Source organism: Pan paniscus, chromosome 3 (assembly GCF_029289425.2).
Source record: "Pan paniscus chromosome 3, NHGRI_mPanPan1-v2.0_pri, whole genome shotgun sequence".
Lineage (NCBI taxonomy): Eukaryota > Metazoa > Chordata > Mammalia > Primates > Hominidae > Pan > Pan paniscus.
The window spans coordinates 117556766-117628854 of record NC_073252.2 but is presented as its reverse complement, the minus strand read 5'-3'; the positions used below and the strand labels follow the sequence as shown (position 1 = coordinate 117628854).

General features: G+C 36.5%; 1 long non-coding RNA gene across 1 annotated transcript; it reads left to right on the top strand.

Annotated features, from left to right (window-relative positions):
• Positions 1 to 42947: 42947 nt before the first annotated feature.
• LOC130541452 (uncharacterized) lies at positions 42948 to 48406 on the top strand. Its single transcript, XR_008955516.1, has 5 exons — positions 42948 to 43013; positions 44609 to 44777; positions 46108 to 46150; positions 46740 to 46865; positions 48266 to 48406. It is a non-coding gene; the product is annotated as an uncharacterized LOC130541452 (long non-coding RNA).
• Positions 48407 to 72089: the final 23683 nt, after the last annotated feature.

Sequence of the window (72089 nt, the reverse complement as noted above, 5' to 3'; positions counted from 1 at the left end):
TCTCATGAGATCTGATGGTTTTATAAGGGGAAACCCCTTTCACCTGGCTCTCTCTTGTCTGCTGCCATGTAAGACGTGCCTTTCACCTTCCACCATGATCGTAAGGCCTCTCCAGCTCTGTGGAACTGTAAGTCCATTAAACCTCTTTTTCTTATAAACTGTGCAATTTTGGGTATATTTTTATCAGCAGCGTGAAAATGGACTAATTCACATAGCAAAGAACTTACTAATATTGTACAAAGTTGAAACATGGGGTTACCTTACTTAACAACTCCAGATTCAGAATAGTTTTTAAATAAGAAATTATGGAAGATGTTTATTTTCAAGTGGCTTTAATTCATTTTGGTAACTAAGTTAGAAACTTTTCTATCATTTATCTGTGATCTATACCAGAATTATTCAGAACCATAACATATTCTCTCAGCAATGTTCGTGGCCCATATTGGAATGATTCCATATTTAATCATAGGCTTTCTTTATGGAAATTAACCTTATTTTATTTTGGAAATAAATTCAAAACCTAATCTCTCATTTTAGCATCAATGGGAGGAATACTGCATAGAAGTAGCCTTTTATACATATTTACAGTATATTTTATAAACTTCAGAATTAAGAAAATTTATGGAATGATAGAGGTTGTGCAGAAATAATATTAAAACATGATAATTCTAGGCAAAAGTAAAGGAAAAGTCAACTTTTTGCAATATGGAAAAAATTATTTGGTGTGACTTTTCTAAAACCTTTTTCTGTGTTCATTTTTATTTTATTCTTTTTTTAATTTCAATTTTTATTTTAGATTCAGGGGGTACATGTGCAGGATTTTTCCATGGTTATATTGCATGGGGTTGAAGTTTGAGCTTCTATTGATTCTGTCACCCAGGGACTGAACATAGTACCCAATAGGGAGTTTTGCAGCCCTTGCCCTACTCCCTCCAACTATTCTTTTGGAGTCCCCAGTGACTATGTTCCCTTCCTTATGTCTGTTTGAACCCAAGGTTTACCTCCCACTTATAAGTGAGAACATGTGCTATTTGTTTTTTTTCTGAGTTAGCTCTCTTAGGATAACGGTCTCCAGCTGAGTCCATGTTGTTGCAAAGGACATGATTTCATTCTTCTTTTATGGCTGTGTAGTATTCCATAGTGTATATGTACCACATTTTCTTTATCCAACCCACCATTGATAGGCACCTAGGTTGAATCCATGTTTCTGCTATTGTGAATAGTGCTGCCATGTGCATATGTGTGCATGTGTCTTTTTGGTAAAATGATTTACTTTCCTTTGAGTATACACCCAGTAATGGGATTAGTTCATCCTCTAATTTTATTCTACCAACCCCTCTCATTTCCCATTATTTTTCAACAGAGGGCTTCATTCTTTAAGATCAGTATCTTCCTGTTGGAAACATGCCTGCTTCCCTCTCACCATGTGAACTTTACATATACTGTGCTTTGTGCCTGAAGGACTCACCATTCTTTATGTTATTTAAATCCCCAGCTTCTAATTCAATTCAAATCTTTATGGTCTCTAACCTACAAAACTTAAAGGTGATATCATATAATCTAATACTAAAATATATTCTGTCTTTCATCAGTCATTGCTTTTTCATTAGGACTACTCTCTTCTCCCTAAATAGATTGCAAACTTTTTGGTGTCAGAAAATGTATTTTATTATTTCCTATTGCCCATTACCATGCATTCTGGTGTACACTTAATAACCATAATATAGTTTCTTTATTCCTACCTAAAATGAAAAAGGCCAATGATATGAAAAAGTCCAATGATATCTTGAGTTCAAAATGGGTATTTTGAGCTGAATGTTATAACAGAAATATAATGGTATCATACAATAAAAGGTAGCAATGAGTACTGAATGTCTAAATGTAATGTTTGATTGGGCTGGTTACCACCATCAATCATTCCATTTTTTTGTTACCAATGATAAATATAATGTGTTGAAAGGTATATTTATTATTGTTAATAATATCTCTCCTATTTATTGAAAGACTATTATAAATCAACATTTTTCATACTTAATGTGTATGCATTTTCTTAGTCTTATTGTAGAATTTTGAGGAGAAGAACAATTTGACCCTTTTGTGACTAAAGGAAAAGAATGGTAATATTTTTGAAAAGTATAACTTGGATGTCAGAAGAATCTGAGTTCAAATTCTGGCTTCTTCCCTTTCTAGTTAAGTGACATTAATATTTCTGATTCTCAGTTTTTTGTAAAATGGAGATTAGTAAAACCAAATTCACAGTGTTGTTGCAAAGAAAGTACCTAATATAGACTCTGGTATATAGTAGATGCTTAATAAAAGACAGTTTCTTCCAGCACATTCTAAACCAGTGTGTTCCTATGAAACTTTTAGAGGTGAGTCCTTCTCATTCTCAGGTGAAGGCGAGCTTTCCACAGATGATACATGATTACATTCCTACTCCCCGGTACCAAGACTGTTTTGAAAATATGAAAGGGAAGTATATATTTGTCAGAGTATGTTTATTTGTAATGCTCACCAAAAAGAATCTGGATTTTAGATATTGGTCCCAGATATTAATCTCAGTATAAAGTAAAGAATGAGTACTTTCAGTGTTCAGAGTCTATTATTCTAATTATTTCAGACTATTCAATGAGATTAAAATTAGAAGATAATATACTTATAATTATTAAGTGAAAAAAATCAGGCTTCAATATGTAAAATATTTTTAAATAAAATTTTATTTATTGTAAGTAGTTTATAAGTAAAAATAATTTTTTAAAATATAAAAATGGCCAGGTGCCATGGCTCACGCCTATAATCCCAACACTTTGGTAGGCCAAGGCGTGTGGATTACTTGACTCCAGGAGTTCAAGACCAGCCTGGAAAGCATGGCAAAACCCCATCTCTACAAAAAATACAAAAATTAGCCTGGCGCGGTAGTGTGTGCCTGTACGTGGTCCCAGCTACTTGGGAGGCTGAAGTGGGAGAATCGATTGAACCTTGAGGTCGAGGCTGCAGTGAGTAGCGATTGTGCCATTGCACTCCAGCCTGTGCAACAGAGCAAGACCCTATATCAAAATAAATAAATAAATAAATTTAATTTAATATAAAATATAAGTATTTGTGTATACAAATAAGGTTTATTTCTGTGTTGTGTGATTATGAATACTTTTTGTTCCCCTTTGTGTTCTACAATGTTCATGCAATGTTCTTAAAGGAATCTGATCTAAAGCTTGAACATCCCTTCCTAACTTTTCTTAACTTATATTCCTATATAAAGATTGAGTTTCCAGTTCAGGAATTTTCTCTCTTCTCTTCTTTGCGGGTTTTCTGAACCAGACGCAGCATTCCTCACTTTCGTTTATTTAAACAAGAGGAGGGATATGGTTTTTAACCCCCCTTTCCTCCCCTTAATCTAGGTAGGCTTGCGACTACATCAGAAAGGACATATGCAACTTCCAACACTAGGTCATAACAGGCAGGAGAGCCTTCTTGGAATTTGGCACCGTGCTCTGAGAAAGCCCTGACTGGTACATGTGGAAATAATGCATGGAAAAGCCACAGGTAGTGTCCAAGCTAACAGTCCAGCTGAGAGCCTAGCCAACAGCCAGCATCAACCACCAGACATGGAAGGAACACGTCTCTGTATGATACAAGACTTCAGTCACCAAATCACCCTGGCTTTCAGATATATCCAGCTCAGGCCCCAGAATATTTTGGAGCAGATAACCAGCCCTGCTGTGCTCCATCTAACTTCCTGGCCCACACAAACACTGAAAGATCATGGTTGTAATTGTTTTAAGTCATTAAGTATTGGAGTGATTTGCTATTTAGAAATAGACAACTAGAACATATCCCCAAAACTTAGTGACTTAAGAAAACATCAAATAAAGTTAGGATAGCTCAGTTTTATGGACCAAAAATTCAGGCAAACCTCAGCAGGGTAACTGTTCTGTTTCTCATATCATTGACTGATGCTGCTCGGAGGTAGTCAGCTAGTGAGTGGTCTGCTTTGGAGAGTCTGACAGTTTCACTCACATGTCCAACATCCTCGAAGTTGCGGCTTGAAGATGTGACTTACAACTTGAACACTCCCCAGGCATTGCAGGCTCAAATTAGTCTTATGTGTTCTTATGTGTTAGAGACCAAAGAGTATTCTTTTAGCCCCAGGTAAAAGTTGCAAGGTTTCTTAGGACCTGCCCTCAAAAGTCCCAGAAAGTCTCTCCCACCATTTTCTATTGGTTAACCATGCCACTGAAGCCTGCCCAGATTTCAGTCGAGAGGAATTAAACTCCATCACTAAATGGGAAGAGTAGCAACAAATCTACAGAGCCATGTTTAATCTACCATACTTGGTATCACAAGAACCAGTGTGAGAGCAAGGAGTTTACAAGACTGAGAGTTTAAAGGCAATAGTACATCTCTTTTCTTTATCTTCAGGTTGAAATATACTCCTCGATAGCTATTTGGACCCTCAGCTAAATTTTTTTTTTTTTTCATTTCAAAGCCCATTATATTAAGGCCAGCTGTTATGCTAATCACCTAAAATGTCAAATGCCAAACTTTTGTGTGTAGGTTTAGAAATTTAAAACAGGCCATGTAGGCTATTCTAAGTATACATTACTTTTGTATTAAGAAAAAGATAAAAGTTATTTTTAAAAGTAAAATTCTTTGAACCCATAGCGAAACTTTATTACCAGTCGAGAGAAATGGTGCAAATTCTAAATGAATACAGGAATCAGTGGAAATTCCAAGTACAAGGCAAAGGATGAGTCCTCTAAATAAAATGAACTTCAGATTCTTGATATTTTCACACGTGTTGTTGCAACATATTCTGCTTTGTGTTATAATTGCTAGTAGGATTCTGCCAAGGAATTATGAAAAGCAAATTTAATGTTAAGCGATGATTTTCTTTTTTTTTTTTTTTTTGAGACGGAGTCTCGCTCTGTCGCCCAGGTTGGAGTGCAGTGGTGCGATCTCGGCTCACTGCAAGCTCCGCCTCCCGGGTTTGCGCCATTCTCCTGCCTCAGCCTCCCGAGTAGCTGGGACTACAGGCACCTGCCACCGCGCCCGGCTAATTTTTTGTATTTTTAGTAGAGACGGGGTTTCACCATGTTAGCCAGGATGGTTTCGATCTCCTGACCTCGTGATCCACCCGCCTCGGCCTCCCAAAGTGCTGGGATTACAGGCGTGAGCCACCGTGCCCGGTGGCTGATTTTCACGTCAACAGCTGCTTTCTAGCAAGCTTTCTGTCTTAGGCATATGGAACTACTGCTTATCTCAATGAATTATAATCATTATTAACCTAATAATCAGTAGGTGGTTGTTGGATTCATACTTTTTGACTTTAGTAGTTTCAAAGTCTCCAGTTTGCAATCCACTATTCATTTTGATTTGTACATTCCACATTTATTTCTCTTTTCTAAGAACAACTATTTAAAGAAATTGTACTTACATTTATTCCTTTTTAAATCTAGAGTGTATCTCCCCAGGTTAAAATAAAAAAATTAAGAGAAGCTGAAAACGAATTTGAGATTTTTTCACACAATCTCTCTTCTTCCTTCAGCTTTTTATTTTTCTTTATCATCATTATTAATACCCACTGATTAAGGGCCTAATATATGCAGGTCACGTTGGGCAACATACTCTGATTACAAAAAGAGACCGAAAACAAAGCCTACATCAAGGGTTTTACAATCTTGTTGAGGCTATGTGACATACATATTTTTAATAATAACAATACAAGGTAGTTTGGGACTGGTGTGAGGCCCTTTGAAGTTGAATAATGTTATCTAATCTAGGAAACCATGACCAGATACCTTACTCCTCCCTGTTTGAAAATCACTCTGGCAACCTGAGCATTCACTGGTCACCCAGGCTCCTGGTGGCATCATTCAGGACATCCTCAGAAATAACTTCCTGCTATGATTCACTCTTTATGGAGGAGTCTTCTTGTTCAGTTCCCCAGATGACTACTACATGAAACCTAAAGAGTTTCCCTTTCATAGAGTTTTCAAAAAGGCTGCTGAAAGAAGCCATTATTATTAAAACTTAGAAGTTAATATTAATAGGAACAAGAGGGAGATAGAAAAACAGAGAGAGAAAAAACATACAAAAATGGGGCTAGAAAAAGGGTGGCTATGGTATGAGAAAGAGGACAAAGATTAAAAGGCCAATACTGTCAAGGGAGCAATTGTTCCCTTCAAGTCAGTGTGAGTTATCCATTGCCACCATAACGATACATAACAAATAATCACAAAGCCTTGGTAACAAACAATGAGCATTTCTTGCTCACACATCTGGGGACATTAGGGAGTTCTGATCTTGACTAGGCTTGCCATGGATTCTTGTCTTGGCAATGGCAGAGAGGCAAGAGCAAGCCAACTCAATTGTACAAATACAATTGACTATCAATTGTATTTGTACAAATACAAATTGTACAAGACTATCAAGTAGAAACAGGAGCTCAGAGCCAGAGAAGACCTGAGAGTATAAATTATCCTACATGACCTGAGGCCTTGTAGAAATATCGATGAAGACACCAGAAGGAACATTGAAGCCAATCTTATCTTGACATTAAAGACAGAGAAACCCAAGCTGATACCTAGTGTATTTGTTTTCTGTTGCTGCTGTAACAATTATTAATTTAGGAGCTTAAAACAACATAAAGATATTATCTCACAGTTCTGTAGGTCAGAAATCTGGGTTGGCTTCTCTCATTTCTCTGCTCTGATTTAACAAAATCAAGGTGTTTGTTAGCTAGGTTTTTATCAGGATGCTCTAGGAAAAATATGCTTCCAAGCTTATTTATGTTGTTGGCAGAATCCAGTTCCTTGTGATTGTAAAGGGTACCATATTTTTGCTGTCTGCCAGCTCGGGGTCATCCTCAATATCTAGAGATCACCCACACAGCCTTGGCTCCCTTCACCTTTAAAGTCAGCATAGTGGGTTGAGTCCTTCTCATGCTTCAAATCTCTTTGACCTTCTCTGCCTCATCTCTACTACTTCCAGCCAGAGAAAATTCTCTGCTTTTGAAAGCTCATGTGATTAGATTGATCTCACCTGAATAATCCAGGATAATCTCCCTGTTTTAAGGTCCCTAATCTCGATTGCATCTGAAAAACTCTTTTGCCATGTAACATATATCCAAAAATTCCAGAGATTAGGATAAAGATACGGGGGGGTGGGAGGGCGGGGATGGGGATTGCCTGCCATACCTGGAATCATGTGAATCACAAACAATTCTTTTTCATGAACAGCCTACTACAGATTTGATAATCATGGGCCTCCAGATTGTCTATGCCCAATTTCATACATTTTTATCAATTACCAGTCTGTGTGTGTGTTATACCATGTGCTCTCATTTGGATTTCAAAAAACATAATAGCTAATAATCAGAAAACGTCTGTTTCCTACATGATTACTCTTTCTGCCACCAGAAAGGAAAAAAAAAAAAAAAAACTGGGTCAGAGGTATAGCCAATAACTTAACTATTCCTAGAGCACTTCATCTTTAAGAACAGCATTCTGCCGACCCCACCACCAGTCATAGATTCTCAGACCAAAGATTCTAATTCATCTACAGTTTGTAACTATGTCTAGCTATTATAAATTGAATTGTGTGCCCCCAAATATCACACATGGAAGTCCTAACTCCCAGTACCACAGAATGTGATCTTATTGGGAAATAGAGTTGTTGCAGAAGTAATTACTTAAAATAAGGCCATACTGGAGTACAGTGGGCCCCTAATCCAAAATATATGATGTCATTATAAAAAGGAGAAATTTGGACACAGTCACACAGGAAGAAGGTCATGTGAAGATGAAAACAGAGACTTACAAACCAGTGAACCCCAAAGATTGCCAGCAAACCATCAGAAGCTAGAAAGAGGCATGGAACAGCTTTTCCTTTACGGATCTCAGACAGAACAAATTCTACCAACACCTTAATCTTGACCTTCTAGCCTCCAGAACTGGGAGACAAAATATTTATGCTGTTTAAGTCACCCAATTTGTGGCACCTAATGGCAAACCTAGAAACCTTATACGGTCACTAACTTGGATAAATCTCTGGTGAAGACCTGAACCTAATTACAGTGTTTTTAAAGAAATGCTATTTGGCTACTTTTAATTACAATTAATAGAACCTGGCTTTTAAAGAATGTATTACAAAAAAGAATACAATACCTAGGAATACAGCTAACCAGGGAGGTGAAACATCTCTGTAATTAGAATTACAAAACACTGCTCAAAGAAATCAAAGACACAAACAAATGGAAAAATATTCCATGTTCATGGATAGTAAGAATCAATATCATTAAAATGGACATACTGCCCAAAGCAATTTACACATTCAGTGCTATTCCTATGAAACTACCAATGACATTCTTCACAGAACTAGAAAAAAAAAGTTTTAAAATTTATATGGAACTAAAAAAGTGCCCAAATAGGCAAGACAATCCTAAGCATAAAGAACAAAGCTGGAGGCATCACGTTCCCAAATTAAAACTATACTACAGAGCCATGGTAACCAAAACAGCATGGTACTGGTACAAAAACAGACACATAGACCAATGGAGCAGAATAGAGAATTCAGAAATAAGGCCACACACCTACCATCTGATCAGATCACCATGTGATCTTCAACAAACCTGACAAAAACAAGCAATGGAAAAAGGACTCCCTATTCAATAAATGGTGCTGAGATAACTGGCTAGCCATATGCAGAAGACTGAAACTGAACCCCTACCTTACATCATATACAGAACTCAAGATTTATTAAAGACTTAAAAGTAAAACACAAAACTGTGAAAAACCTGGAAGACAACCTAGGCAATACCATTCTGGATGTTGGATCTGGCAAAAATTTCATGATGAAGATGCCAGTAGCAATTGCAACAAAGGCAAAAATTGACAAATGAGATCTCATTGAATGAAAGAGCTTCTGCACAGCAAAAGAAAATATCAACAGAGTAAACAAACAACCTACAGAATGGGAGAAAATATTTGCAAACTGTGCATCTGACAAAGGACAAAGGTCTAATATTCAGCATCTATATGGAACCTAAACAAATTCACAAGCAAAAAACAAGCCTGTGAGAAAATGGGCAAAGGACATAAATAGACACTTTTGAAAAGAAGACATACATGCGGCCAAGAAGCATAAGAAAAAAAGCTCAACATCACTGATCATTAGAGAAATGCAAATCAAAACCACAATGAGACACCATCTCACACCAGTCGGAATGGCTATTATTAAAAAGTTTAAAAATAACAGATGCTAGCAAGGTTACAGAGAAAAAGGAATGCTTATATGCTGTTGGTAGGAGTGTAAATTAATTCAGCCTCTGTGGAAAGCATTGTGGTGATTCCTCAAAGAGCTAAAAAGAGAACTACCATTCAACCCAGCAATCCCACTACTGGATGTATATCCAAAGGAATACAAATCATTTTACCATAAATACTCATGAACGCATATGTTCATTGCAACACCATTCACAGTAGGAAGGACATGGTGTCAACCTAAATGCCCATTGATGACAGATTGGATAAAGACAATGTGTTAGATATACACCATGGAATACCATGCAGCCATAAAAAATAATGAGATCATGTCCTTCATCCAGAGGCCATTATCTTTAGCAAAATAACAGGGAAACAGAAAACCAAATTCCACATGTTCTCAGTTTTAAGTAAGAGCTAAACCACGAGAACACATGGACACAAAGAGAGGAACAACAGAGCCTGGGTCTACTTGAGGGTGCAAGGTGGGAGGAGTGAGAAGATCAGAAAAAATAACAATTGGGTACTAGGCTTAGTACCTGGGTGATGAAATAATCTGTACAACAAATCCCCATGACACAAGTTTATCTATGTAACAAACTTGCACATGTGCCACTGATCCTAAAGGTTTTTTTCTTTAAGAGAAAACTGTATTATGTTGGCAAGTTGTAGATGAAATAGACGGTAATGACTATACTAGCCTATGTTCAGAAATAAAATTATATTGATATTTATGCCAAATTATTAGGGTTTGAAGCCTGTATTTGCTTACAAAGATATTAAGCCCCTCCCCCATCCCCTTCTCCTTTATTTCTGAATCTCCCCTATACATTTCTGGGAGTCTTCTTTGGGGTCTTGCATTTTTTTGGGACCCACCTGACTGTGTGCCTCAGCTCTGTCTTCTTCATCTGAGTACCACTCCATTACTTCTGCTCCTGGTGCTATCCAATGGAGCACAATCTGGCATGCTTAACAACCCCACACCAATGGCCTTCTGACTCTTAAAGTAACAACACAACACTGGATTCTGTAGCTGGAGAAGGAGGTGAAGGCATGATTGGAGCTTGTCCTCTCATGAAAATCTATGCTATAAGTGATCTGATGGGCCACAAAGCGATGCTGCATGTATCTAATGTCTCTACAAGTCTTTCATAACTACAGTTCTTCCAGCTTCTAGCCTCCACTTCTCTTGCCACTGGGCTCAAAATCTATCCTAAAGGCTAGAAGAACAAAAATTCAATCCCATCCCCTACATAGCAATCATGTCTTCACCACTTAACTTCCACAAAACTCCTCCCTCCTGCTGCTCCCAAAACAAAAACTTAACAATTCTTGCACATGGTACCCAAAAGGGACCATCATTCTACCAATTTCACAACCAGTCTATTTCACCTTTTAGATTCAGCTAGGATTTACAGCTCAATAATAAAGAGTAGCTAAGGAAAGTCAGAGGAAGGCAAGATTACTGAGAATAGAGTCAGTAAAAGAAATTCAACAGAGGAGGAAAGATTTTAACAGGAAGCAAGAAATTTAGATAAATGGAGAGATGAGGGGCATTCTAGGCAAGAATTTCAAGAAAGAAATGTCACTAGTAAAGAAAAAACGGGAACATAAATTTGGCTGGCCAAAGACAAAGGTAATATTTATCTCACTCAGTCACTCTGAGTCTTCACAGGTATCAAATTTTTAAAAAAAATCACCTTTAATCTCAATCCACAGGTATCTCCTTTCATTTTCCCTTATTAGAAACAATTTCCACATTCCTCAGAATAATTTAAACCAAATATATTATTTTCTCATTCTCTTAAAATAGTATTTTTTAAACCCAGATAACTCACCCTAGCTTTGCCTACAATGAGTTATTTCAGTTTGCTTTATTTTACCTATGCCACAATTTTGGTTTTTGCTGAGTTTCCATGTTCTCCCATCAAGCAAACTTCTTGTTTTCCACTTTTCTTCTCTTTAGCACCACCACAAGCTCCAAATTGCAATTTTCACTCCTCTGCAAACCTATATGGTTTCTCCCCCATTAATTCTTCCTAGCAACCTCAACCTTGCTAACTAGAGGTCTCAGTGGCAAGAGAACATAGCTACCTCCAATTTACATCCAAGACAGAGTAGAACATTCCTAGGAAAAAACATGTCTTTTTCCAGATACTCAAGGGATCTAGGGTCCTGTGAACCCAGAGCTGATTTATATCCTCAACCCTTTATGCAATCATGACAGCCACCATGTCGGTTCTGGTTTATGCCACGGCCCTCTGTGTTTGTGTGTGTGTGTGTGTGTGTGTGCGTGTGTATGTGTGTTGAGGATGCATGTTATGAGGAGTGCTCCTGTTTGCTCATTTGTTTTTCAGCAGAACATGAAGCTGTACAGATACTAATCCCAGGGATTACTTTTTTGTGGGTCAATTTATGGCTGTGGTTTTGTCTCAGAGGAATATGTTTTGGTGAACAGAGTTCACTCAAGACTTAAATTGCTCTAATAGTTTAATGCATGAAATGTACTTCCTTCAAGAATGGGAAGATTACTTTCTTGTTAAGAAAACAAGGATTACAATTGGTTGACAAAACCCAACTGAAATAGTTATGAAAGGTCATATAAACAGACACATGTTTTTGTAGGGCTGTTTAAAACGTAAAATGTCTATAGATAGTAAAATAATCCTGATGGTGATACAGCAGCATTGTGAAGTCTTGTATAAGAGTCTGTTTAGTGTAAAAGAGATTAAATTAGCTCATGCTGAAAAGTCCATTAAATACACACTAATCTATTGCTGAAAACTTACCAAGTAAAGAATTCAATCTGTTATATTTCCTTTTTGATTTTTTGCAGTCACTGAAATATACTTGGATTAAAAAATAGGCATGGTAATCTGTGACCTTCACAGTTGTTAGGGTACAGCTGAATCCTGTTTAAAGCCTCCAAGAGTTGGATTTTTTTTTTTTACAGTAAGTGCTACTTGGAAAAAAAATGACACATCTTTGGGAAGTGTTAACATTTTATTGTTGCTGTTATTGCTATGACTTTTGTAAGGAATTCATCTGAAGTTATAAAATGTTGGCAGAAAAGAGAAACAACATTTTCTGAAGGTCTACAATGTCTTGGGCACTTTGCCACAGAAAGCTTTAACTTTCACGTCAACTTTCAACATAGGCATTATTATTTTGAATTTACAAATGTGAAACTAAGAGTCTTAGATAAAGGAAATTGCCAGCTTATGCTCATAAATGACCATGTTTGTATTGAGACCTAGATCTAACATGCAAATTCTTTCCCATCTCAAAACGTTTGCTTCTGTAAGTTCATGGTTCTGGAATATTCCTCTCCAGAGTCTGGGATCCCTTCTGATCTCAGCCTTTGTTACCTAGTCAGGTCCTAGGAGGTTCCCTCTGGAACTCCCTCCTCCACTGCCCTGCCCCATCTCAGCGCCATGTTTCTTTCCTGTGAACCACTTAAGATATTGTTTAGTTGGTTGGCTTTTGCCTATTTCCTCCTCTAAAATGTCAGCTCTATGAGGACAGGGACCATATCTGTCTAACTCATTTCAATATTACCAAAGCTTAGCACAAGCCTGACATATAATAGACAATTCAGCAAATATCAGGTGACTCTAAATGACTCCAGGCTTTTTTCACTCACTATGTTGCATCTCATGGATTGTTAATTCTATTGAAAATTGTTTTGTTTATTAATTCCCAAAGTAAAAATTATTAAAGACAAAATAATAAGATTTCCTGATTGGATACTTTGGTCCCATATTACTATTTCTCATACAAATCTTTTTGGCATGCATCATCTGAAAATCAAGATGTTTTCGTATTCTCCAAAACATTTCCCAACCTGGAACAAGTTGAGAGGTGACAACCCTGAAAGAGCTATATGTTTTGTGGAGAGTTCAGAGTTTTGTGCCTATAGCACTATTTTTTATCTTCTTCATGATAGGGGTTGGCAGAACAGTGTATCTGTGTGCTACAAGTATATGAAGGTGGGATTATGTTGTTCTTGGGCAACTAACATAAGTTAGGCATTGTTCTCTGACTGGAGATTCAAAGTACCAATAGAATACAATTCCTATCCTTAAGGAACTCACAGTTATGTAAATCAGTTTACATTAATTTTCATGTTTTCACCTACTAAATAAGATTAACATTGACAACTACCTATGTCCCAGGGATACAAAGCCTCGGATGTGGAGGGCAGAGGAAATAGCAGTAAATAGCAAAAGGCTTGCAGGGCTTTGCTTGTTTCTTTTTTATTATTATTAGCTGCTATGCAGTGCATGTGCTAGAGTTGACCTTACAGGAAGGACTTGACTTGGGAGAATTTGCCATTTGTTTCTCATTGTTTCCCGTTGCTGGTTGCCTAGTCATAGTCTAACTTTATTTAAAGCCCAAGGGAAGTTAAAAAAGCATGTTTTATTTCCCACTCCACTCACAGTAGGGGAAAGCCATGGGAAAGTAGATGTAATAACATTTGTTGCCAAAGGCACAAAAGTCCATAAAGCATAAGCATACCAAGGTGGAAGCTACACACGCACACGTATGATCACACCACAGATGAAGTATCAGTTCACATTGGAGAGAATATGTTATGAAAAATTTCACTGGTTTGTCCATGTTATGACAAATTTCACTAAAACAGTTTATTTGTCTAGAGTTTTATGGCATTCAAGTCCACACTGAGTAGTTTTTGATACTATTCTCTCATGTTATTTTGGGCAATTCTTAGAACAAATGAAGCAGAGACTCAGAAGCAAAGCATAGCAAGGGCTACTGAATTTTGCAGTCATACTTACTTACTATTGCAGTTATACCTTCAAGAATGTTGTCCCCCAATATAAAAATCAATAATGGAAAAATGGCATTACTATCTACAGATGTACACTGATTAGAACCATGGCCTTGAAAAGGCATTTTCTACTACTTCCTTTCTTTTTTTCATTTTCTTTTTCTTCTTCCTTTTTTCTCATTTCTTTCTTTCTTTTTTTTGTTTTCTGGTCTATATTTTAAAAATATTGAATCATTTTTATAAAGTGAGAAATCCAAAGCAGATTGCTCTAAAGTTTACTTTAGAGACAATTCCAACGAATATGCCAACTATTACTGTCAATGGTGAAGTGACATTCCTTGCCGTGGATTACTGAACAGCTTATAAATTCTATGGATGTTTGTGATTTTTCTCCAACTTCTTATAATACTCCAATAGTACAGTTATGTGAAAGGTATTTAAAGGCAGTGTTAATAGCTACATGGACCACCCAGAAACACCACAACAGACTACCGCCTGTTTGAAATAAAAAGCCACCACCCCTGAGATTATGAGAGAGTGCCTACAAGTTTGTGCCTGCAGGTTTGAGTTAAAGTGCCAGAGTTTAAGGGCATCATATTAGAGTCAGTCATCTTTGTTCTTTCCCTGGAAGGAGCTAGCCAGAGAGCCATCTCAGGATTTTCTTAAGAACTCTAGTTACTTATCTACAGTAGTCACCTGTCTGTCTGTCTTTTCCTTTTTCCCATTCTTTACATTTTTCTACTTTCTTTTCTTGCTTGAATATAATTTCTATCCAAAAAATATTAACTTTTTGTTTTGTTTTGATTTCTAAAACTCTAGCTTGTTTACTTGGTATTATTTTTATATGACTTTTCCTTTTAATTTATATTATAATATTTGTTATCTCCTTATCCTTACTTTAGTAACTATTTGCCTGTTTTTTTTATTTTCCACTGGTTAACCATTTGCAGAAGAATGAAACTGGACTCCTACCTTTCACCATACACAAAAATTAACTCAAGATGGATTAAAGACTTAAACGTAAGACCTCAAACTATAAAAATTCTAGCAGAAAGCCTAAGAGATACTCTTCTAGGCATTAGTTTACGCAAATAGTTTATCATGAAGAACCCATAAGCAAATGCAACAAAATGAAAAATAGGCAAATGGGAACTAATTAAACTAAAAAGCTTCTTCACAGCAAAAGAAATTATCAACAGAGTAAACAGATAACCTACACAATGAGAGAAAATATTTGCCAACTATGCATCTAACAAAGTCCTAATATCCAGAATCTATAAAGCACTTAACAAGAAAAAAATAAAGAGCCTCATTTAAAAAGTGGGCAAAGGACATGAACATGAAAAAATGCTCCAAATCACTAATTATCAGAGAGATCCAAATCAAAAGCACAAAATAACTATCTCACACCGGTCAGAATGGCTATTACTGAAAAGTAAAATAATAATAATAATAATATGTCAGTGAGGTTGTAGAGAAAAGGAAATGCTTATACACTGTTGGCAGGAATGCAAATTAGTCCAACCACTGTGGAAAGCAGTTTGAAGGTTTCTCAAAGAACTAAAACGTGAACTGCCATTTGACCCAACAATACCATTACTGGATATATATATATATACAAAAGAAAATAAATCATTCTACCAAAAATACATATGTAATCATGTTCATCACAGCACTATTCATAATAGCAAAAACATAGAATCAACATAGGTGCCCATCAATGGTAGATTGGATAAAGAAAATGTGGTACATATACACCATGAAATATTATGCAGCCATAAAAAAGAATGAAATCATATCTTTTGCAGGAACACAGATGTAGTTGGAGGCCATTATCCTAAACAAGATAACAGACAAACAGAAAAGCAAATACTACTCACTTATAAGTGGCAGCAAAATCTTTGGCTCACACAGACATAGAGATGGGAACAATAAACACAGGGGACTCCAAAATAATGGCAGGAGGGAGGGGCCAAGGGCCACAAAACTTTTCATTGGGTATTATGTTCACTATCTGGGTTATGGGATCAATGGAAGCCCAAACCTTAGCACCAGGCAATATACACTTGTAACAAGTTTGCACAGGTACTCCCATGATTGAAAATAAAAAAAGAGATGTTTAAAAACCTTATTTTCCTGCTTTTATTTTCTTTAAAAATATTTTTACCCTTAGAATTTGATATTTATTTTTCCCTCTAACTTATTTTTTCCTAATTTCTGTTCATTTTTTATTTTTCAATCTCTACATTTGTAACTTCCTTTGATCCACTATTACTACTGTGCTATCTGCCCTGAAAGGCAGACATCATAGATGTTGCATGTTCTAAAACTTCCAATCACAGGCAAAGAAATTAGTAATTTAAAAAAATTTACATAATAAAGAATTTTAAAATTAGGAAGTTTGACTATGAATTTTGTAAGTAAATCCTACTACAATTATGAGTGGCTATAACAAAACACTATAAATTGAGTAGCTTATAAACTACAGAAACTTATTTCTCAAGTTCTGGAGGATGGGAAGTTCAAGATCAAGACACCAGCAGATTCGATGTCTGGCAAAGGCCTGTTTCATGATCCATGGATGTTGTCTTCTCACTGTGTCTTCACATGGTAGATGGGGTAAGGGGTCTCTTTTGTAAGTGCACTAATTACATTCATGAGGACTCTGCCCCCATGACCTGATCATCTTTCAAAAGCCCCATCTCCTAACACCATCACCTTGAGGGTGAGGATCTCAACATACGAATTGTAGGAGGACATAAACATTCAGACCATAGGTGAAATAGAGCTTGACCTCACCAGCTGCTCCACTGCAGCATCCCTAAGTAAATGCCCTGGCAGGTGTCTATTTGGAGTCATCTGCATGAAGAGTACTCTGTCTAAACAAAATTATCCTGTTGGTCCATGTGGACCAGCAGCTGCATCCTACACCAAGTATGTGACTAGAAAATGATGCCTCTAAATTTGTGAGTGGTGGAAACCAGAATTTAACTCTAGTCTCAGGGGTGTGCCGGTGTGTTTATGTGCACACACACTTGTACATTAATATTTTTGTTTATATAAAGAAAAAAATCCAAATTTTTAATAATGAGTATTCCTGGAGAGTAAAGGTGGGTGGGGTTTTTAAAACTTAATTCATATTACTTGATTTTTAATGCACATGTATCATATTTAAATTTAAAACAATGACTAAAATTTAAAGATATCATTTATGAAATGAATACATAATTCATCACTTCCTTTGAATACTCTAAGACTCTACAGACCAGTAGGAGTCTATACCTGAACAGTACCATTCTAGTCTCTGCTGGAATAAATTTTAAATGAATTCTTCTTTAGTGTTATGCCATTGAACTTTATTAAAGAAGGTTCCAAGAAATTTCTCTGTGAAATTTGTTGTTTTATTTACCCTACCTATGTTGTCAAGAAAACAAGTCATTACATTTAAACCTGGTATTTTAATACCAGGATTACTGGGCAGGTCTCCTGAGAGGCAGCCTGGATTACCTCTTAATGAGTTTGTGAATCTTGAAACTAATTACATTTCCCTCTTCACTTTGGCTGCTAGAAAGCTCTGAGCCAAATAGCCAGCCCACTTTTAATAAGTAGATTGAATCTTGCAGCAAATGTTATATTCACTCACTCCTTGTTTCATCTTGTTTTTTCCATAATATATTCTCTTTACCTTGATTCCCTCACTTATTTGTTTTTATTGTCTATACTTTGGTAAGCTGTCCGAAACCCTTTTAAAAACAAAGCTAGGTATAAATAACTAAAATCATAAATATGCAAAGCAAACAGTTCCAGGAGACTGTGACATTTCCATTTATGACCCAAATATTCCTGCTGTCCTAATACTCATAATACTTTCATTTCCGCTCCATAGCCCTAGGGAAGCCATTTATTCTTAATATACTGTTGAGCCTATTAAGCATCTAAGGATTTTTTAAAGAGAAGATTGTTCAGGGAAAAGGGAAAATATTATCATAATTTTATATGAGTCTCCAGATGAGAAGTTTCCTCAGGAGTACTATGCAGGGAAAAGGCTATATTTATCACATGTTTAATAAACAATGTGGAGGTTTAAGCTGTCATTTACATTTTCCATTAGTTATATCCAAAATTAGAGCATCATCCATTTAGATTTATTAAATTCATTCTCTTTATGTTGTTATTGATTGAGCCCCACTGACATGCAGGAAGAATTAAAAGCTATATAAGTTAAAAGTAACTCTACTTTTGTTTAATTGCAAGTATTCTGAAAGAAATAAGTATAAAATATCCCTTTCAATCTCTTGCCTAATTAAAACGGGATTTCTGGCAAAACATGGCATGATAAAACTGTTTTGATTTCACTACACTAGCTGTGCCTACAAAATAACAAAGAAAAAAAGGATAGAAAACTGGTCAAACTACGAATAGTCCCAAACTGTAAACTGTGAAGAATACCTGCCAAAACCAAAGAGCATGCCGCAAACTGATACATACCTCTCCAGAGTTCTTGCCCAGAAGGGAGTTTGGTAAGTGACATAGCCTTGGAAGCCTCAGCAGCTATTTGCATCAAGTTCTACAGATAGCCAGTTCCACCCACACAGAATCATAGAGTAGAAACGTCAAAAGAAGGGACCATTTATATCCACCGCTTTCATTTCCTAAGACATAGCTTCCTAACCCAACAGGTGGAGTAGGAATGAGGAAAATATATAATCATATTTGCAGTAGATACTAGACTCAGTTAATAAAATAAGTAAATAACTATATAAAAACAAACTTATGATTTGGAAAACCATTAACCGATAGTATTTCCCTGTATGTATGCTTAAGTGTAGGAGAATGTGCCCCCAAAAAATAAGACACAGAAAATATGCGAGAAGGGTTTTGAGACAAAACTCACAAATCAATGCTGGTAGCTGCCTTAGGTCATGCTCCATGTTTCCCTCTACACATAATATATATACACATCACATGCTTCTTATCTATTCATCCATCAATTCGCATTTAGCTTGTTTCCATATCTTGGCTACTCTGAAAAATGCTGTAATGAACAAAAAAGTACAGATATCTCAAGACCGTGATTTCAATTCCTTTGGATATATACCCAGAAGCAAGACTGCTGGATCATATCTGATATGGTTTGGCTCTGTGTCCCCACCCAAATCTCATCTCTGAGTCTAATCCCCACATGTTGAGGGAGGGTGCCGGAGGAAAGTGACTGGATCATGGGGCGGTTTTCCTTACCGTGTTCTCGTGATAGTGAGGGAGTTCTCATGAGATCTGATGGTTTAAAAGTGGCAGTTTTCCTTGTGCACTCTCTCTCTCCTGCTGCCTTGTAAAGAAGGTGCTTGCTTTTCCTTCACCTTCCACCATGATTGTAAGTTTCCTGAGGCTTCCCCAGCCATGTGGAACTGTGAGTCAATTAAACCACTTTCCTTTATAAATTACCCAGTCTCAGATAGCATCTTTATAGCAGTGTAAGAACAGACTAATACAATATGGTAACTTTAATTTTTTGAGAGGCCTCCATACTGTTTTCCATAGCAGTAGCACCAGTTTACATCTTCAATAACAATGCACAAGGTTCCAATTTCTCTACACCTCACCAACACTTGTTATTTTTTGCAGTTTTAATAATGACCATTTTAACAGGTGTGAGATGATAGCAAATTGTGGTTTTAATTTAAATGTCCATAATAATTAGTGATATTGAACACCTTTTCAGATACCTGTTGGCCATTTGTACATTTAGAGAAATGTTTGTTCAGGTCCTTTGGCTATTTTTTAACGAGTTTATTTGCTTTTTTTGCTATTGAGTTATAGGAGTTTCATACACACATTGAATATTAACCCCTTATCAAATATATATTTTGCAAATATTTTCTTGCATTTTTAGGTTGACTTTGATTATGTTGATTGTTTCCTTTGCTGTGTAGAAGCTTTATGGTTTGATGCAATCTCACTTAATTTTTGCTGTCATTGTCTTTGCTTGTGGTGTCATAACCAAAAAAACCATGGCCAAGATCAATGTGAGGAAGCTTTTTCTGTATGTTTTCTTTTGGGGTCTTACATGTACTTCTTTATTCCATTTTGAGTTTATTGTTGTGTATGGGGTAGGATAAAAGTTCAAATTTATTCTTTTGCATGTGGATATCCAGCTTTCCCAACAACATTTATTGAAAAGACTATCTTTTCCCTTACTTTATTCTTGGTGCTGTTCTTGAAGATTAGTTGAGCATATATGCATGAGCTTATTTCCGGGCTCTCGATTCTGCTCCATTGGTTTATATGCTTGTTTATATGCCGTATCTCTTATGATAGTTTTTGTCATAAAGACTACTTTGTCTAATATAAATACAACTACCATGGTTATCATTGGGATAAAATATCCTTTTCCACCTTTCCATTTTCAGCCTATGCGTGTCCTTAAAGCTAAAGTGAGTCTTTTGTAGATACCATATAAATGGTTTTTCTTTTTTTTAACCCACTCAGTCACTCTGTCTTTTGATAAAATAATTTAATCAATTTACATTTAAAGTTATTATTGATAGGCAGGACTAGATATTGCGATATTGTTAATTATTTTCTAACTATTTTGTAGTTCTTTCTTTCTCCATTGCAGTCTTTTTTGGTGATTTGATGATTTTATATTGTTATATTTTGATTTAGCTCATGATATCTTTATGTAGCTACTACAGATTTTTTCATAATTGCCTGTGAGGTTTACACAAATAAAACACCTTATACTTATGAAAGTCTATTTTAAACTGATAACAATTTAGCTTCAATCACATACAAAAATTCTACACTTTTACTTCTCTGTCCCCACATTTTATGTTATTAATGTCACAAATTACATCTTTTTATTCATTACCAAATTACTGTAGGTACAGTTACGTGTTCATTACCAAATTACTGTAGGTACAGTTACGTGTCACATAACAACATTCTGATCAACCACGAACCACATATACAATGATGGCCTCATAAGATTATTATAGAGTTGAAAAACTCCTTACTGCTTAGTGATGTTACAGCTGTTATAACACCGTAACACAATGCATTACTCATGTATACATCATGATGCAGGCATAAACCTCCTGTGCTGGCAGTCATATAAAAGTATAGCACATATAATTATGTACAGTATATACTATTTAATAATGATAATAAATAACTATATAACCATTTTATGTATTTACCATCTATACTTTTTATCATTATTTTAGAATGTACTTCTTCCACTTGTTAAAAAAAGTTTACTGTAAAACAGTGTGCCATATTATGCTAGCAGCAGCCTCATACATTTTGCGTTTATTGTGTCCTTTGATTGTATTATTGTATCTTGTGATTAATTTAATCTAGTATTGTTTTGTTCATCATGGCCCTTAAGCATACAAAATCTACAAATAATGCTGCTGGTAGAAGCCACATCAAGTGATTGACCTGACTGACTTGGAAATGAAATTAAAAGTGATTAAGGATTATGGAGGGGGAAAATCGTGATGGTTATGGCTCACCAGTCACGCATGTTCCATTCCCACATAGGTACAATCTTGAAGAACAAGAAAAAAGTGACAAACTGTTAAAGAATCTGCTTCATTGAAGGCAAGGAAACTAACAAAACTTTGATATGGGTATATATCAGATATAGAGACACTTCTAATGAACTGGATTGAAGACAAGACACAGAAACATATCCCTCTCAGTCCCATGAAGTTCATGGCCAATGCAAAAGGTTTGTTTGCAATATTGAAGGAAAAGTTTGGTCCTGACTATGTTGGTAGATTTAGTGCTAGCTTTGGGTTGCTTAAATTATTGAAAAATTGTTATTCATTACATAATGTGAAAGTGAGTGGTGAGTCTGCAAGGGCTGATGTGAAGGCAGCTGAAGAATTTTGGGAAACTCTAGATAAGCTGATTGTGGAGGAAAATTTCTTGCAGAGCAAATATTCTACACAGATGAAATCTCCATATTCCAGAAATGGATGCCTGAAAAGATTTTCATCCTAAGGAGGCCAAGTCAATGCGAAGTTTCAAGGTTTTTTAAAAAGAGGATAACAGTCTTGCTTGGGGGCAATATTGCATGCTACACATTGAAGCCCTTTGTGATCTTGTGCACTGAGAACCCCAAGTCTTTCAAACATATCAATAAACACACACTGCCTGTGTACAACAGGAACAATAAGAAGTCATGGATGACCCACCTCCTCTTTCAAAATGTCCTCCTAAATCGCTATGCTGCAAAATTGAGAAATACTGTTTAAAGAATAATATGCCTTTCTACATTTTGCTTGTTGTTGAGAATGCTTCTGCATATTCTCTTTTTATTGGTGATCTTTATCCCAAAGTCAAAGTGGTGATTCCAGGTACCACATCTTTAAGCAAACCAATGGATCAACTAATTATAGCAGCTTACAAGGCTTACTACTTGAGGAGGATTTTTGCCCAGGTTACTGCTGCAACTGAGGAAGACACAGAGAAGACACTGGTGAAATTCTGGAAAAATTACAACACCTATGACTGCATCAAGAACCTTGCTTGGGCTTGGGTGATGTCACCATGGACTGTATATGAATGGCCCCTGGACGAAGACACGCAAGTTTCATCTGTAATGTCAAAGGATTTGCCAAGGATGAGGATGTTATAAAAATGAAAAAAAGGCTGGGCACAGTGGCTCATGCCTGTAATCCCAGCAGTTTGGGAGGCTAAGGCAGGTGGATCACCTGAGGTCAGGAGTTCAAGACCAGCCTGACCAACATGGCGAAACCCTGTCTCCACTAAAAATACAAAAAAATTAGCTGGGCATGGTGGCGGGCACCTGTAATCCCAGCTGCTAAGGAGGCTGAGGCAGGAGAATCGCTTTAATCTGGGAGGCAGAGGTTGTGGTTAGCCAAGATCGCGCCATTGCACTCCAGCCTGGGCAACAAGACCAAAACTCTGTCTCAAAAAAAAAAAAAAAGAAAAAAGTGTGTGGCTGAGATGGCAAACAATTCTAACCTGGGTGTGGATGAGGATGACATTGAAGAGCTCCTAGAGGTGGTTTCTGGCAAACTGATTAATGAGGAATGGTTTGAACAGGAACAGGAACACAGAGCTTGAGAAAGAAAAACTGTAGTAGAAGAAAAAGAAGAACCCCAAGAAGATTCACACTGAAGGGCCTAGCAGGAGCTTTTGCAAACCTCAACAAGATCCTTAAAAAGATTGAAAACATGGACTCTAACTCTTAATAAAAGGTTTTTATTAATAGAGATGAATACTCAAGGTACATTATTTGCTTACAAGGAAATCTAAAGTGAAAAAAAAAAAAGCAACCAACCAAGCAAACCATCATGGACCTATTTCCAAGAGGAGTGACACATTTTCAAGAACAGCCTCAGGCAGTTTCTTCAGGAGGTATTCTAGAAGATATTTTTTTCATAGGAGACAACATATCCATGAATGTTATTGCCACTGAAGACCTTCCAGTGGGACAAGATGTGGGGGTGGAAGACAGTGATAGCCATGATCCAGACCCCATGTAGACCTAAGCTAATGTGTGTGTTTGTGTCTTAGTTTTCAATAAAAACAGTTAAAAGTAAAAAAAAAAAAAGTTTTAAAATAGGCTTTTGGAATGAGGATATAAGGCACAACTATTTTTGTACAGCTGCACAATGTGTTTGTGTTTTAAGATAAATGTTATTACAAAAGAGTCAAAAAGTTAAAAAAAATTAAAGGTTTATGAAGTAAAAAGGCTACAGTAAGCTAAGGTTAATTTATTACTGAAAAAATTGTTAATAAATTTAGTGTAGTCTAAGTGCACAGTGTTTATGAACTCTACAATAGTTCACAGTAATGTCCTAGGCCTTCACATTTGTTCACCACTAACTTCCTGACTCACCCAGAGCAACTTCTAGTTCTGAAAATTCATGGTAAATGCCCTATATAAGTGCACCATTTTTTATACCATTTTTTTTACTGTATCTTTTCTATGTTTAGATCCACAAATACTTACCATTGTGTTACAATGGCCTACAGTATTCAGTATAATAACATCCTGTATAGGTTGGTAGCTTAGCAGCAATAAACTATACCATATAGCCTAGGTATGTAGTACATTACACTGTCTTAAGTTTGTGTGTAAGTATACTCTATGATGTTCACACAATGATGAAATTGACTAACGATGAATTTCTCAGAATATATGCTCCTTGTCAAGCAATGCGTGACTGTGCATTTATTTTTCATTCTTTTGTCTTTTAACTTTTATGCTAAACAGTGATTTATATGCCACCATTACACTATTAGAGTATTTTGACTTTGACTAGATACTTACCTTTACCAGTGAGTTTATATTTTATGTGTTTTCATGTTGCAAATTAGTATCCTTCATTTCAACCTGAAGAACTCCCTTTAGCATTTCTTGTAGGGCAAGTCTAGTGTTGATAAACTACCTTAGTTTTTGTTTGTCTGAAAAAGTCTTAATTTCTCCTTCGTTTCTGAAGAACAGCTTTGCTGAGCATAGCATTCTTTTTGACAGATTTTTTTCTTTCTTTCGCACTTTGAATATATCATCCCACTCTCTTTTAGCCTGCATGGTTTCTGCTAAGAATTCCACTGACAGTTTTATTGAGGTTCCTTTGTATGTGACTGGTGTTTTTTTTCTTGCTTTCAAAAATTTCCTCCTAATCCTAGGAGGAGAAGCCCTGGATTATGTGCCTTTTCTCAATTCCGCAAAGCCAGGCTGGATACTGAGAGTCTCTCATTTATTTTCCCTAAGACAGTGTTCTGAAGTTTTCAAGGTTGTGGCCATTATCCCAGTCCTACAGAGTCAAGCTGGCTACTGAAATTCTGTTCCTGAAATTTGTTATGCTGTATGAAGGGACTCATGCACAATAACCATGGGATGCCATTCATGGGGACATCCAGGGCACTGATATAGGGGCACATGCAAGGTGCTGATATTGTTTGTTGGCTGTTTGGGGGTGTCCGTAGGCAAGTTGTTTTGCTGAATTCATGGGTGTGTCTCTTGGTAGAGTCCATGATCCAGTTAACAGGAACCATATCCAGTTGCTGAGATCCATGTGCTACTAGTCCTTGTTCCTAGCTACCCTTAGACCATGTAGCTGTGCCAATTCCTTCAGTGTTTTGGTTGGCATGAAACAGAAATGAGCCTCCAGGGTAGTGTCCTATAAGACTTCTGAAGCCACAAGTGTACTTCACTCTTGCTCTCCTTCACGGATAAAATTGTGGTTTGAGGAAACCTCTCTCAGTACTGAGCTGTGCCACCTTCGGGAAGAGGTGGTGATGCAGGTAAAGTGAAACTACTTTTCTTACCCTCTTCAATGAGTACGTCCCCAAATGCTGGATTCTCTCAGCTGGACTCTAGGGTTCCCCAAAATGTATTCTCACCCATGGGTAGCTGTGAAAATTGATGTTTCTGCGAAGGGGTGAGGACTGGAATCTTCTATTCCACCATTTTGCTTATGTCCAAGTGGCTTTCTAAACTTCTACTGGGATCTTCCTGTAGTGTACTACAGAGGCAGATGTGATAAAAACTACATTTCCTGAATGAATTTGTATATACACTTCCAGGTATGATTTAAGTTCCACCAATTCATGCATTTTGTTTTGTTTTGAAACTTGAACTCAGAACTGAGGAAGTAAAAATAGAAGCATAGAATGAAGCATTTATTTTGCTAGTGTGGATTATTCCAGCTGCAGCATGGTTCTGAAGCTAGTACCTATAGTGATAGCTTCCCAATTTGGTGGGCAGTTTTCTCATTTTAACAGAGCTATACTTTCAGCCAGCTCTGTTCCATGCCTGTATGAATCCTTTCTCGAAGCTCAGAGTATAAATTGTTTCTGCAATTATTCCAATATTTCTGAATTTTATATAATGTTACAGTAAATCCTTTATTAAACAAGCTAGAGTCTATTCTTTGCAACTGAATACCTCTACAACAGAGTATGAAATAAAGAGTGATCTAAGATTTGCTATCTGATCTAACTAGGCTTCAATAGAGATAGTCTTCCACGAAAACTAAATGGTGGGATCTAGAGAAATCCATAATATGCATTGGTAAAGCAATTACTGATCACCCGTGGTCACCTGGAATGAAGTGTCTTTTGGAGTCAATGCCTCGATGAATCAAATGGCCACTAAAATAAAATACTATGGTAAAAATGAAGAATGTAAAGTTCATGAAGTTCTCTACTTTTAACTACATTATTAAGACTAATAAAAAATGAAACAACTAGTTTAGGATTTAAAATTCCAGTTCATGTTATGATTAACATAAGCCAGTTCACAACATTATCTAGCCTTTCTGGATCCAGTAATCTCACTACTGGGTATGTATTCAAAAGAAATAAAATCAGTACATCAAAGAGATGTCTGTACTCTCATGTTTATTGAGCATTATTCACAATAGCCAGAATATGGAAACAATCTAAATGTCCACCATTGGATGAATAGATAAAGAAAATGTGGTAGATATACACAATAGAATACTATTCAGCCTAAAAAAAATGAAGAAAATCTTGTCATTTGCAACAACATACACCAACCTGGAGAACATTATGGTTAGTGAAATAAGCCAGGCACAGAAACACAAATACTGCATAATCTCACTTACATGTAGAATCTAAAAAAGTTCAACTTAAGGAAATAAAAAATAGAATGGTGGTTACCAGGGACTGGGAAAGGAGGGGAGGATCAAAGAGAGGCTGGTCAAAAGATACAAAATTTCAGTTAGATAAGAAATGAGTTCAAAAGATCTGTTGTACAACATGGTAACTATAGTTAATAATAACGTATTCTATTCTTGAAAGTTGCTAAGAGAGTAGATTGTAAGTGTTCTCCTAACAAAAAATGATAAGTTTGCGAGGTAATGCATATGTTAATGAGCTCAATTTAGCTATTCCACAATGCATATGTATTTCAAGGCAATATATTATACATGATAAATATATACACATTTTATTGTATAATCAATTTAAAAATAATTTTTTTTAATTAAAAAATATATATTTAAGAAAATACTTCCTGGAAAATTTAGCATATTAATTGGGAAAGAGTGGTATCCTGATAATTTTAAATGTAGACATTTGGAGACACTAAAATAACCATGAGTACTCCAGGTCTCTAACTGCCTAAAATGGTAGGGAGGGGGCACCCTGGTTAGCAGAAACAGTTCTTCCTCTGTCTGATGAGTAGAGACTTGCCTTACCTTAGAGTCTTCAATGGCTTTACCTGAGCAAGATATATTTTAAATAGGCTGTTGAGTCTTCTCATGCTTCATTCCTTCCATCTTTCATTGCTTTGAGATTAATAACCAAAATCAAACCCAAATATTATGGTGAGAATGGTACAAACAGTAACTCAGAAAGTCAACAGCATATGCACCAAAATAATTAAACTGTTTTGTTATTTTGCACTGTTATTAACCTGGAGAATATCAAGAAAAAGGATTCTAAGAATGCCAGGGAAGAAGAAACAGAATTAAAGATCACAATGAGAATTTATACATATAATTATACTTTCACTAAATAAACTAGACATGCCAAAAATCCTTAGAATACTGTCAGGAAAGGATTTCATGTTATAAGAAAATAGAAATGTTAAATAGACTAACCAATTACAACCCACCTCCCAGCTAGATTTCCTGAGAGGACATATACAAAATAGACTGTGTTTCACTCTTAAAAATAAGGAAATTCTGTTATTTGCAATAACGTGGATGGAATTAGTGAACATTCTGTCAAGTTGAATAAATCAGATACAAAACAACCAACACTGAATATTCTCACTTATATGTAGAATCAAGAACAATCAGACTCATAGAAGCAGAGAGTCTGTAGAATGCTGGTTACAGAGGCTGGGAGTGGGGGAAATAGGGAGAAGATGAACAAAGAGTACAAAACCTCAGAATAAGGTGTTGTTGGGGGTTTTGAGGTCTATTGCACAGCATAGTGAATATAATTAATAATAGTGTATTTGAAATATTTCCAAATTGCTAACAGAGTACATTTCAAATGTTCTCACCACAAAAAGTGATAAGTATTTGAGGTGATAGATATGTCAGTTAGCTTGATTTAGTTACTCCATATTGTATTCATAAATCATAACATCACTTTGTATCCCATAAATATATATAATTATAAATTATCAATTTATAATAAAATAAAATAAATAAATAACATTCACAATAAAAAAAGAAAGGAAGGAAATACTGAGGAGTCAACTGATAACCAGAGTTTGGCTCAACTTCATCTCAAATGGGCCTTGTGTGTCTAAGAACATACTTGTGTTTATTCCCACCGTTCATGAATGCTCAACTGGAAGAGATATACTTAGTTACTGACAGAATCCCCACACTGGATCCCTGAACTATGAAGAAAAGGATTGTGGTAGAAACAGCAAACTGAGAGCCTCAGGAATAAGTCCTTACTACTAAAATAGTAAATCAAAATCAATTCTGCACTCCTGAGGGAATTTCAGATATTAGTGCCGCTATCAAGTACTTAAAAATCCTGAAGTTGTAAATCCTGTTCTGTCCCCATCTAACTTGTGCTTTTGTATCATGTAGAAAACAGATTAGCCTTAGTAAAAAAAAAAAAAAAAAAAAAAAAAAAATCAACAGCTTATTATTAACTTAATCAGATGATGACTTCACTTATAGCTGCTGATACATATGTAAGCTTTTTAATGGAACAAATAAACTAGGCTCCTGGTACTTTGTATGCTACAATTCACACACACACACACACACACACACACACATTTTTCTTCAGCCAGTAGAGTCAGAAGGTTAAGGTCATGATTGCTTCCTTTCAACAATTTGGCATTGTGCTGTAGTTAGTCTTCAAAAACTTACCTTATTTTACCATTCCATAAGCCATCATGCTGATCCTCTATATTAATGACATAATGCTGGTAGAATCTGATGAGCAGGGAATAGCAGTTACCCTAGATAGTAAGCAGAGAGTGTTAGGAACCCTAGGCACTTGGAGAGACAATTCCCCGGGAAATTAAGTTTCCTAATAGCTCTTTGAAGCCTCAGGGAGTTCAGAATCTGAGGCATACCAGGATATCCCCTCTACAGTGAAAGACAATGGTTCTGCACCTTACTTCATTATCACTAAAACAGAGATGTAACATTGGGTAGGCTTTTATGAATTTTGGAGAAAATATCTGCATGTGTGTCTTCCTTCAGCTCGTTAAATAAATAATATATATATCTGCCGACTTTAAGTAGAAGCCAGGCCACAATAAGACATTCAGGCGAACCCAGTCTACAGTGTAAGCTTCTTCCTAACCCAGCAATTGGAGTGGGGAATCCAGAAGATCTATTATTAATCCAAAGGTCTATGGAAGAACAGACTTGTATTCACCCAATGACAATCCCTGATTGAAGATTCATAATAAACTTCTAGGATTTTGGAGCCACACTAGCCTGTTTTTAGAAGATAAATATCTTCCTTATACAAAACAGATGTGCTCTTCCTGCCAATCTTCTTGATAGAGGCTGAGACTTAATAGTGAGATGCATAGCATGAGATGAGACTGTTCATCATAAACCATGTGTTATGTGATCTGGGAAGCCCTAAAGATGGCATGTAAAAATGAGATATACAAGCTTTAGGTCTATAGCAAGACCTAAAGGCACAAGTAAGTCCTATGAACATACGGTTTCTGCTCTTGCTGTGCTGTCTTTTCTCCTTTCAGTAATTCCACTCAGGGCCTCCTAGGGATTTCCTAGGGCTAGTTGACTGAGAAAGAAAAAAATTGAGCCTGGTTTGCCAAAGGGTCTGCATGATATGCCACACTAGCCAAAAGTGGTCTGCTATAGTATTACAATTTTATACTTGGACTCAAAATAAAGAAACTTATTGAAAAAAAATCACTACAAAAGTAATTTTGTATAATTTGGATGTTCTGTTGCTCTGACAAACAGTGCTCTGCATAGAGTTACATGCATTAAAGTAACAAGTAACAAAAGCAGAAAGTCAAAGAATGTTAGCTAAAAATTTAACTGCTGTAAATTTTTTAAAAGATAGTGAAAATGCTTTGAAAGTTTTGTCATCATAAAAAGTGTAAAATTTTCAATATCTTGCGATATATTTGTAATCTACCTGGGCACATTAGTTTGGAAGCTCTTGCCTAAAAGATGCATTCACGGAGATGCAGTTGAGATGGTAACCCATCATAGTCATAGAGACACATTATATTTGGAATCACAGAGACACATTATATTTGGAAATCTAAGGTCTGGCAGGGGACAGGAGTGAGATATGGTACTAGAAATAAGGATCAGTTGAAAATGGGTAAATACAGAACATTCAACTCCCAACCCTACCCCTCTTTCCCACGTGTACACTCTTATACATATCACAAATTCAACAGTCAAGTTTCTGCCCCTAGGCAAAGAATTAGAGGGTTCCTCTCAAAAGGAACTGACTGGCCCTGAGCAAATACCTTCATATAATGGCATTATAAAAGATAGTTTATTGTTTATCTAAAATTCAAATTTAATTGTATGTCCCATATTTTTATTTGTTAAATATGGCAACTATAATGTAGAGGTTCTCCAGTTTAACACTAACCTCCCTGCATGGCCACCTCAAAGCAAAGTCCATCTGTGAACAAATATGTTCTTATAATGTGAACAAAAGTCTCATCAACACATATAACTGCTTTATCATAATATATAAATAAACAACCAGGGATTACCAAATATTTGAGGAAAGCTTCAGCATGAAAGTGAAAGACCAAGATTTTAAAATGGAAAAATATTATCCTAAATAATATACAATATTTAAAGAATAGAATAAAACTTTTAAAAATAATATTTTTATTATTTTTAATAATATTTTATAATTCTTTTTTTATTTTATATTTTGCATCCTTTAATCCAAAGGAACAGAATCAAACTTAAATAAAACCTCTTATTGGAAGAACAAAAAAGTTTAGAGGAGATATTGCATCAACACACAAAATATGTTACAGAAAAGGAAAAATTGGGCCAGGCATGGTGACTCACATCTGTAATCCCAGCACTTTGGGAGGCCAAGATGGGAGGATCACTTGAGTCCAGGAGTTTGAGACCAGCCTAGGTAACATAGGGAGATCCAGTCTCAAAAACAAAACAAAAACAAGCAAACAAACAAAGGACCAATAACAAAAAAAAAAAAAAAGAAAAAAAATGCCTGATTGAAGATTGAACAATTCTTGGAATTTTTAATTATGATTACTAAAATTTTTTAATTTAGTAGAATATTTGGAAGATATAATTGAGAAAATGTTTCTGTGAAAGTACAGTAAGAAGAAAAAGATGGGAATGGGGAGAGATTAACCAGGTAGAGAATGAATTCAGAAAGTCTAAAACCAGAACAATACAAGTCACAGAAGGAGATATCTAAGAAAGCAGAAATAAGATTATCAAAGAATTCAAGGGAATATACCAATGCTAAAGTACATAAATCTGTAGAAGAAAGAGTATACTTAGTGCTCATTCCAGAGGATTTTTTTTAAAGATTAGACATAACAATATAAACTTTCAGAACAAAAATCAGAAGGACATCAAAATTTTTATCAGTATTATTGAGTGCTGGGAGACATTTTCAGATACAGACTCAGATAGTTATTTCCCATATTCCTTTATTTAGAGAGCTGTGAAAATAAACTATAGCAAAATGAGGATGAGAACCAAAAAATATGTTGGAATAAATCCAGAAAAGCAAAGAAGGAAGCACCAAGCACTGAGATGGCAGCTGTGAAGCAAGATGAGAGAGCAACTAGCATGGGGAGGAGCACAAGATGCAACTCCCTGGAGGCAAGCCTGGGACATAAAGGGGAATTTCATGATACTATGAAGAGTTTTAAAGGAAAATGAGGAGAGACCTACAGTTTGAACTCTGATATGAAAAGAGATTTGAAGTCATTATTGCCATCCTCACAGGACGAAAGCTGTACAAACTGCAAATTAATGACTTTTCTTAGTTCCATCAGAGAATTAAGGTGACAGGGCTAATCAGCACCTTAAAATCTAGAGACAAGCTAATACAGAGAGTTATGGCTGAAATCAGCTTACTTGAAGCTGAAGCCACTAGATTCAGTAACAGGCAGGAACACTTAAATGGTAACTTTGTTGAATCACTGAAATTTAGTATTAGTTTGAGTGCTAAAACCTCCTGAGGGCCTAATTTTAGAGGGGCCCCATTTTTATGGTTTTACTTCCAGTAACTCCAACAGATTTTCAAGGTGCAGATCAAAGAAAAATCCCCTCACATTTTGGGCTACAGGAGGGGGATGTAACTGTTTTGAAATATTTTTCAGAATGCTCTCTGTGACAAGGATCTGTCCTTCAGAGCCTTATGTGATCTGAGGAAAAGGCAATTAGTGAACTCCAGCCCTCTCTATCTTTCCTCTCTTTTGGGTATTCCCAAGACCCTTTCCTTGGGTTTGATTAATTTGCTAGGATGGCTAATAGAACTTGGGCAAACACTTATGTTTACTGGTTTATTATAAAGAATATTACAGAGTACAGATAAACAGCCAAATGGAAGAGATGCACAGGGCAAAAGACATGTGGGAAAAGATGTTGAGCTTCCATGCCTTCCCCAGGTGAGCCATTCTCCAGAAACATTCACGTGTTCAGCAACCCAGAAGATCTCTGAACCCACTCAGTGCTTTTAGGTTTTTATGGAAGCTCCATCACATACATATGATTGATTACATCATTGGCCATTAGTGATCAACTCAACCTTGAGCCCCTCTCCCTTTCCTGGAGGTCAGGGGGTGGACTGAAAGTTCCAGTCCTCTAATCATATGGTTGATTCCCCTGGCAACCAGCCCCAATCTTAGGTCATCTAGAAGTCCCCAGCCACCAGTCGTCTCATTAGCATTCAAAAAGGTACTTATCACTTAAGAGAGTGCAAGGATTTTAAAAGCTATCTATATACTGGGAAATATGGAGGAAGACCAAATGTATATTTCACAATATCAGAGGAGTAAATTATTTAAAGTTTTGAAAGAAAAAAAAAACAACCTGGAAATCTATGAGCAGCAAAATTAGCCTCCAATAATTAAGTAGAAATAAGACTTTCCCAAACAAGTAAACTCTGAGACAATTTGTCATCAGCAGACTTGCCTTGCAAGAAATGTTCAAAGAAGTTCGTCAGAGAAAAAGAAATGATACAAATCAGAAACTTGTATATATAGAAAGAAAAAAAGAGCATCAGAGAAGGAATAAATTAAGATAAAAACACTTATATTCTTCTTATTCTTAACTGATAGAATAGATAACTGTTTGAAGTAATAATAGCAATAATACATTGAATGACTGTAGTATATTGACAATTCAATGACAAGAATATTATGAGGAACAGGAGGGAGGAATTGAAATTATTTTGTTATAAGCTATCTGTACTGCTTATAAAGCAGTATTATGTTATTTGAAAGTTGGCTTAGATTAGCTGCAAATTCTAGGACAATCATTTAAAATTTTTATGTAAAATGCATAATCAGTATCCTAAGAGAGGAGAGAAATGGAACCATAAAAAATATCCGGTTTAAAATCATCCAGGAGCATGACAGCAGAATAGGAAGCCTGGACCTTTCTTACCCCCATGGACACACAAATTTAACAACAACACCCAGACAAATTCCCTTTGTGAGAAGTCTGGAAACCACTTGAGAAGCTCCTGTACCACAGGCAAAGGCAAACCAGTATCATCAAAGCCAATAAGAAAATTTGAGGCACCCTCTCACAATAAATTCTATTCCATGAGCAGGGCCACATGATTAGTGCCACAGTGCCACATGATCCCTCAACTCCCAGATTTCTCCTTGGGAGAGAAGAAAGAGACTGATCTGTATGTTCAACCCTCTAACTTTTCTTCAGGCATCCTGAGGGACTGCTTTCTGTCTTGCCTGAACCTGAATGCTGACAGCAAAAGGCCACATATATGAAGCAGCTGAGAACAAAGGCAGAGGCTTGGACTAGCATGCACACACTTGCCACAGCTTCTCCAGCTCAGCAAAGAGTGAGCCAGCAGAAATCCCCAAATCCCAGCTTCTCTCTGGGGAAGAAAGAAGCTAGACCATAAATCCAATATTCCAACTTTTCTGGGGGCTGCCTGAAGGCATAATTCAGCCAGACTGAATTCTATCTTGCCTGTTTTGGAGTGCTCACAGGATCTGGCTACTCCAGATGTCTGGGAGCCTCTGAGAACAACAACAACAATAACAAAAAGAGTTCAGGGCATGCTGTTTCTCTAAAAAGCACACAGCAGAGCAGATGGACACCAGAAATAGCAAGAGATTATAAATTCCTGAAAAATAAAACCAGAAAGTCCTCCAATTGGGAATTTACATGCACAAGTCCAGAAAAGATGCATACACAAAGAAGGCTTGAGAGACCCCCAGAATATTTGGCTGAGGTGATAGTGAGGGCCTTTACCTGTACATGGCCAGTTCTTGAAGACTGAGAGAGGTGGCTATTTTTTCTAATGCACAGACACAAACAAAAAGACTCAAGGGGACGGGGGATGGGGATAGAAAAGCATGGCCCAAAGGAAAAAACAAGACAAATCTTTAAGATCTGACCTTAATGAAATGGAAGTTTATGAATTACCTGACAGAGAATTCAAATTTAAAAAAAATCTGCCATAAAGATGCTCAATAAGCTCAGAAAAAACAATGCATGAACAAACTGAAAATTTTAAAAAAGATAAGGAAAATATAAAAAAGAAGCAAACAGAAATTTTTGAGCTAAAGAAAATAATAACTGAATGAGAAAATTCACTAGAGGGATTCAACAGCAACCTTGAGCAAGCAGAACAAATAATCAGCAAACTCAGCAGGACAGGTCATTTGAAATTATCCAGGCAAAGAAGAAAAAAGAAGAGAATAAAAAAGAGTGAAGAAAGCTTAAGAGACTTATAGGTTATCATCAAGCTGACCAACATATGCATTATGGAAGTACCAGAGAAGAAGAAAGATAAAGAAAAAGAAAGCTTATTTGAAGAAATAATAGCTAAAACCTTCCCAAACCTGAAGAAGGAAATAAATACCCAAACCCAGGATATCCAGTGGGGCCCCAGTAAGATCAACCCTAGGAAGTTCACACTAAGACATATTATAATTTAATTGTCAAAACCCAAAGTCAAAGAGAGAATTTTGCAAGCAATAAGAGAAAAACAACTTATTATATCCAAGGGAGGCCCTACAAAACTGTCAGCAGATGTCTCAACAGAAACCTCACAGGCCAGAGAGAAATGTATGATATATTCAATGTACTGAAAGAGAATACTGCCAACTAAGACTACTATTCCAGCAAAACTGTCCTTCAAAAATGAATAAAATATGAAGACTTTACCAGATAAATCAAAGCTATAAGAGGTCATAATCTCTAGATCTGCCTTGAAAGAAATGCTAAAGGAAATTCTTCAAGTTAAAACAAAAAGACCCTAAATAGCAACATGAAAACATATAGACATAGAACTTGCTAATAAAGGTAAATGATATAGATGAATACAGAATACTGTAATCTTTTAATGCTGGTGTGTAAATCACTTAATTCTAACATAGGAGTTAAAAGAAAAAATATTTTAAAAACTATGCTTACTAAAATATGTTAATGTATACACATTAAAAACATATTTTGGGACATCAGTAACATAAAATGTGCATAAGATCGTGGTAAAAGTATAGTTTTTTATGCAATTGAAGTTGTCATTATCAGCTAAAATAGACTGTTATAACTAAAGGATGTCTTAAGTAAGCCACATGGTAACCTAAAAAAAAATCCTTTAGAAGATAAACAAAAGAAAGAAATCAAAGCATGACAATAAAAAATCAATAAAACACCAAGAAAGATAGCAAGAGAGGAAAAGATAGACAAAAGAGCTACAAGGGCAGACAGAAAACAATTAATAAAATGTCAATAGAAAGTCCTTCCCTAACAATAATTGCTTCAAATGTAAGTGGATTGAACTCTCCAATCAAAAGAGATAGTGTGGCTAAATGAACTTAAAGATACATGATCCAATTATATGCTACCTATAAGAGACTCACTTAGATTAAAAGACACACACATAGGCTGAAACTGAAGAGATGGAAAAATGTTACATGTAAATGGAAAGCAAAAGTGAGCAGGAGTGGCCATACTTAGACAAAATTGACTCTAAGTGAAATATTGTCACAAGAGACAAAGAGGTATAATACATAATCATAAAAGTGTTATTTCACTGTGAACGTATAACAATTATTAATATATATGCATATATCCTACGTCAGAATACCTAAATATATGATGAAATATTGACAGAGCTGAAGGGAGATACATCACAATAATGTTAAGAGATTTCAGTATCCCACTTTCACTAACAAATAGAACTCCCAGACAGAAAGTCAATAAGGAAACAGATGACTGAACAACATTATAGACCAAATGGTTCTGACAAACATACACAGAACTTTTGACCCAAGAGCAACAGAATACAAATTCTTCTCAAGCACACACAGAACTCTCTCCAGGATACATCACATGTTAGGTCATGAAAAACTTTTAAGAAATTTAAGAAGACTGAAATCATACCAAGTATCTTTTCCAACCACAATGGAATGACACTAGAAATCAATAACAGGAGAAAAATTAGAAAATTCATAAATATGTGGAAATTAAACAAAACAGTCTTGAACAACCAGTGAGTCTGAGAATAAATCAAAAAGAGTATTGGAAAATATCTTGAGAAAAATACAAATTAAAACACAGTATACCAAAACCTATGGGATACAGCAAAAGCAGTATTAAGAAGAAAGTTTATCATGATAAATGCCTACATTCTAAAAGAAAAAAATATATATTTCAAATAAAAAAACCCAATGGTGCACCTCAAGGAACTAGAAAAAAAACAAAATCCAAAGTTAGCAGAGGGAGGGAAATAATAAAGATGAGCAGCAATAGATAAAATAGAGAATTAAAAATTTTTTAAAGTCAATGAAACTAAGAGTTGGTTTTTTGAAAAGACCAACAAAATCGGTAAACCCTTAGATAAACTGAAAAAAAAAGACTCAAATAAATAAAATTAGAAGTAAAAGTAGAGACCTTACTGATACCACAGAAATTCAAAGGACTATATGAGACTACTATAAAGAAGCATATGCCAAAAAATTGGACAACCATGAAGAAACAGCTAATGTCTTAGAAACATGCAACCTACCAAGTATGAACTATGAAGAAATAAAAAAACTGAACAGATGAATAACAAGTAAGCAGATGGAATCAGTCATCATAAACCTCTCAAGAAGGGAAAGCCCAGGATCAGAAGACTTCATGGGGTAATTCTGCCAGAACATTAAGGAAGACTTGAAACCAATCCTTCGCAAACCCTTACAAAAAACTGAAGAGAAAGGAATACTTACAGCCTCATTTTGTGAGGCCAGAATTACCTTGATACCAAAGCCACACAAAGACATTGCAAAAAAAAAAAAAAGAGTAAGAAGAAGAAGGAAGAAGAAGAGGAAGAGGAAGAGGAAGAAGAGGAAGAAGAAGAAGAAGAAGAAGAGCAAGAAGAAGAAAACTACAGACGATATCCCTGATGAATATAAAAGCAAAAATCCTGAACAAAGTACTAACAAACTGAATTCAATGGCACATTAAAAGTATCATACAACATGACCAAGTGAAATTTATCCTAGGATGCCAGATGGTTCAACATATAAAAAATCAATCAATGTGATACTCCACATTAACAGAAAGAAGGATAAAAATTACATGATTGCTGGGTGTGGTGGCTCATGCCTGTAATCCCAGCACTTTGAGAGGCTGAGGCAGGTGGATTGCATGAGCCAAGGAGTTTGACATGAGCTTGGGCAACATGGAAAAACCCCATCTCTACAAAAATAGAAAAATTAGCTGGGTGTGGTGGTGCGTGCTTGTAGTCCCAGTTACTCAGGAGGCTGAGGCAGGTGGATCAATTGAGCCCAGGAGGTAGAGGCTGCAGTGAACCATGATTGCACCACTGCACTCCAGCCTGAGCAACAGAGCAAGACCCTATCTCAATTTTTAAAAAAATTACATGAGCATCTCAATAAATACAGCAAAATATTTGACAAAATTCAATACCCTTTCATGATAAAAACACTCAATAAATTAAGCATAGAAATTATCTCAACATAGTGAAGGCCACATATAAAAATCCCACAACTAACATCAAACTCAATGGTAAAAATACTGAAAGCTTTTCCTCTAAGATCCTTGTTCTTAGAGGATCTAAGGCAAGGATGCCCACTTTGCCACTTCTATTTAACATAATGCCAGAAGTGCTAGCCAGAGAAATTAAGCAAGAAAAGAAAGTAACAGGCATCCAAATTAGAAAAGAAGAAATAAAACTATCTTTGTTTATGGATGATGTGATCTTATATGTAGAAAGCCCTAAAGGCTTTCTTTTAAAAGAAAAACTGTTAAAACTAATAAATTAATTTATTAAAGTCACAGGATACAAAATCAACATGCAAAACTCAGTTATGTCTCCATATGTTAACAACCAAATACCTAAAAAGGAAATTAAGAAACAATCCAATTTACAATAGCATCAAAAAATGAAATGATCAGGAATGAACTTAACTGAGGAGAAAAAATTTATACACTGAAAACTACAAAACATTGCTGGAAGAAATTGAAGAAGAAATAAATAGCAAGACATCTATGTTCATGGATAGGAAGACTTAATATTGTCAAAATGTCCCCATTACCCAAAGCAATCTACAGATTTGATTCAATCCCTATCAAAATCCCATTGGCATATTTTGCAGAAATAGGGAAAACAATCTCAAAATTCATGATTGCTGAGCATAGTGGCTCACACTCTTGTTCACATGGTGGCTTCAAACCACTCTGAAACCACAAAGGACTCTGAATAGCCAAAACAGTCTTAAGGAAAAAGAACAAAGCTGGAAGCATTTCACTTTCTAATTTCAAAACATATTACAAAGTTACAGTAATTAAAACAGTGTGGAACTGAAACTGTCACACGGAAAGCCATGGAAACTAATGGAAGAGATTAGAGAGAACAGAAATAAATTCATCTATGGCTAGGCATGGTGGCTCACAGCTGTAATCCCAGCACTTTGGAAGGCCAAGGTGGCCTCCTCACCTGAGGTCAGGAGTTCAAGACCAGCCTGACCAATATGGTGAAACCCTGTCTCTACTAAAAATACAAATATTAGTTGGGTGTGGTAGTGGGTGCCTGCAGTCCTAGCTACTCGGGAAGCTGAGACAGGAGACTTGCTTGAACCTGGGAGGCGGAGGTTGCAGTGAGCCAAGATCGTGCCATTGCACTCCAGACTGGGCAACAGAGTAAGACTCTGTCTCAAAAAAGAAAAAAAAAATTCACACACATATGGCCAATAGATCTTTGACAAGAGTACCAAGAATACACAATAAAGAAAAGATAGTCTCTTCAACAAATGGTGTTGGAAAAACTGGATATTCACATGCGAAAGAATACATTGGACCCTTATTTTATACCACATGCAAAAATCAACTCAAAATGGCTTAAAGACTAAACATAAGACCTGAAACTATAATATTCCTAGAAGAATTCATAGGGAAAGAGCTTCTTTAGATTGGCTTTGGCAAGCATTTCTTAAATATGACATCAAAAGCACAGGGAACAAAAGCAAAAATAGTTAAGTGGAATTACACCAAATAAAAGAGTTTTGCATAGCAAAGGAAACAACAGAGTGAAAAGCAACCTACAGATAGGGATAAATATTTAAAAAGCATACATCTGATAAGGGGTTAGTATCTAAAGTGAGTGTGTGTGTGTGTGTGTGTCTGTGAGTGTGTGTGTGTGTGTGTATATATATATTGCTATTGAGTTGTAGGAGTTCCTACAAAATACATTCTCCAGTATATTTTGTAGGAACTGCTACAACTCAATAGCAAAAAGAGCAAATAACTCAATTAAAAAATGACCTGAGAACCTGAACAGACATTTGCACAAAAACATATGAATGGCAACAGCTATACGAAAAGGTGCTCAGTATCATTAAGCATCAGGAAAATGTAAATCAAAATCACAATGACATATCACTTCACACCTGTTAGAATTGTCATTATTTAAAAAAAAAAAAACAGAAAATAACAAGTTTCGGTGAAGTGGTGAAGAAACTGTAACCCTATGCACTGTAAAATAGTGCTGCTGCTTAAAAAATTGTATGGAGGCTCCTCAGAAAATTAAAAAAGAGCTATCATATGATACAGCAATTCCACTTCTGAATATTTATTCAAATAAGTTAAAATCAGTCTCTTGATAAGATATTTACGCTTCCATGTTATTGTGGCATTACTCACTCTATTCAAGATGTGCAGCCAGGTGCAGTGGCTCATGCCTATAATCGCAGCTTTTGGGAGGCCAAGTCATGAGGGACACTTGAGCCCAAGAGTTGGAGACCAGTTGGGCACCAAGGCACAACCCCACCTCTACAATAAATATTTTTATAAGTTAGCAAGGTGTGGTTGGCAAGTGCCAGTAGTCCTATCTACTCAGGAGGCTGAAGCAGGAGGATCCCCTGAGCCCAGGAGTTTGAGGTTGCAATGAGCTACGGTCATGCCACTGCACTTTAGCCTGGGTGACAGAGAAAGATCCTGTCTCAAAAAGAAAAAGAAGATGTAGAATCAACCTAAATGTCATATATATATATATATATATATATATATATATATATATATATGTATATATATTCAGCCTTGCCTTAATCACTTTGTGTTGCTATAAAGGAATACCTGAGGCTGAATAATTTATAAAGAAAAGAGATTTATTTGGATCAAATGCTGCAGACTGTAGAAGAAGCACAGCACCAGCATCTGCTTCTGGTGAGAGCCTCTGGCTATTTCCAGTCATGGAGAAAGGTGAAGGGGAGCTAGCATATGCAGAGATCACATGGAAAGGAAAGAAGCAAGAGAGAGTAAGAGGGATGGTGCCAGGCTCTCTTAAACAACCAGCTCTTGTGGGAACTAATAGAGTGAGAACTGACTCGCCGCCCACCGCTCACAACCAGGAAGGGCATTAATCAGTTCATGAGAGATCTGCCTCCATTAGGACTCACCTTCAAAACTGGGGATCAAATTTCAACATAAGATTTGAGAGGACAAATACCAAAGCTATAGCAAGCTTTAAAAAAGGAGGAAATCTTGCCACATACAACAGTATAGATGAACCTCAAGGACATTATGCTAAGTAAAGCTAGTCACAGAAAGGCAAATGCTACATGACTCCAATTATATGAGGTTTACAAAATAATCAAAATTGCTGGGCATGGTGGGTACATGCCTGTAGTTCTAGCTACTCAGAAGGCTCAGGTGGGAGGATCACTTGAGGCCAGGAGTTTGAGGCTGTAGTCCCCTGTAATTGCACCCATGAATAGCCACTGTACTCCAGCCTGAGCAACATAGCAAGACCTTATCCCTAAAGTAAGTAAATAAATAGTCAAACTCACAGAAGCAGAGTAGAATGATAGTTGCCATAGACTGGGGGTTGAGAGAAATGGGGAGTTGCATTCAATGGGTATAGTTTGAATTATGCAAGATGAGAAAGTCCTAGATAACTGCTGTATGAAACTGTGCTTTTAGTTAACAATACTGTACTATACACTTAAAAACTTTTAAGAGGGTATATCTCATAGTATACATTTTTTACCACAATAAAGAAAAATACAGATGAGGCATAAAATGTGGGAAAAAAATTTTTGAAAAAGAACAAAGGCAACAAATAGAAAACAGTTACAAACATTGTAGAATTAATCCAATGATGTCAGTAACCACTTAAAATGTAAATATCTACATATACCAACTAAAAAGACTATCAGGGTGGTTGAAAAAGCAAGACTCAACTGTCTACAAAAAACCCATTTTGAACATGTCTTCACAGATAAACAGTAAAGGGATAAGAAAAATACACCGTGATAACACTAATCAAAAGCTAAGGTAGCTGTACTAATCACAAATTAAACTGACTTCAAAACAAGGAAACTTTCCAGAGATAAGGAAGGACATTGCACAATAATAAAGGGATAAACTCTCCAAAAAGATAGAACAACTTTTAATGTATATGCATCTAACAAAAGCAACAAAATACGTGAGTGAGGCAAAAACTGATAGAACTTCAAGGAGAAATAGATAAATCCACTATTATAGCTGGAGCTGCAGATATTAATAAGAGCTCCTTCTATCAATAATTGACAGATCCAACAGGGAGAAATTCGATAAGGATATACTTCAACTGGACATCAATCAACTGGATTTAATTGACATTTATTGAAGGTTTCATGCAACAGCAGCAGATTATACATTTTTCTCAAGCTTGCATGTAACATGCACCAAGGTCAACCACATTCTGGGTTATAAAACACATCTTTATCTTAACAAATTAAAAAATAGAAATCATATAAAATATGCTCTCAGAGCACCTTGGAATTAAGTTAGAGATCAATAACAGTAAGATGGCTGGAAAATCCCAAAATATTTGGAGATTAAGCAATACACTTCTAAAGAATACATGGGTCAAAGAAGTCTCAAGAGAAATTTAAAAATATTTTAAAGTAGAATAAAATAAAAATACAACTTATCAGAATTTGTGGAATATAGCAAAAGCAGCGCTCATAAGGAAATCTACAGCATTGAATGCATATGAAGAAAAGAAGGAAGATAAAAATTTAATCATCTAAGTTACTACCTAATGTAACTAGAGAAGGAAGACCAATGTAAGCCAGAAATCAATAAATAAACAAGACAATAATGATGTCATAATTAGGAAGATGGTGTCAATGGGCAAAAATGCCTAGAAAAGAAGTCAAAAGATGATGTCACAATTTAATAAAGACACAGCTGTTAAAAGCACAGCATTTAGAAATATGAAGGAAAACATCAGAAGAAACAGGTTAAAGAATTAGATGTGGTCCTCACAGGGAATATTTGGTGAGATGGGGGTGTGGAAAGAGAAGGATAGCAAATGGACTAGGATTTGAGTTCATAATCATAGGAGACTTTAGTCTTCTCTGTCACACTTCAATTTTTATGAGCCACTTGTAGTTATGTATTACCTAAATCATTAAATATTTAGAAAAGGACAATACTTGAAAATATGATCAACTTTGTTCAAAAACATTAAGATCAAAACAGCAAAAAGGCACTATATAGTTTTCCTTATGATACCTATAGAGATTAAAATGTTGAATAAGATCCAATGTGGATAAAAGTATTTTAAAAAGGTTTATATACACTGTTTTTGAAACTTTTCAAAAAATTAATTTGCCATAGCTTTCTAAATTTCAAGTACACTTGCTGTTATTTGTACGCATACTATTTGAAACAGTAATACCACTTATCAAATTATCCTATAGATAGCTCATAGAAATGCTTGGTTATGTGTGCAAGAGCATTCACTGCAGCATTCCTTGTAATAAAACAGAAACAAAAATATTCTTCAACTGAAGGATTTATGAAAATCCATAATGTGGATTACTGTAGAGTCACTAAAAATAATTATACTAATCTATGTGTGTTAATAATAAAACCTGCCCAAAATATATTAACTGATTATCCAATTTCTATGAAGAAAAATATATATATTTATTATTATTATTAAGTAAAACTCTAAATTCCAGAAGTGTGTTTGTTAAAACTGATAGAGAAATATAAAACTAATACATGGAATGAGTCTCTGTCAATGTGGTGGCAAATAACTTTGTTTCTCATCACTGCCTTCAAAACAAAGCCCCAACATCCTCCCAGGATAATCTGAGGATGCTCCCTTAACTTTCTGGTCATTCCAGTTATAAGAACAAATCTTATTTCATTAATTACAACTCATTTTTATGTGTTACAAAGTCCAGACAAGTCCAATTTTATCCTTTATTTCCTCATGTAACGAAACTATCCCCAGCCCCATCCAAGTTAGGCTCAGAACTGGGTTTGGAGAACTGCAAGACAGTAGATTACTGTCAGTATAATCAGCTTTCTCTCTCTCTCTCTCTCTCTCTCTCTCTCTCTCTCTCTCTCTCTCTCTCTCTCTCTCACACACACACACACACACACTCACACACACACATACACATCCCCTTTCCTTCCCTCCCTTGATTTTTCACTCCAACTTCCCTATTTGTGAATCTTCCACACTCAGTGCAACTGGAATGGAGATCAGAGGAAAAGAATGATTTCATAGTTTCCCTACATGGCTGATGTACTGACTGATCTCTTAATTTTTCCCTTAGCCTCAGGCCCTAGTGACCTACCCACCTCACAGTTCCTCACTCCTAGGATCTCTTCTCTGGAGAAGGCAGCAACCTGGGGCAGTGTCTCATCAGGGCAGCTCAACCTCACTGCTTCCCCTTGCCTTATAGGCTCCATAAAATAGTGGGAAAGTAGACTTGCCTTTCTGTTTCTCTCTCTCTCTCTCTCTCTCTCTCTCTGTCTGTCTGTCTGTCTGCAGCCTCTTGAGCAGCTCCAATATTCCCTCCCACCCCCTACTTCCATGACTTCTGAAGCAACTGTCATTGACATTCTCCCTACAGCCCCTGGCCGCAGATACAAAGGATGCATTTCAAGCTCTCCCAAGAACTCCTGCAGTGCTCCATCCCTGTGTCCTCAGAAATGGCCCTGAGTCTCAGCAGCTCAAAAAGACTCCAGTTGGATAGTGAGAAGCCACGGCTTCCTTGCAAGAACCTTCCCAAATTTCTCTAAGTAATTTTCTTGATATCTCCTCCTACCTACCCTGGAATAATGGCAACACCTGCATAGGGAAGAAAAGAGAAAAGACCAAAGCACTCCTTATTTCTATAAATTCCCTTTCTTCAATACATTATCTTAAATTTCTGCTTTTCTGTTTAGATAGATTGGATGGTAAGGGTGGTGGCAGGGGTTGGGGAGTTGGATGTCCACAGACTAATTTAGCCACTTCTTAGCAAGCCGTTTGATTTTCTGTCTCTCTTGAAAATGTGCAGGTACTTTATAATATATTATTCTCATCTTCCAGGCTTCAGTCAAAATACCACAAAAACAGGAAATTCCCACTGAATATTCAATTAACATATTTATATAGTTATTAGGATAATATAATTAATTTTTTCATATACATGCTGTTACTCTGACATTTATCTTCATTCAGGCAGCAGCTAGTGAGTTCTATGTCTCCAGAAGAGGATAATGCAGAAAAATATACAAGATTATTTTTAAAAAATCAATTTTTTGGCTTTTGGTGTTCAATAACAAATGCCCGAGTGTAAGGCAAAAAACTGAGGAGAATAAATGACCAGATAGGGTCATGCTGATGATCCAAGAAACAAACAAACAAAAAGTGAAAGGTAGCGGCCTGTATAGAAATATGACAGTGACACAGATGAGCTGACCCCATCTCCTTGATGCTATTTGATCTCCCAGAACTTAGAGGCAATCAGAATAATGGGAGTTCCATAAAAAATTAAATTCATGTATAAAAATTAAACTTAGATATTTGCACAACTAGAGGCTCTTATTTGAAATTGGGGGCCAGGCATACTTGCTCACTCCTGTAAACCCAACACTTTGGGAGGCCCAGGGGAGAACTGCTTGAGCCCAGGAGTTCGAGACCAGCCTGGGAAACATAGTGAGACTCCATTTTTACAAAAAATGAAAAATTAGCTGGGCATGGTGGCATGCAGCTGTGGTCCCAGCTACTCAGGAGGCTGAAGCAAGATGATTATTTGAGCCCAAAAGGTCGAAACTACAATGAGCCATGATCTTACCACTGCACTCCAGCCTGGGTGATAGGGTGAGACTCTGTCTTAAAAAAAAAAAAAAGAAAACACACACACATACACACAATTTGGACCTTGATACAGTTTAGCTCTGTGTCCCCACTCATAGCTCATGTTGAACTGTAATTCCCAGTGTTAGAGGAGGGGCCTGGTGGGAGGTGATTGAATCACAGGAGCAGAATTCCCCCTTGTTGTTCTCGTGATAGAGTTCTCACAAGACCTGGTTGTTTGAAAGTGTGTAGCACTTCCCGCTTTGTTCTCTCTCTTTCTCCTGCCAGCCATGTGAAGACATGCTTGATTCCCCTCACCTTCACCATGATTGTAAGTTTCCTGAGGCTTCCCCAGAAGTGGAAGCCTGATAGCCCACAGAACTGTGAGCCTATTAAACCTCTTTTCTTTATCAGTTACCCAGTCTCAGGTATGTCTTTATAGCAGTGTGAAAACAGACTAATACAGATCTGGCAGGTATCTATTTCATATAAATAAACAAACAAATATATTTATATAAATGTATCATATATAAATATATCAAGGCTAAGATATGTAGCCTTGTATATAAGATATATATCTTATAAGCTGTATGTATATATACACATATATGTATATGTATACGTGTGTATGGGCATATATATACTTAGAAAGTATATATGTGTATATATACACATATATATAATATCTGGAAGAACACACAACAAACCATTAATGGTGTTTATCTTTAGGGAGTAGAACAGGAGGATAGTAGTGGGGAATATGAACTTTTATTTTCCCCTTAGAAACTTCTGTTAAGTCAAATATTTTTGTAATTTATTCCACAAAGTATAGATTATTTTGTGAAAATGTAGTTAACAATTAACAAGGAACATACTAAAAAATACAAGCCAGAAAAACTACTTAATGTAATTTTTTCTAGTTTCTGGGAGAATAACAAAAAGAAGGAAGATTCAGTAGGAAAGGAAAGCAATGAAGAAGCCAAGAAAGAGACAAGGAACCCTGGAAAGAGAGTCAGCAAAGAGAGAAATAGAAACATTAATTTCAGGTATGAGTAACATGAGGTCAAGGGCTTCAAATACTGTGTCTGTAGCCTCCACCCTTTTAGAGAAACACTGGAAAACTGATGTGCACCTAAAAGGAGACAAGCAGGTTAGTGAAGGAACTGGGAGACATATTGGCTAACGAACTACAGCAAGTTCATGTTCAAATGAGATCAGAAGCTGTATAAAGACTGTAGCCACCTGCAAGACCTTCAGATGGCAGAAAATTAGACTAAATTTTTGCCTCTGTAGCAAAGAATTAAAACTGAAGAGTAATTAAAAGAAAGTGAATTATATCCTCTAGAAAATTTTCTAAAAATTAGAGACATTAATTTAAAACCAATTCTATATATCTTTCAGAGGAGTTGGAAGTGTTGTGAACTATTAATCCTTTAGCTTTGCTTTGGACTTGACAGCAAAAGTAGCTGCATGCAGAAGTAAAATTGTTAAGAATGTCACATAAAATGTGAGGGTGAGCTCAGCATGAAGGAACAGCCTCTTCCATTGGTGAGGTACAATCGTCCTTACCTTTAGTAAGAAAGAAGAAGTCATAGCTGTGACAACATCTAGATGACCAGGGTTGCCTGACTTTAGGAACCCAAGAGAAAATTTCTGCAGATAGAATTCATGTATAAAATTTATGCATGAATTTATTATTCAGATAAGAAAAGGTATAGACAAAAGGGCACTCCCTTCCTGCCTTCTTTTTTCCTTCCTGTTAGTATCACTGTCTACCACTAAGCAACAGTAAGATTTAACTCTGAATGTCAACCCTAAACATTTACGTGTTAGCACAACCTCCCACATATTAGATGTCTGATGGCTAAGAAGTGTTCAGAATAGCTTAGCATCAGAATCAAATGTCGGCATTATTTTAGAATGGCAAAATAATAAGCCAAGAATATTCTAGTCCCAGTTCTCTTCCAGACATTAATCACAAGAAATGAGCCCTTCTAATTATCTTTAATTTAGGAAGGAATTCACAAATGACAGCTTGTTATTTGCAGGTCAGAATCAAGACAGCACGTACCATTTAACAATCTTGAAGTTGGAAAATTAAACTGAAGGAAAAAAGAGAGACTGGATAGAAATCAAATGGGTAGTTGTTTTCTTAGTAGGTATTTGCAGGAGCTCTTAATAACTTAATTGCAAAGCTCCTTTTTAAAACAAGAAAAGCTATTCACACCTATCTGTTGTGGCATTAAATAGTCATTCAGAGTCTTGGTTAAGTGTTTTCTGTTGGAATCAGAGGCAGCATCAAGAGTTCTCGAATAAGAATCCTAAGAATAACTAGTTGTGACTATTGTTATATAGCTCTGTGCAATTATATACGCTTTATCATATATTAACTTGTTTAATCATCACAAGAACACCCTCTTTCCTGAATATCCTCTTTGCATGACAGGTGAAGAAACTGAAGACTTTAGCCAGAGCCAAGTGGCTAATTCAGAGTTTAATACACATTTGACCTCAAACCCTTTGTGGTCACCTTTGAACAGTGCCTCCCTCTCTGAAATAAAATACTGGTTCTGTCATTAATTATTAATTATTGATTAATTTCTCTTGATTTTCATTTTCTCCTATGCAAAATTCTGTTACTGAATTACATGAATTCCAAGACCTCTTTCTGATCTAACATTCCATCATTCCTCTGTTAAAAAGATAACATAAAACCAGAAACAAAGTATGTAATTGTAATGCCAAATTTTTAAACATAGTTCATTATTCCACCTTGAAAATGTAAATACTACATGAAGCGTCAACAAATAAACCATTAGGTCAATATTTACTGAGAGCTGACTCTCCATCAGAGTGATGCTTGTAATTGACATGGAGGGCAAAATGATTTTAAAAAGTAAGATTCCTGCCTTCTTGGAACTCAGAGACAAATGTGGGAAATGGGCAACTCAAGAAACAATTTCAAAATCGTATGTTAAGTCAAGAAACTGGACATGAAAGAAGGGGCATGTAATAGACACCAGCAAGTCAGGAAAGGCTCTCTGTCAAGGGAAATGCACTTTGAAGGACAAGAATTTAACCAAGTAAATAAACAGGAGAGAGAAAGATGTTTCATGCAGAGAGTTGCAGATATGAGAATAAGCTAATAGCCTAAAAGTTAATTTGCATACTGTAACCATTCAACTCTCAAGATGTTCCCTTATTTGCCATGTAAACCACAGGTCCTAATGTAGCAGAAGTAATCCTAAATAAATCTGTTCTACAGTTGAGCAAAATGATTTTCATAGATGTTAAGCAACATGACTAAGCCATCCCCATTGTGGCGGATTCCAGAGTACAAATCCTATGCTCTTTTCCTCTAATCATCACCATCTCCCTGTACATTTCTTTCTTGAGGCTCAGCTGAACATAAATAATCCCGGTGCAGAACACTGGACAACTGAAGCAAAACTGAGTAATTCAAAAGAAAATATATGAATATATAATCAGCTGAAAAACCAGATATGAACCTGCTCTAAACCCATTTCGAAAGCCCTCCTTGAATCTGTTCTGCAGCCATGTATTACAGGCATCTCAAAGAAAGAGATTTTTTTTCTGCAAAATGGTAGCTGGAGGAGAATTTTCTCTCCTCTGAGGTTTAAGAGGGCAAGCCATCAAGCCCACAGAACTGTAAACGTACAATCAGGCTCATTTTGTATAAGCAAAAGCATAATTTTATATGCAACTTGGCAATCATGATAATTTATGAATTTATATATTTTAACAAGGTATTACCCAACTATAATTTTTGAACCAAAAAGGTAAAACAAACTTGAGTTTTCCTTACTAATTTTTACATCTCAAGGAAGGAATGATTTTTTCAAATGTCCACTTCATGACATTCACTTCTTAACTGCATGTTTGGTGTATTGAGAAAAAGTAAATGCCCTTAAGTGTGTGGATTTTATATTTAGCAGGTGTTTTCCCAGACTTGACTGGGTTTGAAAAAGGTGCAGACATATGAGTCACATTCTCAATGACAACAAAAATGAGAAACAATACTCCAGAGATTAAGGCCCCAAAAGAGAGATGCAGATTTTTCCAAAGTTTGATGCTATAAAAGCAACTTATGTCGGAACATGTTAACAACTTTAAAGCAGATATTAGACAACTGTGCTCTCTAAAGATTTTGACTACCCTGCTTCAAGCAACTGTTCATCTGCTTAATTGTTAAGTCCCTTCTTAGAAAGTTTCAGAGTCTCACCACGTGACATGGCTCCTTCCTCCAACCTCAGATTACGATGAACATATTCAGTTGAACATTTCACATAGCAGCATTTTTCCATTTTAATGGTATAAGCCATACTCTTGGCGTTTCTCCTAACCCAGCTGAAGTGGACTATATAGCTATTTTTCTAGAGGAGAAGTTCTCTTTCCAAAAGGAACTCTGATGCTAATTCTTTTGTTTTTAAAGATGGGAAGATAATGTTTTCCACTAAAATAGCAATAATTTTGTTAAATATAATTAATTTTGAAAAGTTATCATAAACAACAAACGTTAATCAGGGAGATAAATAGAGACTTAAGGTGGGAAATACGTTCATTCCATAAAACCCTTCATTCAGCATTTATTTAATAAATATTTACTGAGTGCTATGTGCAATGATCTGTAGTAAATGAACAGTGAAGGACCAAACAGACATGGACTCTTGAAGTTATAGCCCAAAAGGGATGACTGGTCATTTTTTTAAAGTCTACATACAAGAACTTGCAAGAGATGATGTGAAGAAAATAGGTGAGTGCAATGGCAAAATGGAGTAAGTGGCATCTGCTTGGAGAAGATGGTCAGAAAAACTGCCTGTAAAGAGGTGATATTTCCAGCACTTTGGGAGGCCAGGGCAGGTGGATCATGAGGTCAGGAGATCGAGACCGTCCTGGCTAACACAGTGAAACCCCGTCTCTACTAAAAAATACAAAAAATTGCCAGGCATGATGGCGGGCGCCTGTAGTCCCAGCGACTCAGGAGGCTGAGGCAGGAGAATGATGTGAACCCGGGAGGTGGAGCTTGCAGTGAGCCAAGATCACGCCACTGCACTCCAGCCTGGGCAACAGAGCGAGACTCCATCTCAAAAAAAAGGCGGGGGGGTGATATTTGGGCCAAGCCCTATAGAATGGGAGGACAGTGACCACCTGAAGACTCATGTCAGAGTGTCACTGGCAGGACAAGTCTCTGAGGAGGGAAAGGAAAAGCTGAAAGGAAGCCAGTGAGGCTGGCCACAACCACCCCAGACAAACACAGATCTTCTCTCTGTGTTACAAAGAGTGTTACAAAGTCCACCCTTTGTAACAATGAGCAGCAACTTTCACCTGGAGAAAAGGGTGCTGAACCACTCACACTCCTACGGCTCCATGTGGAGCCCCCTTCCTCCTACTCTCTCTTAAGCAGGGGCTCCTTTTAAATGGAAGCCCTAAATGCTGTGTTGTGGTGACACAGAAGGAAACATCCACCAAGCCCTCAGGACATGTCAGGGAACGTAAATACTGATCCGTCTGCAACTCATTTCCTGACCCTTTAGAAAGTAGACCAACAGACAAACTTTCGACTGATGGCTAGTTTTTTGTTTTGTTTTGTTTTTAAATCTTGCTTATTGGTAACAGAGTCATCAAAACTGCTATGTTTGGGCAGGGGCCTGTGGCAGTTACTTGATGAAATGCAGCAATTGACATTAAGAATCAAAACACCATATAAAAGCCTTTAGAAAAACACATATGGACATGATAGTCAATAGTTGTCCAAAAAAGATGATATTGCTTATTCATAAGTTAGTATCAGTCTGAGTTGGATTTAGAGAATTTCAAAACCCTTTCTATTCCAACCGATGTATGACGTATATACTAAACATTGCTGTAGCATCTGGGCCCGATAAACTACTTCTTTGGTATCACAAGTGAAGGTAGATAATAGATATATGAAACAATTCTGAGTCCATTTAACTTTTCTTTTTTAACTAGAGACAGTTACTTGTAGTCTTACCAAAATGTGTTAATACAAACTGGCAGAGAAAAGTAGATAAACCATAATGATAATTACAACTGAATTTATCCATCACAATAATTCTAATGATAATTGCTAATCTTGGTGGTAATTCACCCAAGGAGAAGACTCCACCAAGGCTATGCCACTTCAGGATATAACACCTGATATCAAATTTGGGGGCTGAGAAGGATCTCAAAATGCATTTGAGAAGTAGAAATCAGGAAATGGTTACTTCTCTTTCTAGTCAAGTCCTCAACATCCATGTCAAGTTTTATCTTTGAATGTGAGGTGGGAGAGCATATATTTCTCTGAAAAGCTTATTAATTTCCATGGTTTTCTCTACGTGTTCTTATCTGTAAAATGGGAAGAGTTAACACATGAAAAGTAGAGCCTGCCCGTGAATGAGCATATCCACTGACAGATGACATTCTTCCAGCCACTGTTTTTCACCCTGCTTACTAATATTATTATTATCATTTATAACAAGTATTTCTGTCTATGATGGTTTTGAAAGGACTCTTACAGTGTCCCTTAATAAAAAGAAACCCATAACCTAAAACAATGACCCTATTCACATGGCATTTAAGCTAAGAGCCTGAAAGGTCATGTAGGAGATCGGTCAGTGTGGTGGGAGAAATTATAGGGAAAGGGCACAAACCTTCTGAAAGGTCAGAAGGCTCTGCATAGCTTTGGGGAAGAATAAGCTGAAGGCAGCTGTTCTCTTACCCTGAGGCAGAGGGCAAGGATTAGGTACAAGGAAGTGTAGGGGAAACAGGCTTGTTTACTTATGTTAACCAGGAACCGACCTTTGGTAATTATTTATTTCAGGTGCTTTAAATTATGCCTAATCCCTAGGATGACACAAAGCAAAGTCACCCTCGCTTTCAGGATTACAGAAAATCAAAAATTACAGTAACTTGTAAAAGGCTCAAGCTTTTAAGTAATTAAGCTAGGGTTCAAGTTCAGGCCTCACTCACTCTTAAAGCTGTGCTTTCTCTAGCTCAACAAGCATTGTCATAAGTAGTTGCCTCCTTACTTTTTCTTAATTGTGCCCTTCCTTTCCCAGACTTTATCATGGCCAAGTTCAAGCCCTTATCATGCCTCATTGAAGAATTAAAAATGGTTCCAGATTTGCCCCCTTCAAATACACCCTACACACTGCCACCAGAGTTATATAACAGCAGTGCAAATTTAACTGTGACTTCTTTTTTTTATGTCAACAAATCACTTCAATTACATGCCAAGCTTTCATCCCAGCCTGTGAAGCCTCCATGACATCTGCCTGAACTTCGAGAAACCCACATCTCGTGTTTTAATTTCTGGTAATATGAAACTACATTTGGTTCCCCAGGCACACCCTATTATTCATTCTGCACTGCATTTTTGCTCTCTTTTAGTGGAATAAAAGAGAATTTTAGACACGAACATGTGTGACCAGGTTTGGGGTGGAGAAAAGGTGATGACTTCCATGACTAAAAATCATCTCGGACACCTTCTCCTCCAGAAATGCTGGCCACCTCTTATTCCTCAAGCTGAATGAGAAGAATCTCTTTCAAACTCACAGCGCCCTGTGCCTACTTCTCTTATTATTATGAAATTTTCTATGCATATGTATATTTCATTTAGCTTTGTTTCTCCAGTACTTGGTAATAATAGAAATTTGGTATAAAAAATTGTTGAAATAAACTGAACCAACTTGCCCAAGAATTAACATCTAAGAAATAGAAGAATCAGTAGTTAATCTATGTGGTTAAAGATTCAATTGCATAGTCCTTCTTGAAACATAATATGGGGCAGAAGAGCTAGATCATGCCCCTTCGTAAACCTACAGTAATTGTCATCTTGGGAGCAAATAATAGAGAAATATTTGTAAACATGTTATAAACCGTTAGTATCGATATGTTGTAGATCTCTGCTAATTTCTAGTGTGGATCACTGTATTTCTGAAGTGTCTGAAATACAGCACCAAAGTTTGCATCTAAATGAAATATGTTCATACCAACAATGCCCTTTAGTAATCGTATAATTACTGCATTGCCTGGTACTGTTTACAGACATTCAGTTATTAAATACAGATTTAGATGCAAGGAAGGAAATCAGAATTTTTCTTGTTATGCTCTCTATTGAGAAGTAATTGAAGACTTAAATAGAAAACAAAGCATGAAAGACCTTCCACAAACCAAAAGTTAAACATACATTAAATGATCATTATCTTTTACCTTAAGAAAATTATGAAAATGGAGAATATTTTATCTACTGCCTATAAGGGGTGAACATATATATTAAATATTAAAAGAAAAATTTTAAATTAACTCCTTGAGACTGATATTGTCTCCTCGTTGAATTTCAAATTAAAATAATTTCCCCTATTGAAAGAAATGCCTCCCTTTCTTTCACCGGATCCCTTCTTTCATTTGCCTCTTAGATGTGAGTGTCTCTTGGATGCAAAAGAGACTTTGGCTCTTTTAACCTCTTTTGCATTCTGTAGATTTCATCAAGGAACTTCACTTCAATTAACACTCAGTACCAGATTACTACCAAGTTCATGACTTCAACCCATTTGTCTCTTCTGTCCTCCATTCTTTTACAAAGATCTTGTAGACATTTGTAGGTGGCTATACAGGAATTACCTTAACATCAGCATATCTGATGAACCTGGTCATCTTCTGCACAAAACTTAAACACACATTCCTTATTCTGGTAAATCACACCACCCAGTTAGCATCTAGCTTTCCCCTGCTCTCTCCCCTACATCCAGTTTTTACCTAGTCATGTTGATTGTCCTTCCTAAACATCTCTTAATCTGGCTCCTCCTCTTTCACCCCATTGTAACCACCTTAATTAAAACATCTGTCATTTCTCACTGCACAATTGCAACAACTGGTTTTCCAGCCTCCAGTTTCTTTTCCAATCATACTTTTATTCCACGGTCAGAGACGTATTTCTATACTGACAGTCTGATCACATGACTCTCCTGATTGCAATATTTCAATGCACTTCCACATACAGGAAAGAAAATTCAAACATGTCTTTTGTAATATGACTTACCTCTCAGTAAGCGGTCATCTTCCACCTCCAATGTCTGACTTTTTCATTCAACCTGGCATGGCTCATGTTATACCCTCTGCAAAATTCTTCTCTTTTCTTCCTCTCTCACCTTCTATTCTTCTCTACCCTGTATCTTTCCAGAGAAATATACTCATCCTTCAATCTTGGCTGAAATGTAACTCTTTCTTGGAATCCTTCTGTGATTCCCCTAAGCCCTTTCTGCCAAAGCTGTGAACACAGAAGCATCAGAGTTCTTCTAAGAGCTGGTTGGTAGTGCAGAATCTCAGGTGTGCCCCAGACCTACTGGGTCCCATCCCACCCCAGGTGGTTTTTATGGATGTTAAAGTTTAAGAAGCCCTGCGGGTAGCTATTTCTACTCCCAAAACTACAGTAGTATCAGCAACACCTGGGAACTTGCTGAAAATGCAAATCACAATCTGATAAAAGACTTGTATCCAGAATATATAAAGGATTCTCGAAACTCAATTTTAAGCAAACAACCAATCAATTTTTTTAACAGGCAAAATATTTGAACAGACACTTCACCAAAGAAGAGGTACACATGGCAAATAAGCAATTGAACAGATGCTTAACCCAATTTGTCACTAGGAAAACTACTGGGAAGTGTAACTATTTACCTGTCAGAATAGAAATAACAACAAAACCTGGCAATATCCACTGCTGCTAGCAAGAATGCGAAGCAACTGGAACTCTCAAACATGGCTGGAGGAAATGCAAGATGGCGTAGCCACTTTGGAAAACAGTTTGTCAATTTCTGATAACGTTAAATACACACTTAGTACATGACCAGGCAAGCTGTTACTCAGTATTTACCCAAGTGGAATAAAAAAATTATATTCTGGCCAGTCACAGTGGCTCATGCCTGTAATTACAGCACTTTGGAAGGCTGAGATGGGCAGATTACTTGAGGTCAGGAATTCAAGACCAGCCTGGCCAACATGGTAAAATCCTGTTTCTACTAAAAATACAAAAAGTTAGCCAGGCATAGTGGTGCATGCCTGTAATCCCAGCTACTCGGGAGGCTAAGGCAGGAGAATCTCTTGAACCCGGGAGGCAGAGGTTGCAGTGAGCCCAGATCACACCACTGCACTCCAGCCTGGGCAACAGAGTGAGACTCTATCTCAAAAATAAATAAATAAATAAATAAATAAATAAAAGAAACACACAAATATTATATTCTAACAAAAACAATGTAGATAAATGTTTATGGCAGCTTTATTTGTAATCTCCAAAAACTCAAACCAACCTAAATGTCTAAATGTCCTTTAACTAATGAATGAATAAGCCAACATATTACACATTGTGTAAATGTGTTTCATTTACACAATGAAATGCTACTCAGCAAAAAAAAGGGAATGAACTATGGATATGCACAAGAACAGAGATAAACCTCAAAAGTATCATGCTAAGGGGAAGAAGCCAAACTTAAAAGGCTGCATACTATGTATGTTTATATGCCATTCTGGAAAAGGGAAAACTATAGGAATAAAGAACAGGTTCATAGTTGTCAGAGACTCATGGCATGGGGAGGAATTGACTACAAAAGAACATGGGAGAATTTTAGAGAGTGATTGAACTGTTCTACATCTTGCTTTTGGTGGCAGGGTGATTATATAACTTTACATTTGTCAAAACTCACAGAACTAAACACTAACATGGGTGAATTTAATGTATGCAAATGATACTTTAATAGGAAAATTAAAAACATTTATTATACAAAATACTGTAATCCATTCATTCTAAAGCAATTTCTTTACATTTTAACACTTCTGAAATCGTGAGTCATCTTATAATCAATGGCAATAAATATCATGTCATTCCTCCAATGGGCAGTGTTTCTTCCCAGTGAAACAAAAGATAATCGTGTATCTCATAATCAATGTTGTTGTAGATTTGATGAAATATGGTGTGCACATGTACTTTCTCTGGTTAGTTAAGTTACACAAGCTTATTTCTGAAATTGTATAAAATATAAGCCAGGCATTGTGGCTCACACCAATAATCCAACACTTTTGGAAGCTAAGGCAGGAGGATTGCTTGAGGCCAGTAGTTCAAGACCAGCCTGAGCAACATAGTGAGAACTTGTCTCTACCAAAAATAATTTTTTAAAAATTTGCAAGGCATGGTGGCATGCGCCCGTGACCCCAGCTACTAAACAGGCTGAGGTAAGAGGATCACTTGAGTTTAGGGGATCAAGGCTACAGTGAACTGTGACTGCACCACTACACTCCAGCCTAGGTGACAGAAAGAGACCCTACCTCAAAAAAAAAAAAAGTACAAAATATAGACTTGAAAAAGGAAAAGTAAAATTAGTCAATAATTCTAGTGATTATAGCATTATTATCTTTTTACTATGCACATACGTCCATGCTTATAATTGAAAACATTTGTACTTTTGACAAATTACCTAGTTTTGAATGTCACCCCTACCACAGAATTGCTCAGATGACACTAGGTGACATTTCTTACTTTGTCAGTTTACTCAAATGACATCTGAATTTGCCCTATTTCCTATTGGTCACTCATACAGATATCTTCAAACTTTTTTGTTTGCTTGCCCACTAGAAATTTTTTTTGTAAATTTTACACTCAATCACATTTTTAGTTGATTTAAAATGTTTCATTATAACTGTAATTAATATACTTTCTCCAATTCTCCAATATTGGGAATAAAACAAATACTTCACTCTTTTTAATGAATCTAATGGAATTTGAATACCATTAATATGTAATAACCCCCTAAAAAATACATACACAAAAAAGTTGTTGTTCAGCTATGAAAATTTACATATTTCTTTTTTATAACTCTACCATGTAATTTCATTCCACAGAATTTTAATCTAATTATACAATATCTTATACTTAAAAGTTTATTATCGATCATTTTATCATGCTTTCCCATACCAAAAATATGTACAGAAGTTAAAATTTAAATTTTGTTTTCCTCCTTGTAACCAAAAGACTTTACATATTTAACAATTTCTCCTGGGTTATTTTTATAACTATTATTAGTTCATCATTAATCAAAAGAACACCTGTTACAAATTTTGGTAAATAACCATTAAATTTGAAAGTTTAATTTTATTAGAAATGTACATCTTAATGGGATGAATGGAGTTATTTTCCCCAGTTTCACTATTTATATATAAATGGACAGGATTCTATATTAATCTACACATGTTTTCCCCAGTAATTGCTACTTGGAATTACTGAGTAACATAGGTCACACAAATGAATGTTTCTTGTTGTTGGTGGTGGTGTGTGTGTGTGTGTGTAAGTAATCAGCTGAAAACTCCATTATGTTCCTATTTAATTTTATGGAAAGAAGAAACATAGGAACTGCTTGACATGCAAGTAAATTTGTTACACATTATATTAAAATAGAAACCTTGGACACCTCAAATTCTCTTGTCTACACCCTTCTTTCTCTGCCATGGTCAGCACTTAACTTGCACAAAGTCACTCTTCCACTTTCATATTTGAATAAGACACTATACTTTAAAGAATAGGAACTGGTTTTCTGAGCAGCCACCAAGATGCAACCAAGAAGTATGGGGGAGCTAGATCACTGTGGATGTAAATCTTGATCAAGGAGAAGAGGATGTGGAAGGGAGCCAAGGAGAAAATTTCTCCCTCCTTTTTCTCTCTCTTATGGACTACTCAGAATGGGTTGCTCCTTTAAACCCTTCCAGGAAGGTCTAAAACACAGAGTGACTGTGACTGCTAAATAACTTGCTATGTCTCTTTGTGGTTTTGTTATGGTAATCAGTATAGTATACTGCTTGCCTCTCTTCTCCTTCCTTGCCTTTTCTTTGCTGCCTTAGGCTTGTACTTTCCATTTGTAAAGTGTTAGTCCTCGCAAGAACTATGAAAGGCCTGAAATTTTACCCTGCCTGCAAGTTACCAAATGAGCCTGCTGCAGTTTCACAGATGCTGACAAGAAGACATGAGACTTCTGGGTCAGAGACAAAGAACTTTAGTACTCACAGCACAGCAGGCAGTGAGTAGTGTGAACTCCATGCTTACATTGGCTTCCTTTGTCTACCAAGTCACCTGGGGGACAATGTGCTCCCAGTAGATTTCTGTAACAACTGAGAAATCCCAAGCTTGGGAAACTCCCAGTCTTTTAAAGGTTCTGCTAGTAAACCCACTCAACCTTTTCCCCAAAGGGGAATATTTTCTTTATCTTGGTCAAAAACAATTCTGCCTTCTGTGCCCAGGGGTGACACTATCTCTTTTTTCCAAGGTTTTCTGCTACACAAACGTTTCTCGAAACATAATTTGAAACAAAAGCTGTCACAGATACGACAGTTGGTCCGATGGCTAGTTTATAATTTTAACTTTTATTAAAAAGAGATAGAAAATATTTAACATTTTTATGATCAAGTAAGAGGAGAATTCATGGTAATCAGGATAAATCTCACATGACATGACTTGAAAAAACAGATTTTAATCACTATTGAACAAAACACATTAAGTCTGAAAGAAATTGCATTAAAATTTTATCCACAGTTTTTTCTAATATATTTTAAAATTTTCAATATTTCCAGAAAATAATCAATTATATTTAAAACAAAGCTTTAGTACTCTATGTTTTTAGGTTATTCTTTGGTGCTTTCAAATACTAGAGAATAATATTGAGAAGAATAGGAAAGCTTTCCTGTCATTTAAATATGCAGAAAATATTATTTTTAAGCATTTAATAATTGTTACTGATGCTCTTTCTGCTATTTTCTTAATGAACTTCCTTCTGGAAGTTCAAAAAAGAATTTTTTTGAAATAGGAGACAAAAGAAGTCTGGGCACAGTGGCTCGCGCCTGTAATTCCAGCACTTTGGGAGGCTGAGAGGGGATGATTGCTTGAGCCCAGGAGTTTGAGACCAGCCTGGGCAACACAGTGAAACCCTATCTCTTTAAAAAAATACAAAAGTTAGCTAGACATGGTGGTGTGTACCTGTAGTACCAGCTACTTGGGAGAATCCCTTGGGTCTGGAGGTAGAGGTTGCAGTGAGCCGAGATTGTGCTGCTGCACTCCAGCCTGGGTGACAGAGCAAGAACTTGTCTCAGAGCAAGACCTTGTCAAACAAACAAACGAAAAAAAAAAACACCAAAAGAAGGAAAGAAGCAACATTGCTAAATAAAAATTTATACCTTTATACCTACCTGAATTTACCACATTCTTAAGTGGCAAAAATATCATTTCTACCTCTAGGCTTTATCCTTAACAAAAGTATGTATGAAGCTGGGAGAGCCTAAAAGCCCTCTAGGTTCATGGTACTATGATTAATCACTGGGAAAGGCCTCCCCTTCCTTAGGCACCGAGATTTGTTTAGCCTTCAGGGTAATGCACCTTAGTAGCTTATAAAATGAATGAGGAATTTGCATATCCTTCATAAAGTGGTACTTGGGCTTTTGTGAATATAGGCTTGATTTCTGGCAGAACAATTTTGGGGAAAAGCTACATATGGAAGTAAAGTGTCAGAAAATTGATTCCCTTAAAACTCTTCATGTTTAGGTGTCTTGCAAAATGTTCACATCCTCCCAGGTTGGCACCACTACTCTATGCTATATTGTACCTCTCAAGATTGGGAAGGATGCTAAAAGCTTATGAAAATTATCAGTTAGTAAGTTACTGATTTACAAAAGCTCAAAAGTGCCTCAGTAAAATAATAAAATCTAGTCTTATTGTCATGGTTGGAAACAAGACATAAGGAAGATAATATGATTTAACCTAAGAAAGAGTAATAGCCTTAGACAATTTCGTATCATCCTACCATTTTTCTTAGGATTGAAGTTCTTCTGGTCCTCCATTGCTGCCCTACTTGCTCTTTCCAGGTATCCATGTAATGATGTATTTCATTTGCTGCAGCAACACACATTCCCTTAGGAACTTCCCTGTGTAGAGTGGAATCGGAGTCTGCTACAGTGATCTTTTCTAGGACATTTTCTCAACCTCCCACCCCAGGCTGAGCTCACAAAACCTAAACGTAGTAGCAGTTGTAGACTCCTCTTACTGTTTCTTTTACTACACGGTGCGAAAATGCATTAGAGAATAACAAATAAAACTTATCTTTTTGTCACCTTGAAATTTTGAAGTCCAACTATATTCAAAGCACTATGGAAACCTTGCATAATGATTGGTTCTTTAAAACACAGTTGTATTTTAGCCTATTTGCTTTTATTGTATTGAAGAACTATTTAGCATTAGGTTGGCATGTTTCAGAGGTTCCAAATATAATTTTATAATGTTTAGTGGTAGAATCAACATTCAAAAAACTCTAAATTTGCAACTAAGATATATTGTAATTGTGTGCCACTCAAAAAAACAAACAAACGAAAAAAACCCTTAATACCTAATTAGGATACCTTGCCACCAGGTGGCAGGGGAATGCCTTCATTTCATGAACTGAACTACTTGGTAAAAACTATTGTTGCTATTTATTTCATTTATTTGCTTTTTATTGAAATCTAGGATCAATTGGAGACCAGTATTAGTGAAGTGGTAGTCATTAACAATTTTAATCATGGATTGATATAAATTACTCTCTTTCCTGTATCATCATGATGTTTTGATGATGTATCAACTATAGCATCAAACATCTCCTCTAGTTTATTGGTTGATAACTTATAGTCTCTGGGGGTCTTGAAGACCCTTTCAGAGGCTTCGTAAAGTCAAGAATATTTTATCACTAATGCTAAGACATTTTTGCATTTTCATTCTCATTTTCTCATAAGTGTATGTACAGTAGAGTTTTGCAGAGGCTACATGACATGGGATAAGATGATCATACTGACACTTAAAGTAATGTATTATTATTGTATACTTGTATTTTAAATTTTTTCAGTTTTAATTTCTAACGTGGTAAATATTGATAGATATAAGCTAAACAAACAAAAATTCTTTAGGATCCCCAATAATTTTGAAGAGATTGAAGGAGTCCTGAGATCAAAATAATTTTAGAAGTACTTCTCTAAGTAGTTAGTTAACTCTAATTAAATGTATTCTCAGCAAACTAACACAGGAACAAAAACCAAACACCGCATGTTCTCACTCATAAGTGAGAGTTTAACAATGAGAACACGTGGACACATGGAGGGGAACATCACACACCGGGACCTGTCAGGGGGTGGGATCTAGGGGAGGGAGAGCATTAGGAGAAATACCTAACATAGATGATGGGTTGATGGGTGCAAGAAACCACCATGGCACATGTATACCTATGTAACAAATGTGCACCTTCTGCACATGTATCTCAGAACTTAAAGTATAATAAAAAAAAAAGCGCATGTATTTTTCTATGTCTCCCGAGGATAGGAATTTTTATCAAATTTACCTTTGGATCCTATCCCATTGACAATTTAGCACTGACCATGCATAATAGGTATTCAAAAAAGAAATGTTTGTTAAAAAACAGTACTGCTAGCTGAGAGATATTATTAGAATAAAACAGTATTAATGCAGACTTTAAAAACAGGTATTTAAAGTTTCCTCATTAAAACTAAAAAACAAAATAATTAATTCTAATATATGTCTTCAGGTAAAAACTTAAACCATGTATAATTTAATCCCTTTGAAATTAAAATGCAATAGGACTTTGCTGATGAATATTACCTTTATATTCTACAAATTTGTATCTCCTATGCAAACTTCTGTTTTTTAAGTTAGCATATTTGATAGGGTTTGGCTCTGTGTCCCCACCCAAATCTCATCTCAAATTGTAATCCCCACATATCGAGGGAAGGGCTTGTAATCCCCACGTGTCTAAGGAAAAGAGCTGCTTGGATCATGGGGTTGATTTCCCCCACACTGTTCTCATGATAGTGAGTGAATTCTCATGAGATGTGGTGGTTTTATAAGTATTTGAATGTTCTTTCTTCCTGCTTCCCTCTCCTGTCACCATGTGAAGAAGGTTCTTGCTTCTCCTTTGCCTTCTGCCATGATTTCAAGTTTCCTGAGGCCTCCCAGCCATGTGGAACTGTGAGTTAATTAAACCTCTTTCCTAAATTACCCAGTCTCAGGTATTTCTTTATAGCAGTGTGAAAATGGACTAATACAGGAAATTGGTACCAACGTAGTGGGGCACTGCTATAAAAATAAGCTGAAAATGTGGAAGAGACTTTGGAACTGGGTAATGGGCAGAGGTTGGAACAGTTTGGAGGGCTCAGAAGAAGACAGGAAGATGTGGGAAAGTTTGGAACTTTCTAGAGACTTGTTGAATGGTTTTGACCAAATATTGATAGTGATGTGGGCAATGAAGCCCAGGCTGAGGTGGTCTCAAATGGAGTTAAGGAACTTGTTGGGAACTGGAGTAAAGGTGACTCTTGCTATGTTTTAGCAAAGATCTGGTGACCGTTTGCCCCTGCCCTAGAGATCTGTGGAACTTTGAACTTGAGAGAGATGATTTAGGGATTATGGCAGAAGAAATTTTTAAGCATCAAAGCATCTAAGAGGTGACAGAACATAAGAGTTTGGAAATTTTGCAGCCTGACTGTGTGGTAGAAAAGAAAAACCCATTTTCTGGGGAGAAATTCAAGCCAGCTGCAGAAATTTGCATAAGCGACAAGGAGCCAAATGTTAATAGCCAAGACAATGGGGAAAATGTCTTCAGAGCACATCTGAGAACTTCATGGCAGCCCCTCTCATCACAGGCCCAGAGGCCTAGGAGGGAAAAACTGTTTTGTGGGCTGGGCTCAAGGCCCTACTGCTGCATGCACCCTCGTGATTTGGTGCTCTGTGTCCCAGCTGCTCCAGCTCCAGCTTAACGGGCCAAAGTACAGCTAGGGCTGTTGCTTCAGAGGATGCAAGCTTCAAGCCTTGGCAGCCTCCATGTGGTGTTGGGTGTGCAGGTGCACAGAAGTCAAGAATTGAGGTTTGTAAACCTCTGCCTAGATTTCAGCAGATGAATGAAAATGCCTGAATGTCCAGACAGAAGTCTGTTACAGGGGTGGAGCCCTCATAGAGAACCTCTGTTTGGGCAGTGCAGAAGGGAAATGTGGGGTTGGAGCTCTCACACAGAGTCCCAACTGGGGTACTGCCTAGTGGAGCTGTGAGAATAGGGCCACTGTCCTCCAGACCTCAGAGTGATAGATCCACTGACAGCTTGCACTATGCACCTGCAAAAGCCACAGATACTCAACACCAGCCAGTGAGAGCAGCCGCAGGGCCTGAGCCCTGCAAAGCCACAGGGGCGGAGCTGCCCAAGGCTGTGGGAGCCACCCTTTGCATCAGCATGCCCTGGATGTGAGACATGAAGTCAAAGGAGATTATTTTGGAGCTTAAAGATTTAATAACTGCCCTGTTGGATTTCAGACTTGCATGGGGCCTGTAGCCCCTTTGTTTTGGCCAATTTCTCCTATTAGAATGGGAGCATTTATCCAGTGCTTGCACCCTCATTGTATCTTGGAAGTAACCATTAATAACTTACTTTTGATTTTACAGGCTCCTAGGTGGAAGGGACTTGTCTCAGGTGAGACTTTAGACTTGGACTTTTGAGTTAATGCTGGAATGAGTTAAGACTTTGGGGGACTGTTGAGAAGACATGATAAGTTTTGAAATGCGTAAAGGGCATGAGATTTGAGAGAGGCCAGGGCAGAATGATATGGTTTGGCTCTGCGTCCTCATCTAAATCTCACCTCAAATTGTAATCTCCACCTGTTAAGGGAGAGACCTGTAATCCCCATGTGTTAAGGGAGGGAGGAAATTGGATCATGGTGACAGTTTCCCCCATGCTGTTCTTGGGATAGTGAGGGAGTTCTCACAAGATCTCATGGTTTTATAAGTGTTTGACAATTCCTCCTTCATACATGCTTCTCTTACCTGTGGCCTTGTGAAGAATGTGCCTGCGGCCGGGCTCAGTGGCCCATGCCTGTAATTCCAGCACTTTGGGAGGCTGAGGCAGGCAGATCACGAGGTCAGGAGATCGAGACCATCCTGGCTAACATGGTGAAACCCAGTCTCTACTAAAAATACAAAAAAAAAAAAAAAAAATTAGCCAGGTGTGGTAGTGGGCGCCTGTAGTCCCAGCTACTCGGGAGACTGAGGCAGAAGAATGGCTTGAACCCGGGAGGCGGAGCTTGCAATGAGCCGAGATCGCACCACTGCACTCCATTCTGGGTGACAGAGCGAGACTCCATTTCAACAAAAAAAAAAAAAAAAAGAATGTGCCTGCTTTCTCTTTGCATTACACAGTGATTGTAAGTTTCCTGAGGCCTCCCTAGCCATGCAGAACTCTGAGTAAATTAAACCTCTTTTCCTTTATAAATTACTCAGTCTCGGGTATTTCTTTATAGCAGTGTGAAAACAGAATAATACAATATTTTTCTATGGAGTATCATATTCTGAATACTGTTTTTTCCTTATAAAAGTTATAAAGTCTTTTATATTAGAAGCTATGAAAACTGAATAGGGAGTCATGCTTAATTATTCATTGAGGACATGAGAAGTGTTTAAACATCAGAAACACGGAGATATTTTTATAATGCAGTATCATGTGAAACTGGAAAGTAATCACTGAAAATCTATTTATATAAGATATGAAGAACTGGCGTACTGAGAACAGCCTTTCAAACATAGGCAAGTGCAACTTGCTTTGAGAAAAGCTGTGATAAGAAGAAGCATACCCATAGAGGAAAAGCCTTTAGGCCCCTACAATCAAGAGAGGTTTGGGGGCTGACCTACCACTTCTGACTACTCTGGATACAAATTTTTATTGAAATTATCAGCTGGTTTCACTCAATTTATGTATTTAAAGTGCTTAAAGTAATTGTTTTCTTTGTATAATTTTGAACTAAAACATTGATAGTAACTGAATTCAAGCTAAGGAATAAGAAAAATATATAGTAAAGTTTTAATAAGTATAATTATTTATTGGGCCAAAACCTTATAAATAATATTGTGTGATTCTGACATTTCCTTCAATATTTTCAGACTAAGGAACAAATTATATCTCAGGGAGCTAAGAAAATGTTTCAGAAATTAAATATTTTCTCTTTCTTATTAAACAGAGGTTTTATTGTGAACTGATTTCTGTATTCCATATCATTTATATCTCATATAAGTCTTGCTAGAATTTTTCCTCTCTTTTATCAGAATTGAAATCAACATCAAATATTCTTAGGTTCTCCAACTACAGTTGTTCTAAGTTTCTGCTTTATTTAAAGATTCTCCATAAACAATTCCTGCAGCTCTTGGATTTGCTCTTAGTTGTATAGAATGTAATGAGCTTTCCTCCCATCCAATGTGTGCTGTAAATTCATGCTACAGCTGCTCATCATGTAAGAAATGGTGGCTTTATTTGTGTGGTACACAGCTTTCAATTTCTCTTCCTGTTCCGCCTGCAGTCTCTGGTTTCTCTATAAGGTGTAATGCAGTTTTTCACTTTTTGGAGGTTTGTTTTTGGGGGTCCCCCATCTTTTTATTTGCTCTATGCTGTACTTGGAAGGATTATATAGATCAACCCTTATTTTTTGTTGCAATTATCTCCATGATTATTTAACTTAAGAAAGAATTTCCTTCACCAAACACTATTAAAAGTAAATTTTGATTACATGACATTCTCTTAGTCAATTAAAAATCCCCTCTGATCATTGAAACCATTTCATGTTCATTGTAGTGTGGAAAATACTTGTCCTTCTTTCATCCTGCCTCTTCACAGGATGGAATCTAAATTTCCCAAATGCACTTTGTTACATTTTTCAAACACACCCATCTTTCCAATGGCAACTTAAAGACCTTTTAAAGGAAACTTAACCCCTTTACTATTTCTACATCAAACAACAAAACCATAAAGGATATTTCCTAAAAATAGCTAAAGATTTTGTCTTTTTAATTTCAAAACCTATGAAGCATTCTTCTATTGAAAATATTGAGCACAATTGTTTCTTGAGGAAACACACTAAGTAGGCTGGTGTCAGGGTTCACAGTTGGACTCCTCCTAAGTCCATTAAATGTCTACGCTTTTTTATCTGTGTCTGAAAATGTGAAGACCTGGCACATTTATTCAGGTTATTAATGGGAAGCAAAATTCTATTATTGACAATAAAGAGAGATTTCAGATTATGTTCCTTGATCAAATGCTCTGTTTAATTGCTCTACTTCCCTTTTTATTTTTTGCATAAGAATAATCCTGTAACAGTATACATAAATAAACTCAAGGCTAGAGCTGAGGGTGGAAGGAGGGAAGAAATATAAGAGAGAAGTGGGCTAAACCCAGATGGTCTTTACCTCTTCCATCCTTTCCAAACTATCTTGTTGTAGGGCAGTGAAGGTTAACTGAGACATCACCTTTCTTGAACTCCAATTTCTCTCCCTGATTTAGCCCCAAGCATGAGGAAACCATCCATGTGTGTGATTTAGATGGGTGGCCTACTGCTAGAGCAGCCTATCCCAGCAGGGTCTCCCTGACAGCAGTAGTGTGATAGTGTGACAGAGTACTCTGGGTGCACTGACAACCCTGGAAAGCAGATGTCACTGATCTCTAATTGTGAATCACCCTCTTATACGTTATCAGCACATTATTATAAGGATTAACTGTTCAAATTCAAAGAGATAAAATGGAAAAACCATCCAAAAAGATAAAATGACAAGCCATACATGAATTAGTGTAGCTAATAAAGGCTGCTGACTAACTTCATAATATGCATAATATGCATTTGGCTTTATAATATAAAGATTCTTTAAAGAGAAGAAAATAAACCATTCAAGGATGCCTTCTCTCACCACTCCTACTCAGCATAGTATTGGAAGTTCTGGCCAGGGCAATCTGGCAAGAGAAAGAAAGAAGGGCATTAAATTAGAAGAGAGGGAGTCAAACTATCCCTGTTTGCAGGTGACATGATCCTATATCTAGAAAACCCCATAGTCTCAGCCCAAAAGCTTCTTAAGCTGATAAACAACTTCAGAAAGGTCTCAGGATACAAAATCAATGTGCAAAACCACTAGCATTCCTACACACCACCAACAGTCAAGCCAAGAGCCAAATCAAGAATAAACTCCCATTCACAATTGCCACAAAAAGAAGAAAATACCCGGGAATACAACGAACAAGGAAGGTGAAAGATCTCCACAAAGAGAACTACAAACCACTGCTCAAAGAAATCAGAGATGACACAAATATATGGAAAAATATTCCATGCTTATGGATAGGAAGAATCAATATCTTTAGAATAGCCATATTGCCCAAAGTAATTTATAGATTCAATGCTATTCCCATTAAACTACCATTGGCATTCTTCACAGAACTAGAAAAATACTATATTAAAATTTACATGGAATCAAAAAGGAACCCAAATAGCCAAGGCAATTTTAAGCAAAAAGAACAAAGCTAGAGGTATCACACTATCTGACTTCAAACTATACTACAGGGCTGTGGTAACCAAAACAAGATGATACTGGTACAAGAACAGACACATAGAACAACGGAACAGAATAGAGAACCCAGAAATAAGACCACACACCTACAACTATCTTATCTTCAACAAATCTGACAAAAACAAAGAATGGAGAAAGGATTCCCTCGTCAATAAATGGGGCTGAGATAACTGGCTAGCCACATGCACAAGATTGAAACTGTACCCGTTTCTTACACCATATACAAAAATTAACTCAAATGCATTAAAGATCTAAGTGTAAAACCCAACACTATAAAAACCTTGGAAGATGACCTGGGCAATACCATTCAGGACAGAGGCATGGGGAAATATTTGATGATGAAGACACCAAAAGCAATTGCAACAAAAGTAAAAATTGACAAAAAATCTAATTAAACTGAAGAGCTTCTGCACAGCAATATATATATATATATACACATATATATACACATATACATATATATACATATATATGTATATATACACATATATACATATATGTGTATATATACACATATATATACATATATGTGTATATATACACATATATATACACATATGTGTATATATATGTGTATATATACACATATATATACATATATGTGTATATATACACACATATATATACATATATGTATATATACATATATATGTATATACACATATATACATATATATGTATATATACACATATATACATATATGTGTATATATACACATATATACATATATGTGTATATATACACATATATACATATATGTGTATATATACACATATATACATATATGTGTATATATACACACATATATACATATATATGTGTATATATACACACATATACGTATATATGTGTATATATACACACATATACGTATATATGTATATATATACACATATACATATATATGTATATATATACACATATATACACATATATATATATCTCAACAGAGTAAACAGACAACCTACAGAATGGAAGACAATTTTTGCAAACTATGCATCCAACAAAGATCTAATATCCAGCATCTGCAAGGAATGTATAAGGAATTTACATATATATAAGAAACTTAAAAAAATTTTCAAGAAAAAAGCAAACAACCCCATAAAAAAGTGGACAAAGGACATAAACTGACACTTTTCAGAAGAAGACATACATGCAACCAACAAGCATATGAAAGAAAGCTCAACATCACTGATCATTAGAGAAATGCAAATCAAAACCACAATGAGATACTGTCTCGCACCAGTTAGATGGCTATTATTTAAAAAATCATAAAATAACAGATGCTGGCGAGGTTGTGGAGAAAAAGGAATGCTTATACACTGTTGGTGGGAGTGTAAATTAATTCAGCCATTGTGGAAGACAGTGTGGCGATTTGTCACAAACCTAGAGGCAGAAATACCATTCAATTCAGCAATCCCATTACTGGGTATATACCCAAAGTCACATTATAAAGTCACATGCACATGTATGGTCATTGCAGCAGTATTCACAATAGCAAAGACATACAATCAACCTAAATGACCATCAGTGATAGACTGGATAAAGAAAACCTGGTACATATACACCATGGAATACTATGCTGCCATAAAAAAGAAGAGTATCTTGATTTTTGCAGGGACATGGATGGAGCTGGAGGCCATTATCCTTAGCAAATTAATGCAGGAACAGAAAACCAAACACCACATATTCTCACTTACAAGTGGGAGCTAAATGATGAGAAAACACGGACGAATAGAGGGGAACAACACACACTGGGGCCTTTTGGAGGCTGGAGGGTGGAAGGAGGAAGACGATCAAGAAAAACAACTAATGGGTACTAGACTTAATACCTGGGTGATAAAATAATCTACACAACAAACCCCCATAACACAAGTTTACCTATGTAACAAACCTGCACTTGTACCCTTGAACTTAAAAGTTAAAAAAAAGGAATCTCATTTTTCATAATGGATTTTCTTTTCTAAATTATGCTCATAGGCCATAAGCTGAGATTACATTTTTTTATTGCTTTCAGTTTGCTGGCCTTGGACCGTTCTGCCTGTGTACTAATTTTATGGCACGCTGAACTTCTGCTTCTTTACCAGCTTCTTCTCAAAGGAAGAAAACTGCAGCCCTGACACCTTCAAAATGAAAACAAGCAAATGAACAAACAAAATACCTCCTCCAGAACGTGTAGGCAAAGCCTTTTTCTTAGAATTAAAGGCTCACGTTTGTTCACAATGCTGTTATTCTATCCGTGGGCTAGAAAAATGGACTGAAGAAAACATTGGACAAATAACTGTATGGCAAGAAACAGAGCAGACAGATTGATTCTTAATTAGTACCTATATAGAGTCAAGACCCTCATGTATAATAGTAAGCATCTAAGCAAAGCCTTAGTAAGCATTAGGTGCTACTTAAAGCATATCAACTCATGATAGAGGTTTTTCTTATTGCAAATATATGAAAATAGGTATTATTTGCTAATATAACATGTGATATAGTTTGGATATTTATCCCCCAACAAATCTCATGTTGAATTGTAATCTCCAGTGCTGGAGATGGGGCCTGGTGGAAGGTGTTTGGATCATGGGGGCAGATCCCACATGCCTTAGTGCTGCCTTTGTGATGGTGAGTGAGTTCTCATGAGATCTGGTCATTTAAAAGTGTATAGCACCTCCCTGCCACTCTCTTGCTCCTGCTTTCACCATGTGATGTGCCTGCTCCCCCTTCACCTTCTGTCATGACTGTAACCTTCCTGAAGCCTCCCTAGAAGCCAAGCAGTTGCAGCAACATGCTTCCCATAAAGCCTGCAGAAATGTGAGACAATGAGACCTCTTTTCTTTATAAATTAAAAACAAAGAAAATGAACCATTTTATCAAAACAACATATTGTTGATGATGACAATGACAAATAGGATGATGATAATGGATGGTTAATATTATTTAGGTACTTTTTCCCGCAGAGGTAAGGAACATTACTGTATTAGTCAGGGTTTTCTAGAGGGACAGAACTAATGGGCTAGATATATGTATAAAGGTGAGTTTATTAAGCATTAACTCATGTGATCACAAGGTTCCACAATAGGCCATCTGCAGGCTGTGGAGCAAGGAGAGCCAGTCTGAGTTCCAAAACTGAAGAACTTGTAGTTCAATGTTTGAGGGCAGGAAGCATCCAGCACAGGAGAAAGATGTAGGCTGGGAGGCTAGGTTTTTTGCCTGCTTATATTCTAGCCGCACTGGCAACTGACTAAATTGTGCTCACCCAGATTAAGGGTGGATCTGCCTTTCCTACCCCACTGACTCAAATGTTAATCTCCTTTGGCAACACCCTCACAGACACACCCAGGATCAATACTTTGTGTCCTTCAATCCAATCAAGTTGACATTCAGTATTAACCATCACAATTACCTATGTCCACAAATATGGAACTTGTTTCATCTCTTTGTCTATTTCTAAATTCACGCATATATTCATTTATTTGTTTAAAGAAAAAAATAAATTTTGCTGAAACTATTTCATGTCATACTGGTGGAATACGTGGTACTCCTGGGTCAGAAATAAAGGCCTTTTTTTCTCACAGGACAGCAAGCTGTATGTGCATCAGCTCCCCTGCGCAAGCCCACAGGAAAAATGTGAAGGAGGGTCTAGGAGGATGCTTGCCTGTGCTGTACGTTGTATTACAGAAAAAAAAATTTAAAAAAAAAACTCTGGTCTTGGAGAACCTACCACTTTATAGCGAGAGATAAGCAAATGTGCCTCTTTGTTCCAGGAGGAACATGACTTCATTTCTCAAGGTTGCTCTGGAAAATAAAATCCTAAGAAGTGTCTCA